The following is a 71,769-nucleotide window of genomic DNA, read 5'->3' as shown; positions in this document are numbered from 1 at the left end:
ATATCTTTTAAATTCAGCTTTTTTCTTTTTTGTTTTAGTATCATGCTTGAATTCTTAAGTTCTAAAATGTAATCGAATTTTCCCTTTTTCAACCTTAGCTCATTTCAATGTTCCCAGTGAATTATGTTACGAACTTTTAAAAATTTCTTCAGTTCCTTCTTTTATCTCGAAGTTTCTTTACTCCGGGTATTTGCCGTTGTAGAACCTTTTCAATTGAAATTTTTCCTTTATTCTAGAATGCTGCTTCAATTTCCAATTGTTCTAAAATCACATCAAAATCTCCCGCTTTCCAAAGTTGGCTCATTTCAGAATACTCAGTGAAATATTCTAGAAACTTTTGTAACATTCTTCTTTTTCTTGAAGGTTATCCTGTGCTTTCCCCGTTTCAGAATAGAATTCCTGAGAATTTTTTAAATTCATAAAAAGTAACTTTATCTTGTGTTCTAGAATACTCCTTTCAACTCATGATTGTTCTAAAATTTTATCGAATTCTGCCACTTTTTAAAGCTAGCTCATGTCAATATTTCCAACGATATATTCTAGGATATTTCAGAAAATCCTTCTGTTTTTGGAAGTCAATTTTTGATTGTTCTAAAATGTCATTGAAATCTTCGGCTTTCGAAAGCTGGCTCATTTTAGTATTCTCAGTAAACTATTCTAGAGAATTTGAGAACATTCTTTCTTTTTTGAAGTTCTTCCCGTTTCAGAGTAGAATTCCTGAGAATTCTTTAAATTCAGACAAAGTAACTTTATTCTTTTGTTCTGGAATGCTCCTTTCAACCCTTGATTTTCTAAAGTTTTATCGAAATCTTCCGCTTTTATAGGTAGCTCATGTCAATATTCCCAATGATATATTCTAGAGTATTTTAAAAAATCCGTCATTTTTTTGAAGTCAATTCTTGTTTGTTCTAAAATTTCATTCCAAAACTGGCTCATGTCAATATTCCCGGTAAAATAGTCTAGAAAAGTTTACAACATCCTTCTATTTTTTGAAGTTCAATCTGTCCTTTCCCATTTCAGAGTAGAATTCCTGAGAATTCTTTTAAATTCAAGGCAAATAACTTTTTTTTTTGTTCTAGAATTTTAGAATATTGTCCTTTTTTAAAGTCCATCCAGTTTTAGGGATTTTTCCTGAGGAAGTTCTTAAATTCAAGGCAAATAACTCTCTTCTTTTGTTCTAGAATGCTTCTTCCAATCCAACTCTTGACTGTTGTAAAATTTCACCAAAATTTCGATGTCAATTTTAGAACATTTTTCTATTTTTTAGAATCCATCCTGTCCTTTCCCATTTCAGACTACAATTCCTGACAATTTTTTTAAATTCAAGCCCAATAACTTGCTTCTTTTGTTCTAGAATGCTTCTTCCAGTTTCTGATTGTTCTAAAACTTCATAAAAAATTTTGAGCTTTTCAAAGCTGGCTTATTTTAGAATTCCCAGTAAAACATTCTAGAGAATTTTAGAATATTCTTTTTTTTAAGTCCACGTTGTTTTAGAGTAGAATTCTTTAGAAATCTCTTAAATTCAGGTCAAATAACTTTCTTCTTTCGTTCTGGAATTCTCCTTCCAATTCTTGATTGTTGCAAAATTTCATCGAAATCTTCGACTTTATAAAGTGGACTCATATCAATATACCCAGTAAAATAATCTAGAAAATTTTAGAACATTTTTCTATTTTTTACAATCCATCCTGTCCTTTCCCATTTCAGACTATAGTTTCTGACAATTTTTTTAAATTCAAGTCAAATAACTTTCTTCGTTTGTTCTAGAATGCTTCTTCTAGTTTCTGATTGTTCTAAAACTATATAAAAAATTTTGAGCTTTTCAAAGCTGGCTTATTTTAGAATTCCCAGTAAAATATTCTAGAGAATTTTAGAATATTCTCTTTTTTTTTAGTCCATGTTGTTTTAGAGTAGAATTCTTGAGAAATCTCTTAAATTCAGGTCAAATAACTTTCTTCTTTCGTTCTGGAATTCTCCTCCCAACTCTTGATTGTTGCAAAATTTCATCGAAATCTTCGACTTTCTAAAGTGGACTCATATCAATATTCCCAGTAAAATATTGTAGAAAATTTTAGAACATTCTTCATTTTTTATGTCCATCCCGTTTTAGAGTAGAATTTTTATCGAAATCTTCAGCACTCCAAAGTTGGCTCATGTCACTTCCCTCGTAAAATAATTAGAAAATTTTAGAACTTATTCAATTTTTGAAGTCCATTCTGTCCTTTTCCGTTTCAGAATAGAAATCTTGAGATTTCTTTTAATTTCAAGGTAAACATCTTTTTTCCTTTGTTCTAGAATGTTTCTTCCAATTCTTGAGTGCTCTATAAAATTTCATCAAAATCTCCCACTTCTCAAAGCTAGCTTATGTCAATATTCGCAGTAAAATATTCTAGAAAATTTTAGAACATTTTTCTTTTTTTGAAGTCTATCCGGTTTCATCGCCGAAAATTCTCTTGAACTAAAGACAAATAACTTTTTTCTTTTGTTCTAAAATCTCTCTTCCAGTTCTTGATTGTTCTAGAATTTCATCGAAATATTCGGGTTTTCAAAGCTGGTTCATTTTAGTATTTCCAGTAAAATATTCTAGAAAATTTTAGAACATTCTGCTTTTTTTTAAGTCCATCTCGTTTCAGAGTAGAATTCCTGAAAAATCTCTTAAATTCAAGGCAAATAACTTTGTTGTTTTGTTCTAGAAAGCTCCTCCCAACTCTTGATTGTTCTAAAATTTCATTGAAATCTTCGGCTTTCCAACGCTGGCTTATGTCAATATTCCCGGTAAAATATTCTGGAAAATTTTAGAACATTCTCCTTTTTTTTTTGACATCCATCCAATCCTTTCCCGTTTCAGAATAGAATTTCTGGTAATTATTTTAAATTTAAGACGAATAAATATGTAGTATTTTATTATGTTCTTAAATATGTATAGTGTTTCAAGAATTCGTCGATTCTTCGTCAGCGGATTTTTCTCTTCGATACCAATCTTGTCTCAGTTTTTGAGTACTCTGGAATTTTCCCGAAAATCCCGAAATTTATTCTAAACATGTTTGGAATGGAATCTCCTCAGCCGTCTCCACTATGTTGTCAGTCAATTGTCTTCTATTTTATAGTGTCAATCTTGTTTTCAACTGTTTGAGTATTTTTCTAGAACTCCCTAGAACTTTTCTTCGGTTTCAGACCTGAATTGCATCCAAATTCTCCTACTTTTTCCTGTCCACGCCTCAGTTATCCCGATTATTCTGCTTCCGAACGCCTCTAATTCCAGAGCGCTCCTGGCCTACCCACATTGTTAAATTCACTGGACATCTCACATATTTCCTAGTCGGAGGAGGTCAAAGAACACATTGACAAAGTGATGTTTGAACCTCGAATGACTGCCATTCCATAAACGTTCCAAATTACATAGAGGTCTTTCACCATGTTCATGATTATGTATGTAGACGTTCCAGAAAATAAAGTCAATGCTCTCCGACCACGTGCCGGAAGATGCAAGCGTGTTCCGGGAGAATTAACTCGGACGTTTTAGATGCGTGCTGTTCCTTAACCTGGATAACTTTAGTGAATTCGCTAATGTAGCTACCAAAATATAAATTAATAATTCGGAAAGCATTGTAATTCTCGTGTTATTTCAGGGCGGACAATTTCCATTACTCACTCCCCGACTGTCTACTAATAATTTTTTCCCGTTATAAATTCAACGTTTCCCTCCGCTAAGCCCTCCCGTGCTAGTTTTATCGCATTTTATTGTCCAGAATACGTTATTCCAAAAACCACATTTTCATTTTCTCTCCGGTTATGTGTATGTAATTTAATGCCGGCGCGCCGGGGCAAATATTAAATACATAGATATTCCCAACCAAGTGGAAAATTCCCTCGGGAGTGCATCCGCTGAATTTTTCATCTATTATAATCGCTTTGGCAGCACCGGAAACTTCCCCTTAATTAGCACTACCATGAAATTCCCTCATTTAATTAAGCCGTTTGCTGTATCACCCAATTATTCAGCTACTTAATGTAGCAAGAGCAGGTAATCAACCAGATGCTTATCGGTTACTAAAACCAAGCCCGCGAAATTGCGAGATAAGTAATTTAAAAAAAATGCGAACGACGCTGCTGCGGGAATCTCGACATCGATCCGACGAGAAAAATGTTTTCATAAAGTGTTTTGCTGTAATGGGGGAGATTGCGACTTACGCCCACTCGGTACATGGATGTTTTGTTTCGAGTTGAAAGGAATCAATGATTTGTCAAATTGGAGTCGGGCGGTACAAAGACTACATGAACGTTTGAAAATGCCAAATGACAAATGAGACCTTTGGTCGCGATTCGTCGGGATGCGGAGCGAAATTGAACTAAAGTGAATTGCTTGTAAGTCCCCTCGGAGTGTACTGCAAATAATGTATCTGTTTCTATTGAGTGGGGAAATATTTAGACAGTTTCGCGCTTACTTGTTGAATTGATGGACGAAAGCGGGACTCAATAGGTTTTCAGTCTAAATTATGTATTAGATTTTATTTTTCAGTATTTTGGGGCTCAGATATTTCCTAGGTCTTCCAAACTTGATTAAAAAGTTGGTCGAAGGTAAAATTTTTTGAAATTTTTGTTTTCTAATAACTTCTATAAAGTTAAAACCAATGGTGTAAAATAACACTTCGGCAGATTTTTTACTTGAATTTTTCAATTCTTTAATTTTTTGTTTCTTCAGTTTTTGATTTGCAATTTCTCGACTTCTCAAGTTTGAATTTTTTGATTTTTAAATTTTGCAATTTTTCGATTTGCAATTTATCGTTTCGGTTTTTTATTTTCTTTATTCCGCTTTTCAAAGTTTCGGTTTATAGTTTTTTGGTTTTTCAGTTTTTCGTTTCCTCAGTTTTTCGATGTGCGTTGTTTCAATTTTTTGTTTTTCTTTTGTCTTCAATTTTAAGATTTCGGATTTTGTTTTTTTCATTTTAAAATTTTTTCGGTTTTTAATGTCCTGATTTTACAATTTTTTGTTTTTTGAATTCCGGTTTTTTTGATTTTTTTGTTTTTTTAATTTTTTTTTAATTCTTCGATTATTCGACTTTTCAATGTTTCCATAATTTAATGGTTTTTAAATTTTTCGTTTCTCCAATTTTTCGATTTGCGATATTTCAATTTTTCATTTTTTTTGTTTCTTCAATTTTAAGACTGCAAATTTTCGATTTTTTAATTTTTCACTTTCTTCCAATTCTCGATTTGCAATTTTTAGTTTAGGTTTTTATTCTTCATTTTTTAAATGTTCGGATTTTATGGTTTTTGGTTTTTCCAATTTGAATTTTTTCAATTTTTGATTTTTTCAATTGTCCGACTGGCAAATTTTCTATTTCTCTTTTTTTTGTTACTCCAATTTTACGAAATATGCGAGTTTTGATTTTTTAATTTTTCAGTTTTCCGATTTTCCAAACCTTGGATGTTTCAATTTTTAATTTTTCAATCTATCGTTTTGGTTTTAATTTTCTGTTTTTTCGATTTTTTTGTTTTTCATTGTTTCAATTTTTGATTTCTTCAGTTCTTTTAAAAATTTTTCGATTTTCCACTTCTTCGATTTTGCAGTTTTTTGTTTCTTCAGTTTTCCAATTTTTCAATTTTTTTCGATTTTTTAGTTCTTTAATTTTTCAACTTTTCGAACCGAAAAAAATGGAAAAATTGCAAAATTGTCAAACTGAAAAACAAAAAGTGAAAAATAAAAAAAGTATGAAATGAAAACTTTGAGAAATCTAAAAATTGGAAATTAAGAACTAAAAATTGAGGAAATGAAAAACGGAAAAATCGAAAAACTGCAAAATTGGAAAAAGGAAATTGTACTGTAAAATCGAAAAATTGAAAATTAAGGAAATCAGAAAATTGGATAATTCAAAATTCAAAAATTGCAATATTGAAATATTTAAAAATCGAAAAATTAGAAACTTAAAAATCGAAAAAGTGCAAAATTGAAAAAATGAATTATTGAAAAAAAGGAAATCGAAAAATCGGGTAATTGGAGATTAAAAATTGCAAAATTCAAGATTGAAAATTTTAAATTCAAAAAACGAAAAATTATAAAATCTAAAGAACCATTAAAAAAAAATAAACGAATTGTAAAAACGAAAAGTTGTGATATAAAAATGCAGCAAATGAAAATAAAGAAATTGGGAAAATGAAAAGTAAAAATCAAAAACTTGAAAAATTGTAGTTTTTCGATTTTCCAAACGTTGGATGTTTCAATTTTTAATTTTTCAATTTTTCGTTTCGGGTTTTATTTTCTCTACTTTTTCAATTTTCCAGTTTTCATTGTTCTGATTTTATAATTTTTTTTTAGTGTGAATACAATTTTTGATCTTTTTTTTGGGGTTTTCCAATTTTTGAATTCGATTCGTTTTTTCTTCTTTTCAATTTCTCGATTCATCAATTTTCTCTGTTCTTGAGTTTATCAATTTTTAGTTTTTCAATGTTTTAGTTATTGATTTCTTCAGTTCTTCGATTAAAAATTTTTCAATTTTCCATTTCTTCGATTTTGCAATTTTTCGTTTTTTCAGTTTTCCAATTTTTCAATTTTTTTCGATTTTTTAGTTCTTTAATTGTTCAGCTTTTCGAATCGAAAAAACAGAAAAATTGCGAGTGTGAAACTGAAAAATCAAAAATCAAAAAAGTATGAAATGAAAATTTTGAAAAATCTAAAATTGGAAATTAAGAAGTGAAATTTGGAAAATCCAAAAATTAAAAATTGAGAAACTTAAAAATCGAACGAGTTTAAAATTGACAAAACGAAAAATATTTTGTAAAATCGAAAAATTGAAAACTAAAAAAATTGGAAAATCCAGAAATTGAAAAAATTAGACATTGAAAATTTGAAAACTTGATTAAAACAAATATAATTAAAGGAAACGAAGAAATGAAAAATTGTGAGATAAAAATCAACAACTTGACAAATTGAAGAAACGAAAAATCCAAAAATTGAAAAATTAAAAATTCAGAAACTTTAAAACTAAAAAAAAAATTGCAAAATCAAAACAACGAAAAATGTATTGAAAAATCGAAATATTGAAAATTAAAGAAATCGGAAAATAGAATAATTGAAAATCCAAAAACTGCAAAAATTAAAAAATTGAAAATTGGAAAATCGAGGAATTGGAAAAGCATACATTAAAAATTTTAAAAATTGAATAAAAAAATTGAAATCAAAGAAACATTGAAAAAATAAAGAAAATAAAAAACTAAAATTGTGATCATCCAGAAAATGAAAATTAAAAATTGGGAAAATGAAAGAAAAAACTGAAGAAGTTCAAAAATTGACGAAACGGAAAATTGAAAAATCGAAAAATTAAAAATTGAGAAGCTTAAAAATCGAAAAATTGAGAAAATAAAAATCGAACGAGTGTAAACGAAAAATATATTGTAAAATCAAAATATTGAGAATTAAAGAAATCGGAAAATAGGATACGAATTGCAAATCCAAAAATTTCAGAAACTGAAAAATTTAAAAATTGCAAAATTTATTAAAAACATTGAAAAAATAAAGTAAATGATAAAAATCTAAAAATTAAAAAATCAGAAACTAAAAAACCGGAAAAGTGCAAAATGGAAAAACGGAAAATGTATTGTAAAATCGATATATAGAAAATTAACGAAATCGTAAAATCGGAAATTCGGAAAACGGCAGAAAGAAGATTTGAAAAATTGAATAAAAAATTTTGAACTCCAAGGATCATTGAATAAATAAAGAAAATAAAAAAAATTAAAATTGTGATCTAAAAATCGAGAAACTGAAATTTAAAAAAAGATGAAAATGAAAAACAAAACTCAATGACTTGAAGAACTGGGGAATCGAAAATTTCAAAAATCGAAAAATGGAAAAATTAAAAATTGAGAAACTTAAAAATCGAAAAACTGAGAAACTTAAAAACCAAATAAGTGCAAAATCGAAAAAATTAAAAATGTATTGTAAAATCGAAATATTGAAAGTTAAAGAAATCAGAAAATCGGTAATCCAAAAATTACCAAATTGAAAAATTTAAAAATTGGAAAATCGAGGAATTAAAAAATCAAAGACTGAAATTTTGAGAAATTGAATACAACGTTACAAAATCGAAAGAAACATTGAAAAATAAAGAAAATGAAAAAACTAAAAATTGTGATATAAAAATCGGGAAAACGAAAATAAAAACCGGGAAATGGAAAGTGAAACTCGAGAATTTGAAAAATGAGCACGAAAAATTGTGATACCGAATGCAAAACTGAAAATTTGCAAATGGAAAAATTGAAGGAACAAAAAATGGGAAAATTTGGAAGTCGAGAAATTGAAAAACGAACAATTATGACCCCGAAATATTGTAAAATGGAAAAATTGAAAAATTAAAGAAAATGGGAAAACGAAAAATTATGACATCAATAAATTGGTCGAAGGTAAATTAATCCAGATTTTTCGAAAAATTATAAGATTTGATTTTGCCAATTTTATTTTTTATGATAACCTTTATAAGTGAGCTGCTCTTAGTTTAGTTAGTAATAAATTACCTCATTAATGTTTTTGCGTCACCCTGTATAAGTAATTCCAAAAACTATGGGTGCATTAACAAACCACAAGATATAGTCGTAATATTTTACACATTTCGGAGAGAATTTATTAGGCAATATTTTGAGATGACGTCATCAATTTTTTGGGAAAGGATTAACGAATAATTTTTGATTAACGGTTTGTAGTTTCAAAGTTAAATTGCAAAATGTTGTTATACAATTTTGATTTCGTTTCCGAAAATGTGAATGTTGATGGTGCAATTTGAAATTAATTTAGACTAATTCAAAGCTAAATCTACTTCATGGTGTTAAATTCGCTTGAATTAATGTAGCGTTATCGATTGGAATTTCGCCGAATCAGCACAATCAAATTTTCATTACCGCTAGCCGAATGCCACATCTTGCTTACAATGATATTTTCCTACAACTTTTCTATTTTCCCCGACTATATTTTACGAGTTACAACTTCCCCAGCCCTGTTCCCGAATAATAAAATTTCATATCCAGCTATCTAACATTCCTCCCATTCAAAGAGTGCTCTGGCATTGTCAGATCGACTTCTCCTTAATTGAGAACTTTGGAAGTCTGCAAGTGCGCCGCTTGTAAATGTCAATATTTATTAGAGCTTCAGTCCGTAGATCTCTCCTGAAACCCCGAAATCTACGTCGCTAACAGCATTTATTATAAAAGCAACCTTCTCCGTAAAATTCCAAATGTAATCATTGCAAATTACACTTCCCCCGGATCAAAGAATGCGACGGTTTTAAGCTCCCCTTAAACAAAACGAGAGCTTTTGTTGTTCGAAACTCCCCGACTTCCGGGCAACTTTTTTCGAAGCTGTCGCCGCTTAAGAGGTCGCTATTTTTTGTTAATTACGGCATAAAAAGGATCGGGGGTTTAAACCCGACCTGCGATCTTCGGCTGAGTGCTGCAATCAGATTAGAACGTCCAAAATTGAGTTTCTCCCAAGAAAACGAATTTACCAAGTAATGCAGAAGTTTTTTTATTAATTTGGGGTCGCGAGATCAATATTTTCGATAAGGGAACAATGGCAGGATAATAACCCCACCTACGAACTTTCCCTCAGTCCTTGTCGTTGTTTAAGGAAAGATGCCAAAGGGTGCTGAAATTTTCAGGTGGCCTGAAAAATTCACTCGCAGGAGCGACTGTGTTCACTATTAATGATGCGGTAGCTTGGGGTTAACAACTTTTGCTTTTTATTCCCTTGATGCCCCCTTAAGACGCTGAGTCCGTTCCTTTTCATAATAGATTATTGGGGTTGCGCTGGCTAGGGGGACGCTTACAACAAGATCATCACGTTACCACGTCGTCGAACACGAAATCGCAGTTTTCTGTTTCTATAACTCTCCCACCATAACCCCGCTGACGTCACTCGAAACTTATTAACCACACGTCAAGCGCATTTAGCGCCACTTTAATACCCCGTCGTTCCTCCAGACGGCGCTTTGTGTAAATAACTTAGACCTTTTTTCCCGTGAAGTACAGGCACAATTAAGTGATTGCAACGTGACCGAACTGTTCAAATGGGGGAGGGTCGAGTCGCAACCTTTGTCTTTGTGCAAGCATTTGTCATTGTTCGCGAACTTTGGCCGACGCTGACAGCTGTATTATAAAGAAAATAAATATACCGAGTCTGAGGAAAATTCAAGTCGGACCGATTTTCTGATTTATCTTCGGGGCGCACTGCTGCTACGTCCATTATTTTTGATACTTTGGGGGTAGTGCGATAGGGTGTCGCAATGCTCGTCCATCATTCGGAGGGTAGCGGTAATACTAATGCTTTATTTAGGGTGGAAGGACGCAAACAAGAGTTGAAGTTTGGACGTAAGGAATTAAGCGACGCACCGGAAAAATGAAAATCTCAAAATTTGAGTTTGTTTTATTCGATTGATTCAATTTTCAAGGACTATATGTTGCGAAAGCTTAATTAATTTGGCTGCGGTTAATTAATTTTAATTGTTCTCAAAATCCTCGCTGTTATTCATACTCGTATTGGGGGAAGTCGTTAAGGAAATTTGACACGTGTTGGGGGCAAGGTGCACCCTGGGGAATGTGTCTCAGTTTCAGTTTAAATCTGTGGCCTAATTTTGTTTTAATAATAATGTAAGGTAAATGAAAAAAAATCTTTATATTTTTCAAGTCGAAGCTGAAATTCATCCGGTTATGGGGACAAGTTTTACTCATGTATTATTTTTCAGTTTCAATTCAACGTATTTTGTTTTGATGATAATGCACGTGTTAAGAAAAAAATTCTAATGGCTATATTTTTAAGCAAGACTGTCTAAAAAAATGTATTCAATTCGAACGAATTTATTTTATTGATTCTTTAGGAAACAATTCATTTAGTTTCCTTCTTATCTTGAAGACACAGTTGTGTTGTTCTTATGGGTTCTAAGACAGGTCAAATTGTTTGACAAAAATAGTGGGGGTCCTAAGACAGTCCACAAATGGTCCAAAAAATTAAGACAGGTCAAATTGGACGATAGAAAATGATGAGGGTGCTAGGAGAGGTCAAATTGGTCGACAAAGAATGATGGGGTCCTAAGACAGGTCAAATTGATCGGGAAAAAGTTTTGCGGTCCTAAGACAGGCCAAATTGGTTAAGAAAAAGTCATGGGGATCCTAAGGGAAACCAAATGGTCGACAAAAAATGATAGCAGTCCCAAGACAACTCAATTTGATCGACCAAAAAAAGATGCCGGTCCTAAGACAGGTCAACTTGATCGAGAAAAAGTGATGGGGGTCCTAAGATAGACCAAATAGTCGATAAAAAATTATGTGGGTCCTAAGATAGCTCAAACTGGTCATAAAAAATTATAAAAGTCCTAAAACAAGTCAAATTGGTCAGCAAAAAGTGATGGGATCCTAAGAAAGGCCAAATGATCTACAAAAAATGATGGAGCTCCTGAGAGAGGCCAAATGGTCTACAAAAAATGATAGGGGTTCTAAAATAGGTTAAATTGGTCTACAAAAAATGATGGCGGTCCCAAAACAGGTCAAATTTGTCGGGAAAAAATGCTGGAAGTCCTAAGAGACGCCAAATGGTTGATAAGAAATGATGGGGGTCCTAAGACAGCTTAAATTGGTGGACAAAAATTCAAATTGATCGGTAAAAATTGTTAAGGTTCCTAAAAGTGGCCAAACGGTCTACAAAAAATAATACTGGTCCTAAAATTGATTAAATTGGTCTGCAAAAAATAATGACGGTCCCAAAACAGCTCCAATTTCTCGGGAAAAAAGTGTTAAGTCTTGATAGGGATCCAAAGACAGCTTAAATTGGTGGACAAAAATTGATGAAGCTCAAATATGGTCGACAAAAATGATGGAGGTCCTAAGACAAATCAAAATAATCCAGAAAAAATGATGCCGCTTCTAAGACAGTCCAAATTGGTCTACAAATATGATGGGGTCCTAAGATAGTTCAAATTATTCAGGATGAGTTAGTTGGTGGGGGTCCTAAGACAGGCGAAATGATCTACAAAAAATTATGGATGTCCCAAGAAAGCTCAAACTGGTCGACAAAAAATGATGGAGATCCTAAGATAGCTCAAACTGGTTGACAAAAAATGGTAGAGGTCGTAAGACAATTCAAATTGATCGGTAAAACTTGTTGAGGTTCCTAAAAAGTGGCCAAACGGTCTACAAAAAATGATACTGGTCCTAAAATTGATTAAATTGGTCTAGAAAAAATGATGGCGGGCCCCAAACAGGTCAAATTTGTCGGGAAAAAGTGTTGGAAATCCTAAGAGACGCCAAATAGTTGATAAGAATTGATAGGGTTCCTAAGACATCTTGAACTGGTGGACAAAAATTGATGAGGATCTTAAGACAGCTCAAATATGGTCGACAAAAATTAGGGAGGTCCTAAGACAGATCCAATTAGTCAAGAAAAAAATTAGGTCGTTTCTAAGACCAGCCAAGTTGTTCGACAAAAAATTATGGTGGTTCTCAGACAGGTCAACTTAATCTACAAAAATTGATGGGGTTCTAATTCAGTTCAAATTGGTCAGGAAAAAGTAGTGGGGGTCTTAAGACTGGCCAAATGGTCTACAAAAAATGATGTGGATCTTAAGAAAGCTCAAACTGGTCGACAAGAAATGATAGGGGTCCTAAGTCAAGTCACACTGGTCTGCAAAAAATGATAGGGGACCTAAGACAAGTCAAACTGGTCAGTAAAAATTGTTGAGGCTCCTAAGAGTGTTTAAATGGTCTACAAAACGTGATGGAGGCCATAAGATAACTCAAACTGATCGACAAAAAATTTTCGCGGCCCTAAGACAAGTCAAACTGGTCAGCCAAAAATGATAGGGATCCTAAGACACGCCAAATGATCTACAAAAAATTATGGATGTCCTAAGAAAGCTCAAACTGGTCGAAAAAAAATGATAGGGGACCTATGACAAGTCAAACTGGTCAGCCTAAAATGATAGGGATCCTAAGACAGGCCAAATGATCTACAAAAAATGATGGATGTCCTAGGAAAGGTCAAACTGGTCGAAAAAAAATGATAGGGGACCTAGAACAAATCAAACTGGTCAGCAAAAAGTGATAGGGATCCTAAGTCAGGCCAAATGGTCTACAAGAAATGATGGAAGTCTTAAGATAGCTCAAACTGGTCGGCAAAAAATGTTGGGGGTCGTAAGACAAGTCAAACTGGTCAGCAAAAAGTGTTAGGGATCCGAAGACAGGCCAACGATCTACAAAAATGATGGAGGTTCTAAGATAGCTCAAAGTGGGTGAGAAAAAATGGTAGGGGTCGTAAGACAATTCAAATTGATCGGCAAAAATCATTGAGGTTCCTAAAAGTGGCCAAACGGTCTACAAAAAATGATACTGGTCCTAAAATTGGTCTACAAAAATGATGGCGGTCCCAAAATAGGTCATATTTTGTCGGGAAAAAGTGTTGGAAGTCCTAAGAGACTCCAAATGGTTGATAAGAAATGATAAAGGTCCTAAAACAGCTTAAACTGGGGGACAAAAATTGATGAGGGTCCTAAGACAGCTCAAATATGGTCGACAAAAATGATGGAGGTCCTAAGACAGATCAAAATACTCAAGAAAAAAATGATGCCGTTTCTAAAACAGGCCAAATTGTTCGACAAAAATTATGCCTATTCTAAGACAGGTCAAATTGATCTACAAAAATGATGGGATCCTAAGATAGTTCAAATTGGTCAGGAAAAGGTGGTGGGGGTCCTAAGACAGTAGAAATTATCTACAAAAAATGATGGATGTCCCAAGAAAGCTCAAATTGGTCGACAAAAAATGATAGGGGACCTAAGATAACTCAAACTGCTCGGTAAAAATTGTTGAGAGTCCTTAGAGAGGTCAAATGATCTACAAAAAATGATGAAGGTCTTTAAGATGGCTCAAATTGATCGGAAAAAATTGTTGAGGTTCCTAAAAGTGGCCAAACGGTCTACAAAAAATGATACTGGTCCTAAAATTGGTCTACAAAAATGATGGCGGTCCCAAAACACGTCAAATTTTGTCGGGAAAAAGTGTTGGAAGTCCTAAGAGACTCCGAATGGTTGATAAGAAATGATAGGGGTCCTAAGACAGCTTAAATTGGTGCGCAAAATTTGATGAGGCTAATAAGACAGCTCAAATATGGTCGACACAAATAATGCCAGTTCTAAGATAGGTCAACTTGATCTACAAAAATTGATGGGGTCCTAAACATTTTAAATTGGTCAGGGGGAAGTAGTGGGGGTCTTAAAAGTGGCCAAATGGTCTACAAAAAATGATGTGGATCTTAAGATAGCTCAAACTGGTCGACAAAAAAATGATAGGGGTCCTAAGACAAGTCAAACTGGACAGTAAAAAGTGATGGGGATCCGAAGACAGGCCAAATGGTCTACAAAAAATTATTGAGGTCCTAAGACAAGTCAAACTGGTCAGCAAGAAGTGATAGGCATCCTAAGACAGGCCAAATATGGTCGATAAAAATTATGGTAGTCCTAAAATAACTCAAACTGGTCAACAAAAAAAGATGTTGGTCTTAACATAGGTCAAATTGGTCGGGAAAAGGTATTGAGGCTCCTAAGAGAGGCCAAATGGTCGACTAGAAATGATGCAGATCCTAAGATGGCTCAAATTGGTCGAAAAATATAATGGGGGTTTTAAGACAGCTCAAATGGTCAAAAAAAAAAAATGAGGGTCCTAATACAGATCAAATTGGTCAGCAAAAAGTGATGTAGAACCTCAGACAGGCCAAATGAGGGGAGTCCTAAGACAGCACAAATTGGTCGACAAAAATGATGATAAGCTGTCTTAGAGACAGCTCAAATCGTCGACAAAAATGATGGGGGTTCAAAGAGAAGCCAAATTGTTGATAAGAAATAATGAGGGTCTTATATTGGTCGAAAAAAATTAGGGAGTCCTAAGACAGGTCGAATTGTTCTGGAAAAATTGATGGAGGTCCTAAGGTCCTAAATGGACAACACAAAGTAATGCCATTTCTAAAAAAGGTCAAATTACTTGACAGAAAATGATGCCGTCTAAGACTAGAAATTGCCTCATATAACTGCTTATGTTTAGAATTAAATTATAGACATACAAACGCAAAAATTATCTGCCCATTTTTCGAAAAACACGCCCAAGCCCCAAGCTTGGCGTAAAATAATCCGAAACGACTTTTTTCAGAATCTCAGCTGAATTATGTACAACTGAGGTAATGAGATGAAAGGAAGCAATCTTTTTGAACTTTTAATGTTTTAATGGTTTCCTTTTATCTCGTAATTTAATCACTTTCGTCTGAATAAGCAGTAAATTTACATTTATTTACAGCTGAGCGTACCTTGAAACAGTGCTCAGAAATCCAAAAATTTTTCGCTGTAAAAAAAATAAATCAACCAATTTTTTTTACTTCTCCACCAACCCCTCAATTTACAATGACTTACCCAATCCATTCGAAAAATGTGTCTAAACGAAAACCTGCTCAACCTGTTAGAATTCCGGTCATGCATGCGACTCCGGGATGAAATATAAAAATTTTAAGACGCAATTCGTAAAAGTGTGTCTCTAATCCTCAGGAAATTACTTACCCATCTGGGAGTGAGACGCTCGTTACTCCTCGGATATGCTTTGTACCGGAATGAGTTTTATTAGGGTGACGTGGTACGTACCAATAGGAGCGCCGGAACTCTCATTCACCATCGGATTTATCGGATCGACTACGCCCCGTCGAGACGGGCTTTCTTTATTTTTGGCCCGATTATTCGAGGGTTATGATGAATCGCGGACGTCTAGTTCGGTTCGATTAGTTACGTAACTTTCACCGCACAATCAGTCCCGGCCCGACCCTGCCCCCATTTGCATCGAATATTCGGCGATAAATCCGGACCCCGTCACACTTTTATTGCCATTACAAACGCAGAACGGCGCTAATAAATCGCTAATAAAGCTGTTAGGGGAACACGAGGGAGATTTCAAAAATAAAGCGCCCGATGTCACATTTGTTTTGCCCCCGAGACCGGAGTTTTATTTACGATTGCTCTTCAAACGTGTTCTTATCCCCGCAGCACCGAAAAATATTTGCTTTAATTTACTTAAGCAACTAAATATTATACCAAGTTGAGTTTGGCAGATCTTCCGGGACTAAACTATACACTAATAAATAATGCTTATTAAGTTACCCAAAATACGATTCCGGAGCTCGACTGCGACCTCGGAACTGGAATACTTCATTATTAATTTTGGGGGAAAAGTGGAAGATGTTTTATGAGATTATCAGATCTCGCTCGGTATTCAATTAAATCACGAATCCGGGTTGTCGTAATTGTTACATGAGTTTCCGGAGTTTGTGTGGAGTGCTTGCAGACAAGAAGTTAAACAGGACTCGGGATGTTTGCCGACCCGAGACTCGCAACTTTTCCACTTCAAACTTAAAATTCAACAGCGGGGCGACGAAGACGGCTTTAAAAATCTGACCCGGAAAGGACGGACGTTCCGGGAACTTGCAGACAACCGGATCGACTTTTCGCAAAAACGCGACCTCGCATATGCGCCCGGAATGCGGTTGTGTGTATAAATAAAGCGGGACGGTTGTTTAAGTTTGGGGATTCTTGATACCAGTTAGTTAAAAAAAAAAGTACACACATACAGATCGGATTTTGATGATATATTGTTTTAATGGAACAATGTAAAGTATGCGTGTCACTCGGACCATGAAATTTATTAGAATGGTGAATAAACAGGTGAACTATGCAGATATTGTTTTCATAATGAGAATAAATTTGTTGAAATTATACTGGCATATTTTACTTTCGGAACAAAGCTCCTAGCTTTTGTGTATAATTCAGCAAAAACCTATTATTAAATATGTTTGAGCTAATAGGGTTGTTATTCTAGAGAACTAGCAACTTGTGCTGTACACCGCTTTTTCTATATTTTTATAAAGTTTGACATAAATAGAAAAAGCGGTTAATTGTGCGAGCGCATGTATAGAAATAAAGTTAACTTAGAGAGAATGTTTGTTAAATTTGAATAGGTAATTGAAGTCAGTTCTGTTAAAGCTTAGCGAAACATCAATTGAAGTGAGAGTGTTAGTTTTCTCTTCCGTTAAATATGCTTATTTGCGCTTTCCTAACTACTGAAATTTAAAAATGCGATTGATGCCTTTTTGGTCATCATATTTATTTTCTCAACATCTAGTTACTCAGCTGCAAAAAAATCTATAGGATTAAATCATCAACTTAGATTTACACAGGATGTTTTGTTAGAGTAGTTGAACAAGGAAAAAATTGAAATTAAAATAAATCTACAAAGGTGATTTTAATGTCAAATGTCAGAATTTTACCACCAAGTATTGAAAATTTGTCTTCTCTAATATAAACTTTTCTTTGAGCGTTATTTTTCTCTTACATTAATATTCTCAAGTTGTGCTTTTCTAACTATTGAAATTTAAAAATGCGTTTGATGCCTTTTTGATCATGATATTTATTTTCGCAACATCTAGTTACTCAGCTGCAAAAAATCTATAGGATTAAATTATCAACTTAGATTTACATAGGAAGTTTTGTTAGAGTAGTTGAACAAGGAAAAAATTGAAATTAAAAGAACTCTACAAAGGTGATTTTAATGTCAAATGTCAGAATTTTACCACCAAGTATTGAAAATTTGTCTTCTTTAAGATAATTTTTTTTTTTGAGCGTTATTTTTCGCTTACATAAAATATCCTCAAGTTGTGCTTTTCTAACTATTGAATTTTAAAAATGCGTTTGATGCCTTTTTGATCAACATATTTATTTTCACACCATCTAGTTACTCAGCTGCAAAAAAAATCTATTGGATTAAATTATCAACTTAGGTTTACATAGAAAGTTTTGATAGAATAGTTGAACAAGGAAAAAAATTGAAATTAAAAGAACTCTACAAAGGTGATTTTAATGTCAAATGTCAGAATTTTAGCACCAAGTATTGGAAATCTGTCTTGTATAAGATATATATTTTTTTGAAAATGGACCGTTTGAGTGTTATTTTTCTCTTCCGTTAAATAATCTCAAGTTGTGCTTTTCTAACTATTGAAATTCAAAAATGCGTTTGATGCCTTTTTGATCAACATATTTATTTTCGCACCATATAGTTACTCAGCTGCAAAAAAAATCTATTGGATTAAATTATCAACTTAGGTTTACATAGAAAGTTTTGATAGAATAGTTGAACAAGGAAAAAAACTGAAATTAAAAGAACTCTACAAAGGTGATTTTAATGTCAAATGTAAGAATTTTAGCACCAAGTATTGGAAATCTGTCTTGTCTAAGATATATATTTTTTTGAAAATGGACCGTTTGAGTGTTATTTTTCTCTTCCGTTAAATAATCTCAAGTTGTGCTTTTCTAACTATTGAAATTCAAAAATGCGTTTGATGCCTTTTTGATCAACATATTTATTTTCGCACCATCTAGTTACTCAGCTGCAAAAAAATCTATTGGATTAAATTAACAACTTAGGTTTACATAGAAAGTTTTGATAGAATAGTTGAACAAGGAAAAAAATTGAAATTAAAAGAACTCTACAAAGGTGATTTTAATGTCAAATGTCAGAATTTTAGCACCAAGTATTGGAAAGCTGTCTTGTCTAAGATATATTTTTTTTTGAAAATGGACCGTTTGAGTGTTATTTTTCCCTTCCATTAAATATCCTCGAGTTGTGCTTTTCTAACTATTGAAATTTAAAAATGTGTTTGATGCCTTTTTGATCAACATATTTATTTTCGCACCATCTAGTTACTCAGCTGCAAAAAAAATCTATTGGATTAAATTATCAACTTAGGTTTACATAGAAAGTTTTGATAGAATAGTTGAACAAGGAAAAAAATTGAAATTAAAAGAACTCTACAAAGGTGATTTTAATGTCAAATGTCAGAATTTTAGCACCAAGTATTGGAAATTTGTCTTGTCTAAGATATATATTTTTTTGAAAAGGGACCGTTTGAGTGTTTTTTTCCCTTCCATTAAATATCCTCAAGTTGTGCTTTTCTAACTATTGAATATTAAAAATGCGTTTGATGCCTTTTTGATCAACATATTTATTTTCGCACCATCTAGTTACTCAGCTGCAAAAAATCTATAGGATTAAATTATCAACATAGATTTACATAGGAATTTTAAATAGAATAATTGAACAAGGAAAAAATAGAGATTAAAAGAGCTCTACAAAGGAGATTTTAATGACAAATGTCGGAATTTTAACACTATCAAGTGATGGAAATTTGTCTTTTCTAAGATAAAGCTCGTTTGAGAATAGGCAGGTTGAGGTTTTTTTTTTTTCCATTAAATATTCTTAAATATTCTCAAGTTGGGCTTTTCTAACTACTGAAATTTAAAAATGTGTTTAAAACCTATCATCATCATATTTATTTGGCAACATCTAGTCATTCAACTCCAAAAAAATCTATAATACACTAAATTATCAAGGCAAATTTACAAACCAGGTTCTGTTAGAGTATTTGGAATAGGAATAAAATTAGAAATCAGGAGAATTTTGAGCCCAATTTTAATTTAAAATGTCTATAACATCGAATTTATTTACTTGTCTCTTCCATTAAATCTTCTCAACTTGTGCTGTTCTAAGTACTGAAATTTACAAATACGTTTAAAGCCTTTGTTTGTCATATTTATATGGCAGCATCTAGTTCCTCAGCTGCAAAAGGAACTCTAGAACTACATTATCAAGTTAGATTTACACTGAAAGCTCTGTTAAAATAGTTGAACCAAGAAAAAAAATTGAACGGATTTTAATCTAATCGTCAAATTAAGAACTCTAGAAAAAAGACTTTTATTTTAAGCCTCGGAATTTTAACACCAAGTCCCAAAAATTTGTGCTTTTTTGAGTTATACATCCTTTGAGAAACTGACGCTTGAAATTTATTTTTCATTTCTATTAAATATTCTTAAGTTGTGCTTTTCTAATTACTGAAATTTAAAAATGTGTTTAAAACCTATCATCACCATATTTATTTGGCAACATCTAGTCATTCAACTCCAAAAAAATCTATAATACACTAAATTATCAAGGCAAATTTACAAACCAGGTTCTGTTAGAGTATTTGGAATAGGAATAAAATTAGAAATCAGGAGAATTTTGAGCTCAATTTTAATTTAAAATGTCTATAACATCGAATTTATTTACTTTTCTCTTCCATTAAATCTTCTCAACTTGTGCTGTTCTAAGTACTGAAATTTACAAATACGTTTAAAGCCTTTGTTTGTCATATTTATATGGCAGCATCTAGTTCCTCAGCTGCAAAAGGAACTCTAGAACTACATTATCAAGTTAGATTTACACAGCAAGCTCTGTTAAAATAGTTGAACCAGGATAAAAATTGAAAGGATTTTAATCTAATCCTCAAATTAAGAAATCTAGAAAAAAGACTTTTATTTTATGTCTCGAAATTTTAACACCAAGTCCTAAAAATTCGTGCTTTTTTGAGTTATACATCCTCTGACAAACTGACGTTTGAACTTTATTTTTCATTTCTATTAAATATTCTTAAGTTGTGCTTTTCTAATTACTGAAATTTAAAAATGTGTTTAATACCTTTGATCACCATATTTATTTGGCAACATCTAGTCATTCAACTCCAAAAAAATCTATAATAGACTAAGTTATCAAGGTAAATTTACAAACCAGGTTCTGTTAGAGTATTTGGAATAGGAATAAAATTAGAAATCGGGAGAATTTCAAGCTCAATGTTAATTTAAAATGTCTATAACATCGAATTTATTTACTTTTCCCTTCCATTAAATCTTCTCAACTTGTGCTGTTCTAAGTACTGAAATTTACAAATACGTTTAAAACCTATGTTTTTCATATTTATATGGCAGCATCTAGTTCCTCAGTTGCAAAAGGAACTCTAGAACTACATTATCAAGTTAGATTTACACAGCAAGCTCTGTTAAAATAGTTGAACCAGGATAAAAATTGAAAGGATTTTAATCTAATCGTCAAATTAAGAAATCTAGAAAAAAGACTTTTATTTTAAGCCTCGGAATTCTAACACCAAGTCCTAAAAATTTGTGCTTTTTTGAGCTATACATCATTTAAGAAACTGACGTTTGAACTTTATTTTTCATTTCTATTAAATATTCTTAAGTTGTGCTTTTCTAATTACTGAAATTTACAAATGTGTTTATTACCTTTGATCACCATATTTATTTGGCAACATCTTGTTTTTCAACTACAAAAAAATCTATAATGTACTAAGTTATCAGGGTAAATTTACAAACCAGGTTCTGTTAGAGTATTTGGAATAGGAATAGAATTAGAAATCAGGAGAATTTTAAGCTCAATGTTAATTTAAAATGTCTATAACATCGAATTTATTTACTTTTCTCTTCCATTAAATCTTCTCAACTTGTGCTGTTCTAAGTACTGAAATTTACAAATTCGTTTAAAGCCTTTGTTTTTCATATTTATATGACAACATCTAGTTCCTCAGCTGCAAAAGGAACTCTAGAACTACATTATCAAGTTAGATTTACACAGCAAGCTCTGTTAAAATAGTTGAACTAGGATAAAAAGTGAAAGGATTTTAATCTAATCGTCAAATTAAGAAATCTAGAAAAAATACTTTTATTTTAAGCCTCGGAATTTTAACACCAAGTCCTAAAAATTTGTGCTTTTTTGAGTTATACATCCTTTGAGAAACTGACGTTTGAACTTTATTTTTCATTTCTATTAAATATTCTTAATTGTGCTTTTCTAATTGCTGAAATTTAAAAATGTATTTAATACCTTTGATCACCATATTTATTTGGCAACATCTGGTTACTCAGCTACAAAAATTTCTAAAAGGTACTAAGTTACCAAGTTTGATATACATAGCGAGTTCTGTCAGAATATTTAGACTAGGAAAAAAACAAATTTAAGCTGAACGTAAAATTAAGAAATATAATAAAGGCTACTTTTATTTCAAACATCGTGTTTTTCGCTTTGAATATTCTAAATTTATCTTTTCTAAACAATGCTTCCCCCACGAGGCTTCCGTTTAACCGTTATTTTTCTCCTTCCCATTAAATATACACCCCCAAGTCGTGCTCTTCTAATTACCGTCATCGACAAAGCATTAAATAATATTCCGCATCGCTTTCCTTCAAACGAAACAAAACAAATCACCCTCCTAACGACTACTTTTCTTATTTTGTTTCAATCACGCCGCCCCTCACCTACCCAACTTATTCGACACTGTTTAATTTCGGCCTTCACCGATAAATCCACGACTCCTGACATCGGCTCCGACTTTCATTTCGCGACATTTCCTGAGCCGTCAAAGCGTTTTTATTTGGCTTTTTTTATTATTAAAACTTGTTAGAGCCCGTCTATATAAAGTTCTCAAACAATTTCTGGACCCTTGTCAAACGAAAGCCACCTTTGACACTAGAATGACATCTTCTATCCCCGGCCGCTATTAAAAACGCGAAAATCTCGGCCGAAAATATGAATAATTCAGCGTTATTAGCAGGTTTTATCTTATTTGTACAAATTATGATGAATAGGCAATTTCTATTAGGGCTGCGGGTCTAATTCGAAAGGCCCGCAATCCCCGGAGGCGAACTTTTTAATTAGTTATTATTGTCCGGGGATCACCGGAGTCGGTCGACCGGATCTTGATGACTCTGTAAAGTAGCAGAGGCGGCTCGTCGCAGCCCCGCAAATCTAGATGCTGATTAAATGATTCCGAGATAAACGTAATCTGAGTAATTTGGCGAAAGTGGACTAAGCTGCTACAACTCCTCCGCTGACTTACCCGGAGTGTTATCTTTCGCTTAATGCAGATTTATGGAAAATTTTCGAGCGTGTTTTCACAATCGATCCCACGTATGCTAGATTATTGGACTATTTCGTTGCGCTTTTATCCACATCGTTGGAAAAAACAGTCGTAATTTAGACGCGAGAGATCGGAAAAGTTCGCACAGAGGGTAAATTAATTCCCAGTTAGAGTAAGTTTAAGGAGAACTGCATCCGGGAATTTATCATAGCGTAAGTACCGAAAAAGTCGCAACGTTTCCAAGTTCAAAACATAGAGTATATATCACAGTTTCCTAACTTAATTTTAAATATTTTTAACGCGCAGCAGAGGGAACCGACAAACACGAGCTGCATCTGCTGCTAGTTTTGACACAGCGGGTGATGAAGTGCAAGTTTGGGACGCTTCTAGGGGAGACGCGCCAGATTTGGCCTAATTGGAAACTGACACAACTGATTTATCCGTGGCGGATTTCAATTAGAGATTAGTACGTTCGACCAGAGGGCAAAAACGCATCAGTATAACATCACGTAGGTACATCATGACGTCACCAATATTCCGAAGGCGAAAATTAATTATATATGTTTTTCGTATTTTTCGTTCGTGTGAGAGCCGGGGGCTCGAGTGTGTCTGATGTGGCCAGCTCTCCCCTAGAGCGACTTTTCCAAATTGCGCCGGCTCACTTAAACAATTCCCGGTCCATTAAGAAATTAATTTCGGTTTCGCCTGCTCTCACGTTTCCGACTCGCCATTATCTCGTTTTTACCGCCGATGAATGTTCAACAATCCGATAGTGCCGCAGGACACCTATATGCTGCCGATAATTTATTAGCAGAGCATCTGTTTGTGATTACGTCAAGTCAATTTATGTCTATGATCGATTTCCACAATGGTCCGTGGTGGGTGCAGACTTTGATAATGCGGTTTTGTGCATTAGGCATCGGTCCATGACCCGAAAGAAGTGTCGCTTCGCGATAAAAGTGGCATAAATCTGCTTTACATCCTAGCATAATGGGGGTTTTTCGCGTCTTTAGCGCGGTATAAAGTTGATGCCTACATAGAGGAGGTATTGCTTGATGGCGGTTTAATGGTGGGAAAATTAGATATGCAGCTGGGAATGCCGCTGTGCAATCAATAAGGGACGCATTCGTTTGAATTTAATTTACGCAGACTTGTGTCGGTACGGATCTGGGCTGGAAGACGTTTTTGCTCACTGAAGACATCACGTGTCTTGGACAGGAATTTGTAAATTTAATCATTTCGGTACTGTGTACAGGGCCGTAATTGTGCATTTTACGTTTGGAATGAAAGCCGCCGTGAAAAATATATTGTCGGTTTATTTTCCGCAGGCTTGCATTGTTTTATTGTGTCGTGCAGTGATGCGGTTTATTAGCGGTTTTACTAACCCGGCGCATCCACCATTTTTATAACGAAGTTGAAAAATATTAAACTTGTAAAGTAAACAGTTCAGATTGTTTATTTTCCGGTAAAATATATGTATAAAACCGAGAAATATTCAAATAGTTATTTGTTTATGATGCTGCGTTAAACATTTATTTATTTTGTGTCGGGACGGTTTGGATTCGAAATAAATCAAACTGGTACTTGTATTAATGTAAGGTCTGTTAGTTACAAAGAAAATTAAAGACTCAGAGGACTGTGGAGTTGTTTCTCACAGCGAAATGTTTACTCGTACGACATCGGAAGTTGGTCAAGCGACAAAAAGTAGCCAGTGGCAATTTATTGCCCTCAAACATACTAACGGATGCGAAGCGGAACATCGGAGATTTATGGGGTGGTGCACAAAGAAAAGCGCGCACAATCTAATGAATAGAACAGTAACTGGGCAGCCTAATGAAGTTTTTTAAAATTCATAGCGTTAATAATTTCACCCATCTACCACTACATTCATAACCACCGGAATCTAGAAAAAAATGCAAAACTAACTCCATCCATCTTAACTTTTGAATTTCATTGACTCATTTTATTTAGTGTGAGATGAAAATTGAATTTTATCTTGATAAGTGGTCGAAATGAAACTTCAGTGTGGCCCCACCCACCCACCCGTTTTCACTTGATCACTCATTTCATTGGACGAAAAGTGGAATCTAAACAAACAATGCAAAGCTGAGCCATCCATCTTAACTATTGAATTTCATTTGCTTATTTTTTTACAGTCAGATGAAAATTGAATTTTATTTTGACAAGTGGTCAATTTTCTAATTTATGATAACAAATTTGCTACAAGTCGTCTGGAGGAATGAATGCTATTGTGTCGATTATTATGTTAGAAACTGGTGGATAAAGTTCTAAGTTCTACATATAATCTTAAAAAATTTAAAGATCTTGAATGATCCTAAAAATTTGAGATCGCCTTAAAGATCCTGGAGATTTTTGAAATTCTAAACATTCTAGACTTCCCAAGGTGTCAAAAATGTCCAAAGATTCTAAAGACTCGTAGATATTCTAAAAAATTTGAAGATCCTCTGAATTAGAAAGATTAGAGGAGTAAAGATCTTGTAATTCCTGTAAAGTGTCCAAAATATCCAATGATTCTGGAGACTCCAAACATTCTAATAAAGACCTTAAAGATCTTATAAATTGGAAAGATTAGCGTAATTACAAATTGTAATTAAACTAAAGTTCTAAGATTATCATATAAGAAAGAACCAACAAAATCTTAAAAATTTTAAAGATCCTGACAGTCTTAATGATCCTAGAACTTCCTAGAAATTCTGGAGATTTTTGAAATTCTAAACATTTTAAAGTTCCCAACTTGTCAAAGATGTATAATGATTCTAAAGACTCGTAGACATTCTAAAGAACTTAAAGATACTCTGAATTAGAAAGATTAAACTAAACTTCTAGTAATCCTAAAATTTCCAAAATATCCAATGATCCTAGAGATGTTAAAGACGACATAAATTAGAAATCCAACTAAATTCCAAAAGTTTTAAAGATCTTGAGAGTCTTAATGATCCCAGACATTCTAAAGAACTTAAAGATCCTCTGAATTGAAGGATTAGTGAAATTAAAGACTCTGAAACACTTAAAGATTCTTGAAATTCTAGAAACCTTAAAAATCCTGGAGATTTTAGAAATTCTAAAGACTCCAGACATTATAAAGATCTTAAAGATCCTATAAATCGGAAAGATTAGAGAAATTCCAAATTGTAAATAAACTAAGGTTCTAACATTATCATACAAGAAAGATCCAACAAAATCCTAAAAATTGTAAAGATTCTGAGGGTCTAAATGATCCTAGAGATTCTAAGTCGCCCTAAAAATCTTGGAGATTTTAGGAATTCTAAACCTTCTAAAGTTCCCCAAGGGTCAAAAATGTCTGATGATTTTAAAGAGTCCCAGACATTCTGAAGAACTTAAAGATCCTCTAAATTGAAGGATTAGTGAAATTAAAGATCCTGAAACTTTTAAAGTTTCTTGAAATTCTAGCAACCTTAAATATCCCGGAGGTTTTAGAAATTCTAAAGATTCCAGGCATTGTAAAGAACTTAAAGATCCTATAAATTGGAAAGATTAGAGACATTTCAAATTGTAAATGAACTAAAGTTCTAATATTATCAGATAAGAAAGATCCACCAAAATTCTAAAAATTCTAAAGATCCTGAGGGCCTTAATGATCTTACAAATTGTAAAGACTCCCAGACATTCTAAATAGCTTAAAGACCCTCTGAAGTAGAACGATTAGTGAAATCAAAGACCCTGAAACTCGTAAAGGTTCTTGAAATTCTAGGAACCTTTAAAATCCTGGAGATTTTAGAAATTCTAAACATTCTAAACTTACCAAAGGGTTAAAAATATCCAGTGATTCTAAAGGCTCCCATACATTCTAAATACCTTATAGATTCTCTGAATTAGAAAGATCAGAGAAATTAATGATCTTGGGACTCCTAAAGGTTCTTGAAATTCTAGAAACCTTAAAAATCGTTGATATTTCAGAAATTCTAAACGTTCTAAACTTCTAGTAATTCTATAGTTCCAAAAGATCTACTGATTCTTGAATTTCCAGGCATTTTAAAGACCTTAAAGATCCTATAAATTAGGAAGATTAGAGAATTTCTAAGTTGTAAATAAACCGAAATCCTAAAAGTTTTAAAGATCCTAGAAATTCAAATTCGCCTTGAAGATTCTGGAGATTTTAGATATTGTAAACATTCTAAAGAACTTAAAGATCCTCTGAATTACAAATATTGGTGAAATTAAAGACGGTGAAAATCTTAGAGATTCTTGAAATTCTAGAAACCTTAAAAATCGTTGATATTTTAGAAATTCTAAACGTTCTAAACTTCTAGTAATTCTATAGTTCCAAAATATCTAATGATTTTTGAGGCTCCAGACATTCTAAAGACCTTAAAGATCCTATAAATTAGGAAGATTAGAGAAATTCTAAATTCTAAATAAACCAAAATCCTAAAAGTTTTAAAGATCCTAGAAATTCAAATTCGCCTTAAAGATTCTGGAGATTTTAGAAATTGTAAAAGTTCTAAAGAACTTAAAGATCCTCTGAATTAGATAGATTGGTGAAATTAAAGACCCTGAAAATCTTTGAGTTTTTTGAAATTCTAGAAACCTAAAAAATCGTTGATATTTTAGAAATTCTAAACGTTCTAAACTCCTAGTAATTCTATAGTTCCAAAATATCTAATGATTCTTGAGGCTCCAAACATTCTAAAGACGTTAAAGATCCTATAAATTAGGAAGATTAAAGAATTTCTAAATTGTAAATAAACTCAAAGCCAAAGAGTTTTAAAGATCCTAGATATTCAAATTCGCCTTAAAGATTCTGGAGATTTTAGAAGTTGTAAAAGTTCCAAAGAACTTAAAGATCCTCCGAATTAGAAAGATTGGTGAAATTAAAGACCCTGAAAATGTTTGAGATTCTTGAAATTCTAGAAACCTTAAAAATCGTTGATATTTTAGAAATTCTAAACGTTCTAAATTTCTAGTAATTCTATAGTTCCAAAATATCTAATGATTCTTGAGGCTCCAAACATTCTAAAGACCTTAAAAATCCTGTAAATTAGGAAGATTGGAGAATTTCTAAATTGTAAATAAACCAAAATCCTAAAAGTTTTAAGGATCTAGAAAGATTGGTGAAATTCTAGAAACCTTAAAAATCGTTGGTATTTTAGAAATTCTAAACGTTCTAAACTCTAGTAATTCTATGGTTCCAAAATATCTAATGATTCTTGGGCCTCCAGACATTCTAAAGACCTTAAAGGTCCTATAAATTAGGAAGATTAGAGAATTTATAAATTGTAAATAAATCAAAATCTTAAAAATTTTAAAGGTCCTAGAAATTCAAATTCGCCTTAAAGAATCTGGAGATTTTAGAAATTGTAAACTTTCTAAAGAACTTAAAGATCCTGTGAATTAGAAAGATTGGTGAAATTAAAGACCCTGAAAACCTTGAAGGTTCTTGAGGCTCCAGATATTCTAAAGACCTTAAAGATCCTATAAATTAGGAAGATTAGAAAATTTCTAAATTGTAAATAAACCGAAATACTAAAAATTTTAAAGATCCTAGAAATTCAAATTCGCCTTAAAGATTCTGGAGATCTTTGAAATTTTAAACGTTCTAAAGAACTTAAAGATCCTCTAAATTAGAAAGATTGGTGAAATTAAAGACCCTGAAAATCTTAGAGATTCTTGAAATTCTAGAAACCTTAAAAATTGTTGATATTTTATAAATTCTATACGTTCTAAACTTCCAGTAATTCTATAGTTCAAAAATATCCAATAATTTTAGAGACTCCAGACATTCTAAGGACCTTAAAAATCCGATAAATTAGAAAGATTAGAGAAATTACAAATTGTAATTAAACTAAAGTTCTAAGATTGTCATGTAAGAAAAGTCCAACAAAATCCTAAAAATTGTAAAGATTCTGAGGGTCTTAATAATCCTAGAGATTCTAGATCGCCTTAAAGATCCTGGAGAGTTTAGAAATTCTAAACGTTCTAAACTTCTCAAAGTGTCAACAGTGTCCAATGATTCTAAAATCTCCTAGACATTCTAAAGAACTTAAAGATCCTCTAAATGAGAAAGATCTAGAGATCTTTAAAACTCTGGAGATTTTAGAAATTCTAAACGTTCTAAACTTCTAATGATCCTAAAGTGTCCGAAATATTTAATGATTCTAGAGACTCTAGACATTCTAAAGACATTAAACGTCCTCTGGATTTGAAAGATCAGAGAATCCTAAATGTTCTTGAAATTTTAGAAACATTTAATGGAGATTGTAGAAATTCTAAAGATTCTAAGCTTCTAGTAATTCTAAAGTGTCCAAAATATCCAATAATTCTAGAGACTCCAGACATTCTATTCTAAAGAACTTAAATTTCCTATAATTTTGAAAGATTAGAGAAATTGAAAATTGTAAATAAACTAAATTTCTATGATTTTAAAGATCTTGAGGGTCATAATGATTCTATAAGTTCTAAATTGCCTTAAAGATCCTGGAGATTTTAGAAATTCTAAACATGTTAAAACTTTCGAAAGTATTAAAAATGTCCAATCATTCTAAAGGCACCCAGACGTTCTAAAAAACTTAAAGATCCCCTGAATTAGAAATATTAGAAAAATTAAAGATCATGACACTCTTAAAGGTGCATAAAATTCTGAAAACCTTAAAAATCCTGAATATTTTAGAAAATATAAACATTCTAAACTTTCCAAAGACTTCTGGACATACTAAAGACCTTAAAGATCCTCTGAATTAGAAAAATTCCAGAAATTAGTGATCTTGAGAACCCTAAAGTTTCTTGAAATTCTAGAAACCTTAAAAATTCTTTAGATTTTAGAACTTTTATACATTCAAAACATCTAGTAATCATAAAGTGTCCAAAATATCCAATGATTCTAGAGACTGCAGACATTCTATTCTAAAGAACTTAAAGATCCTATAATTTAGAAAGATTAGAGAAATTGCAAATTGTAAATAAACTAAATGTCTATGATTTTAAAGATCTTGAGGGTCATAATGATTCTATAAATTCTAAATTGCCTTAAAGATCCTGGAGATTATAGAAATTTAAAACAATCTAAAACTTTCCAAATTTTCGAAAATGTCCAATGATTCTAAAAACACCCAGACGTTCTAAAGAACTTAAAGATTCCCTAAATTAGAAATATTAGAAAAATTAAAGATCATGAGACTCTTAAAGGTTCATAAAATTCTGAAAACCTTAAAAATCCTGGACGTTTTAGAAAATCTAAACATTATAAACTTTCCAAAGACCTTTAGACATACTAAAGACCTTAAAGATCCTCTGAATTAGAAAAATTTCGGAAATTAGTGATCTTGAGAATCCTGAAGTTTCTTGAAATTATAGAAACCTTAAAAATTTTTTAGACTTTATAACTTTTATACATTCAAAACATCTAGTAATCCTAAAGTGTCCAAAATATCCAATGATTCTAGAGACTCAAGACATTCTATTCCAAAGAACTTAAAGATCCTATAATTTTGAAAGATTAGAGAAATTGCAAATTGTAAATAAACTAAATTTCTATGATTTTAAAGATCTTGAGGATCATAATGATTCTATAAATTCTAAATTGCCTTAAAGATCCTGGAGATTGTAGAAATTCTAAACATTCTAAAACTTTCCAATGTATCAAAAATGTCCAATGATTCTAAAGACACCTTAAAAATTCTTTAGGCTTTAGAACTTTTAAACATTCAAAACTTCTAGTAATCCTAAAGTGTCCAAAATATCCAATGATTCTAGAGACTCCAGACATTCTATTCCAAAGAACTTAAAGATCCGATAATTTTGAAAGATTAGAGAAATTGAAAATTGTAAATAAACTAAATTTCTTAGATTTTAAAGATCTTGGGGGTCATAAGATAATGATTCTATAAATTCTAAATTGTCTTAAAGATCTTGAAGATTTTAGAAATTCTAAGCATTCTAAAACTTTCCAAAGTATGAAAAATGTGCAATGATTCTAAAGACACCCAGTCGTTCTAAAGAACTTAAAGATCCCCTGAATTAGAAATATTAGAAAAATTAACGATCATGAGACTCATAAAATTCTGAAAACCTTAAAAATCCTGGACATTTTAGAAAATCTGAACATTCTAAACTTTCCAAAGACTTCTAGACATACTAAAGACTTTAAAGATCCTCTGAATTAGAAAAATTCCAGAAATTAGTGATCTTGAGAATCCTAAAATTTCTTGAAATTTTAGGATTCTTAAAAATTCTTTAGACTTTAGAACTTCTAAGCATTCGAAACTTCTAGTAATCCTAAAGTGTCCAAAATAGCCAATGATTTTAGAGATTCCAGACATTCTAAAGACCTTAAAGATCCGATAAATTATAAAGATTGGAGAAATTCCAAATTTAAAAATTGTAAAGATCCTGAGGGTCTTAATGATCCTAGAAATTCTAAAGAGTCTCATACATTCTAAATCACTTAAAAATTTCGAGACTCCTAAAAGTTCTTGTAATTCTAGAAACCTTAAAAATCCTGGGAACTTTAGAAATTCTAAACATTTTAAACTTCTAACTTCTAGTAATCCTAAAGTGTTCAATTTACTTTTCGCTTTTAACTGAAAGCGAAACATTTTGTGGTAAAAAAATGCATTCCCGGCCTGTGCGGGGCCAGGTCAGGCCACACGGAAAATATTTCCGCCGCGGTTTAAATAATGCCTTTTTACAATTTTTTGCGGAGCAGTTTTGCATAAGCGGCCTTTTCGGGAGCACTTGTCGCTCGAAAAATCCCACCGTGAAATTTAGTCCGGAGCTGAAACAAAAAAATAAACTTTTTCCGGCGGCCTCCCCATTTCTCGGTCGACTTCTCCGTGGAAATGCCACGCTCCGCTTTGGAATTTTCCGACGAGTGATTTCGGTGTAAAAATTGAAATTTCATTAGAATAAAATGTTTTTGAAATGTGTTTTTATTAAAACCGCGGCGGTTCGGCGGCGCCGCGACGCCTAATGCGCTTAATTTAAATATGTGACTGGTACAGGTTAACCCGGCCGAAATGAAATCGGCCCTCGCTCTTCCTTATTGAAGTGTTTCGTTTCTTCGGATTTAAATAGACGCGAGAATTGCCCGAGCATCCGATGGAAATGTACAATTTAATTTAAAAAGATTACCCAGGTCAAGAGGTTCGTGCGAAAGAATCTTCATGAATTAGGTCTCTGGTGGTGGTTTAATTACTTTCCTCCTGCGAATTCCAGCTTTTAACTTGATATGTTTGCTAGATTCTCGGGCGATAAAATATTTATTTCGCGCCCTCTGCACAACGTTTAGTTTTTACTCGACTTTCTCCCCTTTATTTATTTAGCTGTCCACCGAGTCTGTCTTTGCCGCATTAACACTTCTCTCGCCGTCTTCCTCTTGGCTATTACTTCCGTCGCTCACCTGTCACATGCCGAATTATTCCTGCTGGGGGACGGTCAATTTCGCACATCTGTTCCCTGTTCATTAGGAGCTAGTAGGGGAAACCGAGGAATTCTGGAAATCGGACCATTGCAAGAAATTCTTTAGGCTACTAGATATACTAAGTACATAGATTATAAAGTACTTTGGCACGATCTAGACTACCGCTCATTAATTTGCGAACACCTATTTTTTGCAAATCTAACCGAAATCAGTTTTTATTAGTAAAAAGATAAGTACATTAGGTATTTACAGGACTGACCCGATTTATATCGGGATGATATATCATTCTCGTTTTTTTTATTTTCTTTACAAATTACGAAAATACAATACATGGACTCTTCAAATACAGTTTAAATCCTGACTAGAATAAAATATATACATATTGTTCCGGTTCGAAGTTTGTTTAATATTTTGTTTTGATTTTGTTTGTTATCCCGCGGATTGCTGACAAGTGTATTTTGGTCACTTTCCACTAGAGGCGCCATAGTACCGAGCAAAAGGGCCCGGTACTTGGGGTTGGCGCTGTTATCGACCAGAGTTATCGAGAAACCCTCAGAGAGGTAACATCGCTAAGGTGGGCGTTAAGTGAACGCAGTTGCCATCTTGTGTGACGTCAATCGCGAATTGTTGTCGCGAAACTTAGACACGTGGTTCCTTTGTGCATGCGGTCTACAAACCCTCAACCCAGGAGGCTGAACAAAACAAGGTAGGTGACCTTTTGATGCGTTTGTCAGCTTCGATCCAAATTTTAATATTATTTTTTTGGAATTGTAAAATCGCCGCGAAAAAAAGGTGTTTTCAAAGCCTTTACGTCCAACACATATCTACAAAAGAATTCACCTTTTTTTTTTCATTTTTACTTTCCGATCGTAAACTAGAGAAGCATTGTAATGGAGAAATTGAAAAGTTCTCAAAATTGAAATATTAAAAAACTTGAAAAATCGAGAAATTTAAAAATCGAAAAGTTAACAAAAATTTGAAATCGAATAACTGAGATGTCAAAAAATTTAAACATAAAAAAAATGGAAAAATTGGAAAATTGGAAAATCGGAAAATCTAGAAATCGAGAAATCGAAAAATCTAAAATTTAAAAAATTCAAAAATAAAAAATCTGAAACCGAGAAATCCTAGATCGAAAATCGCAAAAATTGAAAAATGGAAAAATTGAAAAATTCATAAACTGAAACATCGAGTAATTCAAACAAGTCGCAAAATCGAAAAATTGAAAAGTTGAAACATCGAGAAATCAAAACAGAAAAATTCAAAAAAATAAAATAAGTATTCAAAAATCCAGAAATTGAAAAGTTTCCCAAATTAATAATTTGTGATAACGAAAACTTGAAAATTAGAGAATTCTAGAAATCGAAAAGAAAAATTTTTGAAATCGAAAAACTCAGATGTCAAAAAATCGAAACATCAACAAAAAATGAAAAAATTGAAAAATCGGAGAACCGCAAAATCGAAAAATCGAAAATTGAAAACAATTGAAAAATTGAAAAAATCTGAAAGTTGAAAGCCGAACGAGAAATCGGTAGATCGAAAATCGCAAAATTGAAGAGTTAGAAAAACTGAAAAATCGAGAAATTGAAAAATTCCAAAACTAAAATGACAAGAAATTGGGAAATTTAAAAATTGAAAAATTAAAAATCTGAAACATTGACAAATCCAAACAACAAAAGTCGAAAAATTGAAAGATTGAGAAATCTAAAGATCCAGAAATCAAAACATCAAAATTGGAAAAAAAATATCCAAAAATTGAAAAAACTAGAAATTGAAAAGTTTTCAAAATTGAAATATTGAAAAATTCAGAAGTCGAAAAATTGAAAAATCTGGAATTCTAGAAATCGAACAGTCGAAAAATGTTTAAAATCGAAAAACTGAAATGTCAAAATATTGAAACGTCAACATAAAATGAAAAAAAATTGAAAAATTGAAGAACTGAAAAGTCGAAAAATCGAAAAGACGAGAAATCGAAAAATCTAAGATTTGAAAAATTGAAAAATTAAAAAATCTGATCGTTGAAAACCGAGAAAACGGTAGATTAAAAATCGCAAAAATTCAAAAATTGGAAAATTGAAGAATTGGAAAACTGAAAAATTGGGAAATCGAAAAACTGAAAAATTCCAAAACTGAAACATCAAGAAATCCAAACAACAAAAGTCGAAAAATCGTGAAATTGAAAAATATAAATATTGAAAAATCAAAACATGGAAATTCGAAAAAATAAAATATAATCAAAAATTGAAAAATCCAGAAATTGAAATATTGAAGAATTGCGGAATAAAAAAAATTAAAAAATCGAGAATTCTAGAAATCGAAAATTCGAAAAATTTTTAAAATCGAAAAACTGAGATCAATAGAATACATAGATTTCTCGAATTTTCTGCTTTTCGATTTCTCGATTTATTTACATTTCGATGTTCCGATTTTTTAGTTCAATTTCCCGATTTTCCAATTTTTCAATTTTTCGATTTTTTTATTTCCAATTTTTTAGTTTTTTAATCTCCAACTTTCATCGATTTCTCGATGTTTCAATTTCTGAATTTTTCGATCTGTCCATTTTTCGATTTCTTGATTTTTCGATTTTTCGACTTTTCGGCTTTTCAATCGAAAAGTCAAACAATTTTTAAAAACGAATAAGCCAGTGTCAAGTAATCGAAATATGAAAAAAATTGTTTAATCGAAAACTTGATGAATCGAAAAATGTAAAATTTGAAAACCGAAAAATTGAAAAATCGAGAAATCCAAAAATCTATTTACAATTTTAAAAATTGAAAAATGAAAATATCGAAAAATTGAAGAATCTAAAAAAATAAAAAATCGAGAAACCATTATCTCAAAATTGAAAAACTAAATTTCAAAATCGAAGAATGGAAACTCATTAAATCTAAAAACCAAGAAGTTGGGAAACCTAAAATACGAAATTTAAAAAATCACAAAAATTGGAGCATCAGAAAACTCGAAATCGAGAAATCGAAAAATTCAGAAACTAAAACATCGAGAACTCGAAACGGCCAAAATCGAAAAATCGAAAAGTTAGAAATTAAAATTTTACAAATTAAAAAAAAAAGATGATAGTCAAAATCAAAAATTTAAAAATCGGAAAGTTGGGTTCAACAATAAAAAAACCGAAACATCTAAATCTAAATAAACCGAGAAATCGAAAAACTGAAAAACTGAAACTTGTAAAACTTAAAAACCGAAAAATTGAAAAATCGAGAAGCTGAAAAATCGAGAAATCGAAAAATATAAAATTTCCAAAACTGAAAAACATACTCGAAACATCAAAATATCGAAAAATTGAAAATCTAAAATTCAGAAATCTGAAAATTCAATAATCTAAAATTTAATAATTCAAAAATTGGAAAATCAAATATTTAAAAATCGAAAAATTCAAAAATCCAAAAAGTATAAAATCGAGAAACCGAAAAAACGACAATTTGAAGAATCGACATGCGTATTGAAAAAATCGAAATATTAAAAAAAAATCGAAAACAATTCAAAATCGAAAAATTGAAAAGTGGGAAAGCGAGAAATCGAAGATTTGAAAAGTCGTGATATATTTACAAAAATTGTTATATCTACAATTTTGATTTTTTTTTGCAAAAATCTCGATGTCTATAATGAAAATTCAACTTATATTCATAAACCACAAGTTCAGAACTTAAACCTTTACAAGATTGAAAAGCACTCGATTTTGCAGTTTTAAAGTTAAATTGTAAAGTATTGCCGTACAATTTTGATTTTTTTTTTCTAGAAACCTGGATGCCGTTTTATAAAATTGAAATAACAGTTACTATTGAAAAATTTGGAGATGACGTAATTCCAATAATGATGGGCATGAGCAGACTAATTTTGGTTAACTTTTACCATCTACATTATATTATTTACATTAATATAAAATTTGACAACAGTCGAGTCGGTCCGGTAGTTTCGGAGATTATCTGCCTAATAAAAATCCGGGCAGACCGCAAACAGACAGACGAAAACGGCCGATTTCATTAGACAGATAATCTCCAAAACTACTGATTTGATTGTTGTCAAGTTTTATTAATATTTTGGGGCTATTATGTAGATGGTACAACGCTAACCAAAATTTGTTTAATCACCAACGATTTAATGACATTACCGCAAAATTTGTGCATAGTGAATTTTATTTACATTTTATAGAATAACAAAATAAACGTGTGGTTCATGAGTCCGCTTCGATTTTTACATTAAGCAGGTCATCATAAATAACAAAATCGCAAAATCAAATTTTAGCATTTGGCAATCAAAAGTCGTAACTTTTTCGAAATTATTGACTTTTATTAAAAAAGTCTCTCGTTTCCAAGCCTTTATTGTGGGTTTCGACATTTTCGGCCACTTTTTAACAAAAACAAATTTAAAGATAACATAAAATTAGAGCTTGGTTAAAATGATTAATAAAACGCGATTTTATCGTTTTGTTGTCATTTTTTCGGATTGATCTTGGGTATCAAGAGTTCACCATTTTTTTTAAATTAAAATGCATTACATAATTAATCCGAACATCAATCAGCCAAATCAATAAAAACTAAAATATTTATCAAAAGCCAGTTATCAGTCTAAAGTGACCTCCAAGTATCATATAAAACGCGAAAAATTTGTCACAACTTATCACGTTCGATCCACCTACTCAAAATGAAGCTACTTATTTGCACTTTCCTGTTAATAACATCCACCTTGGTAAGACCAGACAATTTTCATTTTAAAACCACTTATTCCGGACCTATTTAGGCCGCTCTGAACCCCCCACGCCAGGCAAAACTCGACCAAATTAGCGACGAGTGCCAATCAGAGTCGCAGGTATCCGCAGAAACTCTAAATAAGCTTCGCCAGACATAACAATTCGAGGAAATTCCGGCACTCCAGAAGCACATTTTCTGCGTTTTGAAAAAGACCGGAGTGATATCGGAGTCCGGCGACATTAACATCGACGTCGTCAAGACGAAACTGAAGAAGGTTAACGCAAGTGACGAAACGGTGAACGCTGTAGAACAGCAGTGCGTGGTTAAGAAGGACACACCTGCAGTTACAGCTTTCGAATTCACGAAGTGCATCTACAGCAAACAGCCGAATTTTTAGCCAGCGGATTAATTTGACAAATGTGAAAATATAATGACTGATAAAAGTAATTAATTTCAAATAGTTTTGTTTTTATTTTTAACCTGCTTTAAAATTATGTTTGTTTACAAAACAAGCCACTATTTATCACGGTTTAGTTTCATGTTAGAATTATTTTTCTAAGAAATGTACTTAATTAAAGAAAAAAAAACAGCTGATAACATTATTTATATAAGTGCCAAATTTAGAGGCAAATATTTATCAGTTAGTACCAAATCAAGATGCGGTCGCTTCTGTGTATTCTGTTCCTAGTTGGCTCCGCTTTGGTAAGCCACCGTATTTCCAGATTTATCACCTATTACTGTAAAATTTGTAGGCTGTTTTAACGCCGGAACAACTCGCCAAAATCGAACCCATCAGTAAAGAATGCCGAACTATATCGAAAGTAACCGACGAACAAATAACCAGAATCCGAAATGGTGAATCCGTGGGTGACCCCGAAATCAAAAAACACCTCCTGTGTGGTTCCCAAAAGACGGGACTGATATCAGACTCGGGTGACCTAAACTGGGACACTATTAAGAGCAAACTCCAGAAAGCGGCAACAAGTGATGAGAAGATTGCCGAAATAGAAAAGTGCGCCGTTAAAAAAGAAAAACCGGAAGATACGGCCTTCACGTTAACGAGTTGTATTTCTACACACCAACCTAATTTCTCTCCTGCAGATTAGCGACTTTGACTGTAAAAAAATCGAAAAATAAAGTTTTTGATTGAATAATTTTTCATATGACGTCATCAGTGCTTTGGAGGGGATGCAATACATGCGTTATTTGCACTCTGCGAAAGGTCAAGGCAACTTAAAGTTAGATCTTGGTTAAAATGACCCAAATATCGCCAGTTTTATCGTTTGTTCTTATTTTGGTCACTTTTAGATTGATCTTGGATATCAAAAGTTCATCACTGTTGTAAAATTCCAATGAATGATATAACTGATTTCAACATAAATCAGTCAATTCAATAAAGACTAAAAAACTATTTCAAGACCATTGTGAAAACAATAATTGTAGAAAAATAGACACAATTACCGAAGCTTTGCGGGGTACCATCAAGATTTTTTCTATTTACAAAACAAGCCATTATTTATCATTACGCAGGAATTCATGTTCTATTTATTTTTCTAATAAATTTAAATAGTGACAAAAACACAGATAACATTACCATATAAGTACCAAACTCAAAGAAAATATTTATTATACCAACTAATAAGTATTTTCTTTGAGTAGTATCTATATTTTGTTATGTTATTTCAGTGTACTTAATGTATGTTTTGCTTTGACGATTGTGTACAATTATTTTGTAATAACAAGAAATGAATATTATTATTCTTATTAAAAAATTACTATTAATGACGCCATCTGTGTCGATTTTTATTAGACAGATAATTTAATTTTTCAATTTTTCAAATTTTTTTTTATTCTTAAAATTTTAGATCTGTTTCTATTTTTCGATTTTTCGATGTGTTATTTCTCGATTTTTCAATTTTTCGATTCTTCAAATGTTCGGTGTTTTAGTTTATCTTCCGATTTAAGATGTTTCAAATTTTCGATTTTTTAATTTTTCAATTTTTGGTTTCTAAATTTTATGTTTCAATTTTTCCATTTTTTTAATTTTTAAGTTTTACGATTTTTCACTATTTGATGTTTCGGTTTCTCGATCTTTCGACTTCTCACTTTTAGAATTTTTGGTTTTGCAATTGTTCGATTTTAAAAATTTTTGATTTTTCGATTTTTCAATTTTTCAAATTTTGGCGTTTCTAAATTCTCAATTTCTCGATTTTTATTTTTTCGATTTCTAATGTTTTGGGATTTAAAAAATTTTCCGATTGTTCAAATTTTCCGATTGTTCAAATTTTCCGGTTTTCCAGTTTTCAATTCTTGAACTTTTTGATGTTTTGATTTCTCGATGTTTCGATTCTTCAATTTTCGGATATATTAATTTTACGATTTTTGAAATTTTAGATGCTTCTATTTCCCGATTTTCCGATATTTCAATTTTTTGCATTTCTAAATTTTGATATCTCAATTTCTCAATTTCTCAAGTTTTCAGTTTCTTAAGGTTTCAACGTTTCACTGTTTTTCTTTTTCAATTTTTCAAAATTTTTTGATTTTTTAAATTTTAGACTTTTCGATTTTTATATTTGTCGATTTCTGGATGTATTATTTCTCGATTTTTCAAGTTTTCGATTGTTCAGATGTTAGATTTTTAGTTTTTTCTTTCGAGTTTTCAATTTTTCAGTTTTGGCGTTTCTTAATTTTTTGCTTCCCAATTTCTCGATTAAGGACTTTCTTGATTTTTCGACTTTTCAAGTTCACGATTTTTTAGTTTTTCGTATTCTGACTTTCTAGATTCCTCCAATTTTCGCCCTTTGAGTTTGGAAATTTCCTAATTTTTGAACTTTTCGATATTTCGATTTTTCGACTTTTCTTTTAATTTTTTATTTTTCGAATTTTTCAATTCTTCCAGTATTTGATATTCTGATTTCTCGGTTTTTAGATTTTTCAATGTATCGATATTTTAATTTTACGATTTTTAAAATTTTTTATATTACAAATTCTCGATTTGCCGACCTTTAAAGTTTAGGATTTTTCAATTTTTCGATTTTAAATTTCTCAACTTTGGAATATTTAAAATTTTGGTGTTTCTAAATTTTCGATTTCGCAAGTGTTCAACTTTTGAAGTTTTCAACGTTTCATTCTGGGATTTTTCAATTTGGGTTTTTTCAATATTTCGATTTTTGAATTTTTCGTTTTTTCGACTTTTCCATTTTTTGATTTTTTACTTTTTCAATTTTTCAAAATATCTAAGTTTTTTAAAATTTTGGAGTTTTTGATTTTTCTATTTTTTGATTTTTTTATGTTATTTTTCGATTTTTCAATTTTTTCCAGTCTTCAAATATTCGGCTTTTGGTTTTATCTTTCGAGTTTAAAATTTTTCGAATTTCTAGCGTTCCTAAATTTTCTGTTTCCCAATTTTTCGATGAATCGGTTTTTTGATTTTTGACTTTTTAAGTTCTCGATTTTTCGACTTTGATTCTTCGACTTTCTGATTCTCGATTTCGTTCCGACGTTTGAGTTTTGAGATTTTTTAATTTTTGAATCTTTATATATTTCAATTTTTCACCTTTTTTTAAGTATAAATTTTTTATTTTTTGATATTTTGGTTTCCCGATTTTTCAGTTTTTAGATTCTTTAAATTTTATATACATATTTTGAAATTTCGATTTTTAGTTTTACGATTTTTCAGTTTTTTGAGTTTTCGATGTCCCGATTGTTTTTTGACTTTCCGATTCCCCGGTTTTTCATTTTTTCTGTCTCCGAAGTCTTCAATGTTTCTGTTTTGGGATTTTCCAATTTTTCGAGTTTTAAAATGTTTCGATTTTTTAAATTTAAAATTTTTCGATTTTTCATTTCTTCGTTTTTTTGATGTTTTCATTTCTCGATTTTTCGATTTCTTGATTCCTCAATTTTTGGTTATTTTAATTCTACGAATTTTAGAACCTTCAATTGCTTTTTCAATTTAAAATTTTTTTTTAATTTCTTAAATTTTAGAGTTTTCGTTTCTTCTATTTTTCCATTTTTTGATGTTACTTCTCGATTTTTATATTCGACATTTTAGTTTTATCTTTCGAGTTTAAAATTTTTCGAATTTGCAAATCTTCAATTTTTAGCGTTTTTAAATTTTTTGTTCGATTTTTCGACTTCGTTTCAGTTTTGGGATTTTTTAATTTTTGAGTTTTTCAATGTTTCGATTTTTCGACTTTTTTTTAAATCGTAACTTTTTCGATTTTTTTGGTGTTTTGATTTTCCAATGTTTCAATTTTTCCGTTCTTGAATTCTGAGATTTTTTAATTGTTCTTCCATTTTTCTATTTTGCAATTTTTCGAATTTTAAAATTTTCTTATCTTTCGACTTTTCGTTTTTAGAAATGTTGTTTTTGCAGTTTTTCGATTTTAAAAATTTTTGATTTTTCGATTTTTCAGTTTTTCAGTTTTACAATTGTTCGGCTATTAATCTCCCGATTTATCGAGATTTCAATGTTTCACTATTTTAGTTTCTCGATTCCTCGTTTATTTTTTAATTTAAATGTCTATCTCGAATTTCTCGGTTTTTCAATTTTTCGTTATTTTAATTTTACGATTTTTCAATTTTTCGGTTCTTGAAATTTTCGATTTTAAATTTCTCAACTTTTGAATATTAAAATTTTTGGCGTTTCTAAATTTTCGATTTCTCAAATGTTCAATTTATCAAGTTTTCGACGCTTCACTGTGGGATTTTTCAATTTTGGGTTTTCTCAATATTTTGATTTTTGAATTTTTCCTTTTTTCGGCTTTTTTATTTTTTGATTTTTTAATTTTTCAATTTTTCAAAATATCTATTAGATTTTTAAAATTTTGTGGTTTTCGAATATTCTGTTTTTCGATTTTTTGATGTTATTTCTCGATTTTTCAAGTTTTGGATTTTCTGGCGTTTCTAAATTTTCTGTTTCCCTATTTCCCGATTAATCGATTTTTTGATTTTTCGACTTTTTAAGTTCTCGATTTTTCAATTTTTCCCATTCACTATCTCGATTTTTCACCTTTTTTTTGGTTTCCCGATTTTCCAGTTTTTAGATTCTTTAAATTTAAATACATATTTTGAAATTTGGATTTTTCAGTTTTTCATTTTTTCTATTACTCAATTTTTCGTTTTTTTTTTTTAATTTTCGAGTTCCCGGGTTTCCGATGTTTCACTTTTACGATTTTTCAATTTTTGGTTTTTTGAGTTGTCGATGTCGCGATTTTTTGACGTTCCGATTGCCCGGTTTTTAATTTTTTCGATTTCCCAAGTCTTCAATCTTTCAGTTTTGGGAATTTCCAATTTTTCAATTCTTTGATTTTTTGATGTTTTCATTTATCGATTTTCCGATTTTTCGTTTCTTCAATTTTTGGATATTGTAGTTGTATCTTTCGAGTTTAAAATTTTTCGAATTTGCAAATTTTCGATTTTTAGCGGTTCTAAATTTCCTGTTTCCCAATTTCTCTATTAATCGATTTTTTGATTTTGCGATTTTTCAAGTTCTCGATTTTTCGACTTCGACTGATTTCTCGATTTTTCAATTTTTCGTACTCTAACGTTTCAGATTTCCCAAATTTTCGACATTTCAGTTAACTTTTTCGATTTTTTGGTGTTTTGATTTCGAAATTTTTGAATTTTTCGGTTCTTAAATTTTGCGATATATTAATTATTATTCTATTTTTCAATTTTTCGAATTGTCGAATTTTACGATCTTTCAAGTTCTCGCTTTTCGAATTTTGAGTTTCGCAATTTTTTGATTTTAAAAATTTTTGATTCTTCTATTTTTCAATTCTTCGGATTTAAAATTTTTCTGTTAATAATCCCGATTTATCGAGATTTCGATGTTTCGACATTTCAGTTTTTCTGAAATCTGAATTTAAATATGTCAAATTCGAATTTTTCTATTTTACGATTTTTTGTTGATTCGATTTCCCAATTTTTTAATATCATTTCAGTTTTTCGAATTTTCGATTTCTCGACATCTCGCATTTTCGATTTTTAGAATTTTTGGATTTTCTTTAAATTTTGACATTTTGATATTTCGATTTCTTTCGATTTTCGACTTGTCGAATTTCGATTTTTCCAATTTTTGATTTTCTAAATTTTTTATGTTTCGAAAAGCAGACCTTAACAAAAAATTACAAATTCAAAATAGCGCGATTTGTTAATTTTTTATACTCTAGGAAACTTCAAGGCAACATAAATTTACAGCTTAGTTAAAATGACTTAAAAATCCCTAGTGTTATCGACTGTTATTATTTTCATCACCTTTTGGACTGATCTTCGGAATCACTATTATACAACTAATCAATTTTATACGAAAACTAGTTATCAGTTTAAGATGAACTGCACATGACACCTCCATAATAAGTATATAAAACGCGAAAAACTTATCAGAACAATATTCCATTTCGTGCACTTACCGAAAATGAAGCTACTTGTTTGCTGTTTCCTGTTAATAACATCCACCTTGGTAAGACTGCCATTTTCGTTTTAAATCCACTTACTTCGAACCTCTTTAGGCTATTCTGGACCCTTCACGCCAGGCAAAACTCGACCAGCTTAGCGACGAGTGCCAATCTGAGTCGCCGGTATCCGCAGAAACTTTAAATAAGCTTCGTCAGACCGAACAATTCGAGGAAATTCCGGCACTCCAGAAGCACATATTCTGCGTTTTGAAAAAGACCGGAATCGTGTCGGAGTCCGGCGATATTAATATCGACGTTGTCAAGACGAAACTGAAGAAGGTTAACGCAAGTGACGAAACGGTGAATACTGTAGAACAGCAGTGTGTGGTCAAGAAGGATACACCTGTAGTTACAGGTTTCGAACTCATGAAATGCGTCTACAGCAAACAGTCGAATTTTTCTCCAGCTGATTAAAGACAAGATTTCTTCGAATTTAGTTTGACTGATAAAAGTAATTAATTTCAAACTGTCTTTAGTTTTTTTTTAATCTGCTTTAACTTAAACGGCTAACCTAATTTTTCTCCTGCAGATTAGCGACTTTTATTGTAAAAAAATCGAATAATAAAGATTTTAATTGAACAATTTTTCATATGACGTCATCAGTGCTTTGGAGGGGATACAAATACAAATTTTAGGTGGCGATAAGACGGAAACAAAAACGCTTTTGCGTTTTTTGCATTCTGCGAAAGGTCAAGGCAACATTAAGTTAGACCTTGGTTAAAACGACCTCAATATAGCCAGTTTTATCGTTTGTTGTTGTTTTGGTCACCTTTTGGACTGATCTTGGGTATCAAAAGTTCATCACCGTTGAAAAATTTCATAAACTTTAATCAGTCATTCAACTAAAACTAGAAATCTGTTTAAAGTACATTGTAAAGACAATTATGAAAAAATACACAGAATTATCGAAGTTCTGGGGGGTGCTATCAATTTTTTTTTTTACAAAGCAAGCCATTATTTATCATACATGAGTTTTGTTGTATTTATTTTTCCAACAAATTTAAATAGTGAAAAAAACACAGATAACATTACTATATAAGTGCTAAAATCAAAGCAAATATTTATTAGTTGGTATCAAATCAAAATGCGCACTTTTCTGTGTATCGTGTTCCTACTTAGCTCCGCCACCGTTCTTCCCGATTTTCATACTGTTATTACGTAAAACCTCTAGGCTGAACTGACACCTGAGCAACTCGCCAAACTCGAACCCATTCGTAAAGAATGCCAAGTTATACCACCAGTGACCGGGAAAATAACTCAACTACCAAGTGGTGAAATAGTCGATGACCCCAAAAATATAAAAAAAAATACGTGGTGTGTGTTGCCCAAAAAACTGGATTAATATCGGACTCAGGTGACTTAAACTGGGATACTATTAAAACTAGGCTCAAAACAAGCGGTTACAAGTGATGAAAAGATTGCCGAAATAGAAAAATGTGCCTCTCAACAAGCAACGCCTCAAGATACCGCGTTTATGTTTATGGAATGCACTTCTAAACATCAACCTAACTTCTCTCCTGTGGATTAGTGATTTTGAATTTTGCAAATTCGAGAATTAAAGATTTGGTGAACGAGATTTGATTTATAATTTCAAGGTAGCGTGGCAAGTTGCTTTCGACGAAAATCGTCCTTATGTTGACACAATTTGGTACTATTAGGGATTCTCGCCCAGCCACCGTACGAAGTCTAAGATTATGATTATATTTTTGTAGTGTTACAGTTTGCACACGTCTTTAATTGAAAACTAACATTGTTATGTATTTTCTGGGATATTTTTGGATATAAAACCAATATTCATAGGGATGATCTTATAAACCATCGCTACAACACGAAATTACTAGGGAACCTTAAAACGTGAAGGTTTGTGGAAATATTTGTGTCAAAAATTTAATGGTAATGACGCCATGTGAGTCAATTTAAATAAATGTTAAAAAGTAACACAGTCTTGAACTTACGGTTTATGAATCTGTCTTGAAGTTTTATTCTAGACATCGAGCTTTTTAGAAAAAAAATTGATATTTCATTCAGTAGGGGATTTCTCGATTTTTTTAGATTTTTTTTTCTCAATTTTCCGTTGTTTCAGTTTTATGATTTTTCAGTTTCCGATTCCCCGATTTTTCATTTTTTCAATTTCCAAAGTTTTCGATGTTTCAGTTTTGGGATTTTCCAATTTTTCGAAATTAAATGTTTTTGGATCTTTTAAATTTTCAATTTTTCGATTTTTCAACTCTTGGATTTTTTGATGTTTTGATTTCTCGAAGTTTCGATTTTTCGATTCTTCAATTTTTCAGTTGTAATTTTTTGTTTCCCAATGAATCGATTTTTTGATTTTTCGACATTTCAAGTTCTCGATTTTTCGACTCCGATTCTTCGACATTCTGATTTCTCGATTTTGATTTCCTGACTTTCCGATGTTTGAAGTTTATGATTTTCGAATTTTCCAGTTCTATACCTTTTCGATTTTAACAATTTTCGACTATTGAATATTTCAATTTTTGGCGTTTCTAAATGTTCGATTTCCCGAGTTTTCGACGTTTCATTGTGCGATTTTTCAATTTTGGGTTTCGTCAATATTTCGATTTTTCAATTGTTCGCCTTTTCGGCCATTTGACTTGTTACTTTTTCAATTTTTCAATTTTTTTTTGATTTTTGAAATTTTAGAGATATCGATTTTTCTATTTTTCGATTTTTTGTTATTGAGACAATTTTTTAACTTTTCGATCTTCAAATGTTTGATATTTTAGTTTCATATTTCGCGTCTAAAATTTTTCGAATTTTTGGCGTTTCAAAATGTTCCCAATTTCTCGAAAAATCGATTTTTTGATTTTTCGACTTTTCAAGTTCTCGATTTTTCGACTTCGATTCTTTGACTTTCTGATTTCTCGATTTTTCGATTTTTCCTATTCTATCTTTTCAGATTTCTCCAATTTTTGACATTTGAGTTTTGGAATTTTTAATTTTTTTTTAATTTTTAAATATTTTTCGATTCTGTCAATTTTAGATATTTCGAAATTTGGATTTTTCAGTTCTTCGATTTTTCAATTTTTCTATTACTCAATTTTACGATATTTGATTTGGGAGAATTCTGGATTTTTTTCATTTTCGATTTCTCAGTTTTCCGACGTTTCAGTTTTACGATTTTTCAGTTTCTCTATTTTTCTATTTTTCATTTTTCGATTTCTAAAGTTTTCGATTTTTCAATTCTTTGATTTTTGATGTTTTGATTTTTCGGTTTTTCGATTCTTCAATTTTTGGATTCTAAAATTTTTCGAGTGAATATTTCAATTTTCGGCGTTTCTAAATTTTGGATTCCTCAAGTTGTCGATGTTTCAGTGTGGGTTTTTCAATTTTGGATTTTTTCAATATTTCAGTGTCTGAATTTTTCGTCTTTACATCTTTTCTATTTTTTCAATTTTCACTTTTTCAAAATCTTTTTATTTTTAAAGTTTTCGATTTTTTGTTATTTCTCGATTTTTAAAATTTTCGATTCTTCAAATGTTCGATATTTTAGTTTCATCTTTCAAGTTTAGAATTTTTCAATTTTTCAATATTTGGCGTTTCAAAGTCTTCGGTTTTCCAATTTCTCGATTAATCAATTTTTTGATTTTTGAATATTTTAATTTCTCGATTTTCAGACTTCGATTCTTCGACTTTCTCATTTCTTGATTTTTCCTATTTTAACTTTTCAGATTTCTCAAATTTTTGACATTTGCGTTATGGGATTTTTTAATTTTTGAATTTTTCAATCTTTCGATTTTTCGAATTTTTTATAAACATTCTATTTTTGATTTTTTGATGTTTTGGTTTCCCAATTTTCCAATTTTCCGATTCTTTGAATTTTAGATATTTCGAAATTTCGATTTTTCGGTTCTTCGATTTTTCAATTTTTCTATTACTCAATTTTACGATTTTTATTTGGGAGAATTCTGGATTTTTTTTATTTTTCGATTTCTCAATTTTCCGACGTTTCAGTTTTACGATTTTTAAGTTTTTCTATTTTTCAATTTTTGGCGTTTCTAAATTTTCCATTTCTCGATTAATCTATTTTTTGGTCATTCGACTTTTCAATGTATCGGTTTTTCGACTTTCCGATTTCCCAATTTTTCATTTTTTCGATTTCTAAAGTTTTCGATTTTTCAGTTCTTCGATTTTTGATGTTTAGATTTCTCGGTTTTTCGATTCTTCAATATTTGGATTCTATAATTTTTTGGTTCTAAAATTTTTCGACTGAATATTTCAATTTTTGGCGTTTCTCAATTTTCGATTTCTCAAGTTCTCGATGTTTCAGTGTGGGTTTTTCAATTTTGGATTTTTTCAATATTTCAGTTTGTGAATTTCTCGTCTTTACGTCTTTTCTATTTTTTGAATTTTTACTTTTTTAATTTTTCAAAATCTTTTGATTTTTAAAATTTCAAAGTTTTCGATTTTTCTATTTTTCGATTTTTTGTTATTTCTCGATTCTTCAAGTTTTCAAATGTTCGATATTTTAGTTCCATCTTTCAAGTTTAAAATTTTTCAATTTTTCAATTTTTGACGTTTCAAAGTTTGCGGTTTTCCAATTTCTCGATTAATTGATTTTTTGATTTTTGAACATTTTAATTTTTCGATTTTCCGACTTCGATTCTTCCACTTTCTGATTTCTTCATTTTTCTATTTTTCTTATTCTAACTTTTCAGATTTCTCAAATTTTTGACGTTTGAGTTTTGAAATTTTTGAATTTTTCAATTTTCGATGTCTGGATTTTTCAGCTCTTCCATTTTTGGATATTTTAATTCTATGATTTTTTAAATTTTCGGTTCTTCATTTTTCGATGCTATAATTTTTCGATTCTAAAATTTCGGTTTCTCAAGTTTTCGATGTTTTAGTGTGGGTTTTTCGATTTGGGGTTTTTCAATATTTCAGTTTTTGAATTTTTCGTTTATTCTATTTTTTGAATTTTTATTTTTTCAATTTTTCAAAATCATTTGATTTTTTAAATTTTAGAGTTTTCGATTTTTCGATTTTTTATTATTTCTCGAATTTTGAATTTTTCGATTCTTCAAATGTTCAATATTTTAGTTTCATCTTCCGAGTTTAGAATTTTTTCAATTTCTCGATTAATCGATTTTCTGATTTGTGAACATTTCAAGTTCTTGATTTTTCGATTTTGATTCTTCGACTTTCTGACGTCTCGATTTTTTAATTTTTCGTATTTCTCAAATCTTCGACGTTTGAGTTTTGGCGTTTTTTAATTTTTGAATTTTTCAATATTTCGATTTTTCGCCTTTTTTAATCTAAAATTTTTTGATTTTTTGATGTTTCGGTTTCCCGATTTTTCCATTTTTCTGTTTTAATCTTTCTATTCTTTGAGTTTTAGGTATCGTATTTCTAAATTTCGATTTCTCAGTTCTCCGACTTTTCAATTTTTCAGTTTTTGGAATTTTTAAATTTTACGATTTTTCACTTTTTTGGAGTTTCGTTTTCTCGATCTCATTTTCTCGCTGTTAGAATTTTCGGTTTTGCAACTGTTCGATTTTAAAAATTTTTGATTTTTGGTTTTTTCAATTTTTTCGATTCAACGTTTTTTTTATTAGTTTCGAATTTTTCGATTTTACGATTTTTTATTGTTTCGACTTTTCTAATTCTTCCTGATACAGCGGTTAGTAAAAAAGTACAAATTCATTGAAGCGAGATTTGTTGATTTTTTTATACTGTGAAATTCAAGGCAACATATTAATAGCTGGGATAAAATGGCTTAAAAATCCTTAGTGTTATCGATTGTTATTATTTAGATCACCTCTTGGACTGATCTCGGTATCACTTTTACATAACCAGTCAATTCAATAAAAACAAAAAATAGTTATCAGTTTAAGATAAACTGCACATGACATAATATATAAACGAGTAAATGTATCAGAACATTGTTGCGTTTCGTGCTTTTGCTCACAATGAAGCTACTTATTTGCTGTTTTCTGTTAATAACATCCACCTTGGTAAGACTACCACTTCCATTTTAAATCCACTTATTCCAACTCTTTAGGCTGCTTTGAGCCCCGAACAGGAAAAAAAACTCGACAAAATTAGCGACGAATGCAAATCCGAGTCGCACATATCCACAGAAACCATAAACAAAGTTCGTGAGACACAAAAATTTGAAGACATTCCGACAACCAGAAAGCACATTTTCTGCATCTTGAAAAAAACCGGAGTAGTATCGGAGTCTGGTGACATCAACATCGACACTATTAAAACAAAACTGAAGAAGGTGGACGCAAGTGACGAAACGTTAAACGCCGTCGAACAAGAGTGTGCCATTAAGAAGCAAACACCCGAAGCTACCGCTTTCGAACTCACGAAATGCATCTACAGCAAACAGGCGAATTTTTCTCCGGCGGACTGAAAGTCGGACTTTTTAGTCCTCGTGCGTTTTGTTTTACTAGAATATCTTATTAAAAATAATATAGGAGTAGTACAAATCTTTCACGTCCTCCCGTGGCCGTAAACCCTCATCCGTCCTGTTTACTCCTCTGTTTTGTGTAGATGGCGTCCATAACTAAAGAACTAAAAGGAAATGCCCCATTTTATCCCACTTTCCCCTACGCGTGTTTACTGCGGCTTCCATTCCGGAAGAAGTTAAAGGCGGACCACGTTCTCACACTGAGCAGTTTATTTCAGAAATGTTGCCGCAGGGATTTCAACCCCTTATACAACCTTCATAGAGTTGTCGGGGTACATGAGAGGCCCATTCGACATTTCATTTGGTATGATTGATGGTCTTGAGCAACAGCAACTCGCCAGGTTCGCACACCATTACCTGTACGATTCGCGAGGAAATTGAAATTAACTGCTCTCAGACGCTTATTTCATTTCATGGACCGTTAACTAGCGGGAGGGTGCTAATTTCCTAGAGAAATAATGGATGGCTTTTGAGCGGCTGTGTTAATTAGGGTACGATTAACACAAAATTTTTCCTAGGCTCTCGCCATTCGTCAAGTGGAAATTTGGGTAACCTGGTGTTGCTCGTATTAAATGAACTTAGTTCACAGTCTTAAAGTTCGGGAGCTTTGATAAGTTTCTTAGATGCGTACTTGGAGCGTTTTCACCAGTTTGTAGTATCTCTTTACAACAAATACTACCCACGCTCCGAAGTAATTTAGTGTTATTACGAAAAGATCCATATTCATCTGCAAAGTTTCGGAACATTAATATGGCTGTAGTTAATTGTATTTATTTTTCTATCTTTGAGTAATTTGCGTTCTTCGGATCACCTTTCGTTGCTCGGTGGCGGTTTATCTCGATTCATTTCTCGGCTTTTATCGCGTCTTGCTAACTTTTATTGTTTTTTCGATAGGTGCTCGTTGAAAGTTTTTATATTACGCGAATAATGCGGCGCATTGTTCGTATTTTCTGGAAAGTAGCGTTTTAACGAGATCTGGAACTATTTTAGTGTATTTGGGCCAACGCGAGGTCTTTGTTAAAAATCTGGGATATTGTGTTATCTACGTTGGTGCGTCGGGGGTTGTTATAGTTTAGTTTATGCACTGATAATGTGTGGTAAGCGATAACAAAAGTATGCACAACATTTGTTATTTGTTGCAGATTTAAGTTTAATTTAATACTCACAAATCACTAATTGTTTACGTCAAGTTATCAGAAGGTCAAAGATCTGTCCATCATTTTTAGTCACAATAAAATAATAAATTTGTCATCTATGGTGACATGTTTTTCAAGAGGGTTTTTGAGTATCTTATATAAAATAAAATTTACCGTTTACTGTTTACACGATATTCTTAACATACTTGTAAAATTTGACAACAATCGGTTGAGTAGTTTCGGAGATTGTCTAATAAAAAGCGACACACACCAGCGGAGACAGGAGAGCTATTTTTCGTACTCTGGTGGTAATGAAACGTCGAGAAAATATAAAAGTAGCCAGTCGCCCGATGGACTCGATTACAGTACTTGCTTAGCTTAAGGTCGGGAAGTAAAACATCGAATAGTTTAGAGGGTCCTTAGGGCTTTTTTAAGTTTGAAATAATCTCAAGTGTTCCCGGTGTTTTGATTTTTAAAAAGTTTTGCAGAACTCAGGGGCCTGATTATATTTTGAAAATGTTTTATAAATAGTTTCAGGGGCCCTAAATTTTTGATCATGCAAATGTTTCGAATAATCTTAGTGGATTATAGTGTTTTGATTCTGGAAAAGTTTCAAAGACTCCCAGGGGCTCCTACGTGGTGTTTTGCTTATGAAAGAGTTTTAATGAATCTCAGGAGCTTCTAGTGTTTTCATTTAAATTTGTAAGAATGTCCGGGGATCCTAGTGTTTTGATTTTAAAAATGTTTTAAAGAAACTCAGGGGCTCCTAGTGTTTCGTCTTTGAAACAGTTGTAAAGAATCTTAGGAGCTTCTAGTGTTTTGATTTTGGAAAGTTTGAAAGAATCTCAGGGGCTCCTACGTGGTGTTTTGCCTATGAAAGAGTTTTAATGAATCTCAGAGGCTCCTAGTGTTTCGTCTTTGAAAAAGTTTTGAATAATCTCAGTTTTGTTTCCAATTTGAAAGAATCTCAGGGGCTTCCAGTCTTCTCATTATTAAAGAGCTTTAAAGAATCTCAGGAGCTTCTAGTGTTTTCATTTAAATTTGTAAGAATGTCCGGGGATCCTAGTGTTTTGATTTTAAAAATGTTTTAAAGAAACTCAGGGGCTCCTAATGTTTTGTCTTTGAAAAAGTTGTATAAAATCTCAGGAGCTTCTAGTGTTTTGATTTTGGAAAGAAAGAATCTCAGGGGCTCCTACGTGGTGTTTGGCTTTAGAAAGAGTTTTAATGAATCTCAGGGACTTCTAGTGTTTTGTCTTTGAAAAAGTTTTAAAGAATCTCAGGAGCTTCTAGTGTTTTGTTTCAAATTTGAAAGAGTCTCAGTAGCTCCTAGTATTTTGATTATGAAAGCGTTTTAAAGAATCTCAGGAGCTTCTAGTGTTTCGATTTAAATTTGAAAGAGGCTAGGGGTTCCTAGTGTTTTGATTTGAAAATCTTTGAAGGAATTTCAGGGGCCCCTAGTGTTTTGAGTTTGAAAAGGTTTGAAACAATCTCAGGGGCTCCTGATGTTTGAATTTTAAAAAAGTTTTAAAAACTCAAGTTTGAAAGGACCTAGTGTTTTGGTTATGAAAAAGTTCTAAAGAGTCCCAGGAGTTTCTAGTGTTCTGATTTAAATTTGAAAGGAACTCAGAGGCTTCTAGTATTTTCGATTGTTTAAATTTTAGATACATATTTCGAAATTTCGATTTTTCAGTTATTCGATTTTTCTATTTTTCAATTCTTTGACTGTTTAAAATTTTTTTTTGTTTTCGGTTTTGCAATTGTTCCATTCTAAAAATTTTTGATTTTTCGATATTTCAATTTTTCGGTCTTAAAATGGTTCGATCATTTAATATTCCGATTTGTCGAGATTTAGATGTTTTGATTTTTTAACTTTCCGATTCTTCAATTTCTCCACATTTTAATTTTACTGTTTTTTTTTTAAATTTTAGATATTTCTCGATTTTCCGATACTTCAGGTTTACGAATTTTCAACTTTTCGATTCTATAATTTTTCGAATTAAAATTTTTCGACTTTTGAATATTTAAATTTTTGGCGTTTCTAAATTTTCGACTTTTCAATTTTCGATTTGTCAAGTTTTCAGTTACGGCGTGGGATTTTTAAATTTTGGGTTTTTTCAATATTTCGATTTTTGAATTTTTCGTTTTTTCGGCTAGTGTTTTGGTTATTAAAAAGTTCGAAAGAGTCTCAGGAGTTTCTAGTGTTCTGATTTAAATTTGAAAGTAACTCAGAGGCTTCTAGTATTTTGATTTTAAAAAAGTTTTAAAGAAATTTAGGGGCTCCTAGTGTTTTGCATTTGTAAGAGTTTTAATGAATCTCAGGAGCTTCTAGTGTTTTGATTTTGAAGAAGTTTTAAAGAATTTCGTGGGCTTCTAGTGTTTTTATTTTGGAAGGTTTGAAAGAATCTCAGAGCTTAATAGGTTTTTGTCTTCGAAAATTTTTTGTTTCAAATTTGAAAGAATCTCTGGTCCTGGTGTTTTGATTGTGAAAAAGTTCTAAAGAACCTCAGGAACTTCTAGTGTTTTGATTTAAATTTGAACGAATCTCAGAAGCTCATAGTGTTTTGATTTTAAAAAGTTTTAAAGAAAAGAAACTCAGAGGTCCCAAGTGTTTTCGTTTTGAAAAAGTTTCAAATGATCTCAGTGGCTTCTAGTATATTGTTTTTGGAAACGTTGTAAAGAATCTCAAGGGCTCCTGGTGCTTTCCTTTCGAAGAAGTTTTAAAAAGTGTCAGAGGCTTCTACTGTTTTGATTTTATAATTGAAAGAATCTTAGGGGCTCCTAGTATTGTGATTTTGAAAATGTTTGTAAGAATCTCAGGGGCTCTTTGTGTTTTGATTTTGAAAAGATTTGAAAGAATCTCAGGAACCCCTGGTATTTTGTTTTCGAAAAAGTTTTAAAAAGTCTCAGGGGCTTCTACTGTTTTTATATTTGAAAGAATCTCAGGGGCTACTAGTGTTTTGATTTTAAAATTGATTTAAAGAAACTCAGGGGCTCCTAGTGTTTTGTCGTTGAAACAGTTTTAAAGAATTTCAGGAGCTTCTAGTGTTTTGATTTTTGAAAATTTGAAAGAATTTCATGGGCTTCTATGTGGTGTTTTGCTTTAGAAAGAGTTTTAATGACTCTCAGGCGCTTCTAATGTTTTGTATTTGAAAAAGTTTTAAAGAATCTTAGGAGCTTCTAGTGTTTCGTTTCAAATTTGAAAGAATCTCAGGGGCTTCTAGTCTTTTGACTATGAAAAAGTTTTAAGCAACCTCAGGAGTTTCTAGTGTTTCGATTTAAATTTGAAAGAAACTCAGGGGCTCCTAGTGTTTTGATTTTGAAAATGTTTGAAAGAATCTGAGGGGCTCCTGGTTTGCTTTAGAAAAAGTTTTAATGAATCTTAGGGCTTAATAGTGTTTTGTCTTCGAAAATGTTTTGAAGAATCTCAGGCGCTTTTAGTGTTTTGTTTCAAATTTGAAAGGATCTCAGGGGCTTCTAGTCTTTTGACTATGAAAAAGTTTAAAAAAATCTCAAGAGCTTCTAGTGTTTCGAGTTAAATTTGAAAGAAACTCAGGGACTCCTAGTATTTTTATTTTAAAAATGTTTTAAAGAAACTCAGGGGCTCCTAGTGTTTTGTCTTTGAACCAGTTTTAAAGAATCTCATGGGCTCCTACGTGGTGTTTTGCTTTAGAAAGAGTTTTAATGAATCTTAGGGGCTTCTAGTGTTTTGTCTTTGAAAAAGTTTTAAAGAATCTCAGGAGCTTCTAGTGTTTTGTTTCAAATTTGAAAGAATCTCAGGGGCTTCTAGTCTTTTGACTATGAAAAAGTTTTGAGCAACCTCAAGAGTTTCTAGTGTTTCGATTTAAATTTGAAAGAAACTCAGGGGCTCCTAGTGTGTTGATTTTCAAAATGTTTGAAAGAATCTGAGGGACTCCTGTTTTGTTTTAGAAAAAGTTTTAATGAATCTCAAGGGCTTCTGGTGTTTTGTTTTGAAGAAGTTTTAGAAAGTCTGAGGAGCTTCTACTGTTTTGATTTTGCATTTGAAAGAATCTCAGGGGTCTCAAGTGTTTCGATTTTGAAAATCGCTTTGAGAAAATCTCAGGGGCTCCTAGTGCTTTCCTTTCCAAGAAGTTTTAAAAAGTGTCAGAGGCTTCTACTGTTTTGATTTTATATTTGAAAGAATCTTAGGGGCTCCTACTATTGTGATTTTGAAAATGTTTGTAAGAATCTCAGGGGCTCTTTGTGTTTTGTTTTTGAAAAGGTTTGAAAGAATCTCAGGGACCCCTGGTGTTTTGTTTTCGAAAAAGTTTTAAAAAGTCTCAGGGGCTTCTACTGTTTTTATATTTGAAAGAATCTCAGGGGCTCTTGTCGTTTTGCTTTCGAAGAAGTTTTAAAAAGTCTCAGGGGCTTCGACTGTTTTGATTCTATATTTGAAAGAATCTTAGGGGCTCCTAGTATTGTGATTTTGAAAATGTTTGTAAGAATCTTAGGGACTCCTACTTTTTCTATTTTGAAAAGGTTTCAAAGAATTTCAGGAGCTCCTGTTGTTTTGCTTTCGAAGAGGTTTTAAAAAGTCTCAGGAGCTTCTACTGTTTTGATTTTAGATTTGAAAGAATCTCAGGGGTTCCTAGTGTTTTAATTTTGAAAAGGTTTGAAAGAATCTCAGGGGCTACTAGTGTTTTGATTTTGATACGGTTTGAATGAATGTCAGACGCTTCAATTGTTTTGATTTTGAAAAAGTTGTAAAGAATCTCAGGGGCTTTGCTGTTTTCCTTTCGAAGAAGTTTTAAAAAGTGTCAGAGGCTTCTACTGTTTTGATTTTATAATTGAAAGAATCTTAGGGGCTCCTAGTATTGTGATTTTGAAAATGTTTGTAAGAATCTCAGGGCTCTTTGTGTTTTGATTTTGAAAAGGTTTGAAAGAATCTCAGGGACCCCTGGTGTTTTGCTTTAGAAAAAATTTTAAAAAGTCTCAGGGGCTTCTACTGTTTTTATATTTGAAAGAATCTCAGGGGCTACTAGTGTTTTAATTTTGGAAAGTTTGAAAGAATCTGAGAGGCTCGTAGTGTTTTCATTTTGAAAAAGTTGTAAAGAATCTCAGGGGCTTTTGTCGTTTTGCTTTCGAAGAAGTTTTAAAAAGTCTCAGGGGCTTCGACTGTTTTGATTCTATATTTGAAAGAATCTTAGGGGCTCCTAGTATTGTGATTTTGAAAATATTTGTAAGAATCTTAGGGGTTTCTAGTGTTTTGATTTTGAAAACGTTTGTTGGAATCTCAAGGGCTCCTAGTGTCGTGATTTTGAAAAAGTTGTAAAGAATCTCAGGGGTTCCTGCTGTTTTGATTTCGAAGAGGTTTTAAAAGTCTCAGGAGCTTGCACTGATTTGATTTTATATTTGAAAAAATCTCAGAGGTTCCTAGTGTTTTGATTTTAAAAATGTCTGAAAGAATCTCAGCAGCTTCTACTGTTTTGATTTTATATTTGAAAAAACCTCAGGGGTTCCTAGTGTTTAGATTTTGAAAATGTTTGAAAGAATCTCACGGGGCTCCTAGTATTGTGATTTTGAAAATATTTGTAAGAATCTTAGGGGTTTGTAGTGTTTTGATTTTCAAAACGTTTGATAGAATCTCAAGGGCTCCTAGTGTCGTGATTTTGAAAAAGTTGTAAAGAATCTCAGGGGTTCCCGCTGTTTTGATTTCGAAGTGGTTTTAAAAGTCTCAGGAGGTTCCACTGATTTGATTTTATATTTGAAAAAATCTCAGAGGTTCCTAGTGTTTTGATTTTGAAAATGTCTGAAAGAATTTCAGGAGCTTCTACTGTTTTGATTTTATATTTGAAAAAACCTCAGGGGTTCCTAGTGTTTTGATTATGCAAATGTATTGAAAGAATCTCAGGGGTTCCTAGTGTTTTGATTTTGAAGATGTCTGAAAGAATCTCAGGAGCTTCTACTGTTTTGATTATATTTGAAAAAACCTCAGCGGTGCCTAGTGTTTTGATTATGAAAATGTTTGAAAAAATCTCTAGGGTTCCTAGTGTTTTGATTTTGAAAATGTTTGAAAGAATCTCACGGGGCTCCTAGTATTGTGATTTTGAAAATATTTGAAAGAATCTCAGGGGTTCCTAGTGTTTTGATTTTGAAAATGTCTGCAAGAATTTCAGGAGCTTCTACTGTTTTGATTTTATATTTGAAAAAACCTCAGGGGTTCCTAGTGTTTTGATTATGAAAATGTTTGAAAGAATCTCAGGGGTTCCTAGTGTTTTGATTTTGAAAATGTTTGAAAGAATCTCAGGGCTTCCTAGTGTTTTGATTTTGAAAATGTTTGAAAGAATCTCACGGGGCTCCTAGTATTGTGATTTTGAAAATATTTGTAAGAATCTTAGGGGTTTGTAGTGTTTTGATTTTGAAAACGTTTGATAGAATCTCAAGGGCTCCTAGTGTCGTGATTTTGAAAAAGTTGCAAAGAATCTCAGGGGTTCCTGCTATTTTGATTTCAAAGATGTTTTAAAAGTCTCAGGAGCTTCCACTGATTTGATTTTATACTTGAAAAAATCTCAGAGGTCCCTAGTGTTTTGATTTTGAAAATGTCTGAGAGAATTTCAGGAGCTTCTATGTTTTGATTTTATATTTGAAAAAACCTCAGGGGTTCCTAGTGTTTTGATTTTGAAAACGTTTGAAAGAATCTCAGGGCTTCCTAGTGTTTTGATTTTGAAAATGTTTGAAAGAATCTCACGGGGCTCCTAGTATTGTGATTTTGAAAATATTTGTAAGAATCTTAGGGGTTTGTAGTGTTTTGATTTTGAAAACGTTTGATAGAATCTCAAGGGCTCCTAGTGTCGTGATTTTGAAAAAGTTGTAAAGAATCTCAGGGGTTCCTGCTGTTTTGATTTCGAAGAGGTTTTAAAAGTCTCAGGAGCTTCCACTGATTTGATTTTATATTTGAAAAAATCTCAATGGTTCCTAGTGTTTTGATTTTGAAAATGTCTGAAAGAATCTCAGGAGCTTCTACTGTTTTGATTTTATATTTGAAAAACCTCAGGGGTTCCTAGTGTTTTGATTACGAAAATGTTTGAAAGAATCTCAGAGGTTCCTAGTGTTTTGATTTTGAAAATGTTTGAAAGAATCTCACGGGGCTCCTAGTATTGTGATTTTGAAAATATTTGTAAGAATCTTAGGGGTTTGTAGTGTTTTGATTTTGAAAACGTTTGATAGAATCTCAAGGGCTCCTAGTATCGTGATTTTGAAAAAGTTGTAAAGAATCTCAGGGCTTCCTGCTGTTTTGATTTCGAAGAGGTTTTAAAAGTCTCAGGAGCTTCCACTGATTTCATTTTATATTTGAAAAATTCTCAGGGATTCCTAGTGTTTTGATTTTGAAAAAGTCTGAAAGAATCTCAGGAGCTTCTACTGTTTTGATTTTATATTTGAAAAAACCTCAGGGGTTCCTAGTGTTTTGATTATGAAAATGTTTGAAAGAATCTCAGGGGTTCCTAGTGTTTTGATTTTGAAAATGTTTGAAAGAATCTCACGGGGCTCCTGGTATTGTGATTTTGAATATATTTGTAAGAATCTTAGGGGTTTCTAGTGTTTTGAGTTTGAAAATGTTTGAAAGAATCTCAGGAGCTCGTAGTGTTTTGATTTTGAAAATATTTGAAAGAATCTCAGGGGCCCCTAGTGTTTTGAGTTCGAAAAGTTTAGAAAGAATCTGCCCTCTGGACGCAAAACATATGAAGCTCCCAAACTTTTTCATATTTAAAAAAAAAGAGTCTTAGAATTTTTACGAATTTTTAAAAAAATAAAACAAAAAAGAACTCTCTAGAATTTTGCAAAAGTAAAAGCACCAGACGCTAAACGTGAGGAATCCATAATATTTTTCACATTCTTAAAAAAAATTATTTAAAGATCCGGAAGCACACTTACGAGTAAATAGATTGAATTTTTAGATAAATTACAAAGGGTTATTAAGCAAACATTATTTTTTCTGCTATAGTAACTACGTATTAAAATAAAAAGTGTATTTGCAAAACTTTAGGAAATTTTGATAACCATTTTTTATTTAATTAAAAAAACTAATTGAGCCCTCTATTAATAGATTTCAGACACCCTGTAAAGACTAAGAAAAAACGAAACGGTCAATTTCAATTAGACACCAGCAGTCGCTGAAATTTTAGTGGTTATGTAGTGGGGGTTCTAGGGCACATTTGTATGGGAAACTTAAGCTGAAAAACAACACCAGTCAGTTGTTTCAAAAACAAAGACCAGACAATGAAAATTATTTCACCTTTTTAAAAAATACCAAATGTAGGTTTCAAACGACTTGAAAATAAAACTTTAGATTGTAACGATAATAATTAACTGCTTTTACTTTTTTCAATAATTTATTGTTAGGAAACTCGGAGGAAAAAAATAGAACCCAGATTTATAGAGGCACTGCAATATAGAAAACATACACTAAAAGATCAAAGTAGCTACCTTTAGCCACAAAGGAGCGTCTACAAGACAAACTTGAACAGATCAAGTAAATGTCAACGCTTTCATTAAAAAAAAAAAAACAACAAAGCTCCACGTCGACGAAACAATAAACAAAACTAACGAACAAACAACCGCACTTAACAACAACAAAATAATCGCAAGATTTCTTAATGCCAACAAATACAGATACCTTACGACTGTTATCATAAACTCTGAACCCAACAAAAACACTGATAAATCCCGTATATATACACCACCTCAAACAAATCCGGCTTTAAAGCACCAAAATGAAGCTAATTATCTGCCTGCTTTTCCTCGCAACCTACGCCCTGGTAAGACCACCACTCGTTTTACTTTTATTTTCACCCCATATTCTTAGGCCGCTTTGAGCCCGCAACAAGTGAACAAAATTGAACCGATCAGCAAACAATGCCGGGAAGAAACAGGAGCCACTCTGGAACAAGTGAACAAAATTCGTAGCAATGCCGTGTTCGAAGACGATCCGAAACTGAAGAAGCATGTGCTGTGTGTGGCGAAAAAAACGGGACAGGTTTCTGAATCGGGCACAATCAACGTTGAAGGGATTAAGAATAATTTAAAGAAGGTTGGGACTAGCGATGAGACCATAGCGGAGATCGAAAAGTGCCTACTTGAGAAGGATACTGCAGAGGAAACTGCGTTCCAAGTTATGAAATGTGTCTTCGACAGACAGCCGAATTTCTCGCCAGCTGATTAGAAGTGGCGTGTTTAAATGTAACAATCTGAGGAAAGGAATAAATGTTTCTTGTGTCGAATCTTGTGATATTTTCTATATGATGATGGACGGTTGGAGTTGTCCGAAATGTAAACGAATGTTCTCGAATAATAATGTGAAAAATGAGCCAAAATAGGCGACAAAAACGGATTTCTTTGAGATTTACATTTATTTTATTATTCGTTAAATTTACAGAACAAATTATATGTTTTTCTAAGTTTTCAGCTCAAAAATGTTTCCTTTTGTATCGAAAAAATTGCATACATTGTCGTTTTTAGGAGTTCACGTAGAAATTTTTGGGCAAAAAATAGAATTTTTGAAACATTAAGCAAGCCAAAAACGTGTAATGTGTCATTTTTCTATGGCAGAAAATCAATTTTAATTTGATTAATTTTTTTTTAATTTTTGATTTTTCAATGTCATTTTTCAAGTTTTGATTTTTATTTACATCGTGTTGACTGAGAACTTTTTAATAGCACCCATTTGCGAATCTTTAAAAATTATACAGTTTTTTGGTTTTAGGATTTCTCAGTTTTTCGATTTTTATTTCGCAATTTTTTAATTGTACAATGTTTCGATTTGCAGGTTTTGAGTTTTCAATTTTAAATTTTTCAAAATTTTGATTTATCAACACAACATCCGTAAACACCACTAATTTTTGTCAAAAATTAATATTTACATTTATCATTTGTGAGATTTTAAATGGGAAGTAGTATTTTTTTATCAACTTGACTTAGTGAGAAATCGAATAAACTGACAAATATTGACAATTCGAAAATAAAATAAGACGAAACCTCGGAACGAAATATATAAAAAATATTTTCTATTTATCTTTTGTCTATTTCAAGTTTGGGACTTTTCAATACTTTTAAATTTTTCGATTTTTCGACTTTTCGTGTTTTTGATTTTTTACTTATTCGATTTTTCAAAATATTGCGCCTTTTTAAATCTTACATTTTTCAGGTTTTTGATTATGTACTTTTGTTTCTAAAATTTTGGATTTTTCGATTTTTCAATTTCTCGATTAATGAATTTTTTAATTTTTCGACTTTTTGATTTTGCGTCTTTCCGATTTCTGGATTTTTCAATTTTTCGATTTTCAGATTTTCAATGTTTAAGTTTTGGGATTTTTCAATGTGTTTCGGTTTCTAAATTTTTAGATTTTTCGACTTTTTATTTTTTTGATTATTTACTTATCCGATTTTTCAAAATATTGTGACTTTTTAAATCTTACGTTTTTCAATTTTTTGATTTTTCGATTTGTTGAAGTTTTGATTGCTCGATTTTTAAAATTTTCAATTTTCCGAATTTTAAATTTTAGATTTTTTACTTTTTTGTTATTCTGATTTCTCAATTTTTTGATTTTTCAAGTTTTCGGGATTATTTTTTCAGTTTTTCGATACTTCGATTTTTCGATTGAAGGGTTTTCTTTCGATTTTTCGCCTTCTCGTTTTTAGATCTCCGGTTTTTCAATTTTTCGGAATAAATTTTTCAGTCTTTCGATGTTTTGATTTTCCATTTTTTGGTTCATAGTTTTTTTTAAGTTGAAATTTTTCAATTTTGAATTGTTCCCTTTTTCGATTTTTAGCCATTATTTCACAGTTTTTCGAATTTTCGACTTCTGGACCTCTCGAGTTTTTGTTGTTTCGATTTCGGGATATTCCAAATTTTCGACGTTTCAGTTTTGGGATTTATGTACTTATTTAAATTTTTCGATTTTCCAGTTTTTGGCGCTTCTAAATTTTTGGATTTTTTGATTGTTCAATTTCTCGATTAATGAATTTTTTTAGTTTTTCAACTTTTCGATTTTTCGTCTTTTCGATTTATAAATTTTTCGATTTTTCGACTTTTCGTGTTTTTGATTTTTTACTTATTAGATTTTTCAAAATACTGCGACTTTTTAAATCTTACATTTTTCAATTTTTCGAATTTTTAAATTTTTCACTTTTCTATTATTCCGATTTCTCAATTTTTTGATTATTCGGGATTAATTTTTCAGTTTTTAGATATTTCGATTTTTCAATTTTCGATCGAAGGGTTTTCTTTCGATTTTTCGCGTTCTCGTTTTTACAATTCCGGTTTTTCAGTTTTTCGGAATAAATTTTTCAGTTTTTTGATATTTTGATTTTTCACTTTTTGGTTCATCGTTTTTTTTTAAGTTGAAAATTTTCAATTTTGAATTTTCCTATTTTTTGATTTTTAGCCACTATTTCACAATTTTTGGATTTTTCGACTTCTCGACTTCTCGATCTTTTGTTGTTTCGATTTCGCGATATTCCAATTTTTCGACGTTTCAGTTTTGGGATTCATGTACTTATTTAAATTTATCGATTTTTCAATTTTTGGCGTTTCTAAATTTTTGGATATTTCAATTTCTCGATTAATGGATTTTTTATTTTTACGACTTTTCGATTTTTCGTCTTTCCGATTTCTGGATTTCTCAATTTTTCGATTTGCAGATCTTCAATGTATAAGTCTTGGGATTTTTCAATATGTATTTCGATTTCTAAATTTTTAGATTTTTCGACTTTCTGTTTTTTGATTTTTTAGTTATTCGAATTTTCAAAATTTTTAGGAATTGTTAAATCCTACATTTTTCGATTTTTCAATTGTTTGATTCTTCGATTTGTTGATGTTTTGATTTCTCGATTTTGTAAATTTTCAATTTTTTGAATTTTAAAATTTTTCAATTTATCGGGTTTTTTAAGTTTACCTACATGTTTCAATTTTTTTAATTTACAATTTTTCGATTTTACATTTAGCTCGATTTGTCAACTTCTAGATCGTTTATTCAGTGTTTGGATTTTCCATTTTCTCGATTTTTAATGTTTCTAGTTTTCAAATTTTTTATTTTTCGGTCTCCCAGATTTTTGATTTGCAATTTTCTATATTTCAGTTTTGCACTTCCTCAATTTTTCAATTTGTAGAAATTTAAAATTTTCCTTGTTAATTAATCCAAATTTCACTTTTTAATTTAGTTTTTAAATTTTTCAAGTTCTCAAATTTTTAATGTTTCATTTTCCCGGTTTCAAATTTAATAAAAGAAAAACAAATTTATTAAAACTAAAATTTTCACGATTTTACAGCTTTTGGAAATTTCAATTTTTATGTTAAAATTTTCCTTAACAAATTAATTTTTAATTGCTTTCACCGCGTTTATTTCTATTGCGTTAACTGAGCATTTTTTTAGTAGCACCCAATTTTGAGTTTTTCAAAATTCTTTAGTTTTCCGATTTTGCAATTTCTCGATTTTCCGATTTTTGCTAAATTTTAAAATATTTCAATTTGCAATTTTTCGAATTTATTTTAAGTTTTTCGAAGTTTCTACTTATCAACTCATGATTTTTTAAATTTTTCGATTACTCAATTTTACAATTTTTGCTTTCCTGGATTGTTCGATCTTTTTTAGTTTCCGCGTTTTCAATTTTTCGTTCCTACGGTTTTTCGATTTTTCAATTTTGTTTACTTTATTTGAATTAAACGATAATTATAATTTTCATGTCTTTAATTTTTTGATTTGCAATGTTTTTCAAGTTTTCAATTTTTAGTTTTTTCAGATTTTAGTTTTTAAATAATCGAGATCTCGTTTTTTCATTTTTAAATTTCGGTTAAAAAGAACAAGTTTATTCAAACTGAAATTCTTCGAAAAATGGAAACTTCCAAAATAAAAAAATTGGAAATTTAACAAGTGAAAAGACGAAAATATAAAATATCGAAAAATTGGGAAATCAAAAAATCATCATGCAAAGAACCAATCTAAAAGGTGGAACAACGAAATATTGAAAAATCGAAAAATTCAAAAGTGTAAGATATAAAAATTAAAAAATTTAAACTGAAACTCAAAAATTTGCGGAAACGAAAAATTAAAAATCGAAAAACTGAAAATTCGAAAAATTAAGAAAGCAAACTTTTAAATTCGATTTTCTCAATTTTTTAATTTACAGTTGTTCGATTTTACAGTTAGTTCGTTTTGTCAATTTCTACATCGTTTATTCAGATTTTAGATTTTTCAGTATCTAGATTTTTAACACTTCGATTTTCAAATTTTCCATTAGCGAATTTTGTTTCGTCAAATGTCGACTTTAGGTTTTCTAATTTTCAATCTTTAATATTTCAAGTTTACAATTTTTGGAATTTTTTTATTTTTCGATTTTGAAATTCTCTCAAATATTTACATTGCAATTTTTCGATATTTCAATTCTGCACTTCCTTAATTTTTCAATTTGTAGATATTTTAATTTTTCCAGTCCTAAATTTTTTAATGTTTCATTTTCCTAGATTCTCATTTTTAATGTAATTTAAAAAGAACAAATATTTTTAAAACTGAAATTTTCACGATTTTTCAATTTTTATGTTTAAATTTTTCCTAACTAATTAATTTTTAATTTCCTTCATAGTTTATTTTTGAGTTTTTAAAAATTCTTCACTTTTCCGATTTTGCAATTTCTAGATTTTAAAATTATTCGATATTACAGTTGTAAACTTTAGTTCTTTCAGATTTTCCATCTGCAATTTTTCGTTTCTTGGTTTTTTCGAATTTTTAAGTTTCTGGTTTTTAAATTTTTCCTTCCTTAGATTTTTGGATTATTCATTGAAAAACTGAGAAATCAAATAATAATAATTCAAAGAACCGAACTAAAAGATGAAGCCACGAAATATTGAAAAATCGAAAAATTCATAAGTGAAAAATCTAAAAATGAAAAAATTTAAACTGGAAACTCAGAAATTTGCGGAAACGAAAAATTAAAAATCGAAAAACTGAAAATTCGAAAAATTAAAAAGCAAACTTTTAAATTCGATTTTCTCAATTTTTTAATTTACAATTGTTCGATTTTACAGTTAGTTCGTTTTGTCAATTTCTAGATCGTTTATTCAGATTTTGGATTTTTCAGTTTCTAGATTTTAATACTTCGATTTTCAAATTTTCCATTTGCTAATTTTTGTTTCTTCAAATTGTCGACTTTAGGTTTTCTAGTTTTCAATCTTTAATATTTCAAGTTTACAATTTTTGGAATCTTTTTATTTTTCGATTTTGTAATTTTTCAGTCTTTTCCTTATTGCAATTAATCGAAATTTCAATTTTTAATTTAGCTTTTAAATTTTTCCAGTTCTCAATTTTTTAATGTTTCATTTTCCTAGATTATAATTTTTAATTTAATTCGAAAAGAACAATTTTTTTTTAAACTGAAATATTCACGATTTTTATCTTTAAATGTTTCTTAATTAATTAATTTTTAATTTCATTCATAATTTATTTTTGAGTTTTTAAAAATTCTTCACTTTTCCGATTTTTGCTAAATTTTACACTTTTTCCATTTGCAATTTTTCGAATTGTCTTTTAAACTCATGAATTTTTCAATTTTTCGATTCTATAGTACCTGGATTTAACTTTTCCGGTTTAAAATTATTCGATTTTACAGTTTTTCGCTTTTGATTTTTCGAATTTTTAGATTTTCGATCTTGCAAATTTTAGTTCCTTCAGATTTTCCATCTGAAATTTTTCGTTCCTTGGATTTTTCAATTTTTTAAGTTTCCGGTTTTTCAATTGTTCGTTCCTTAGATTTTTGGATTGTTCATTGAAAAACTGAGAAACCTAAAAGTAATAATACAAAGAACCTATCTAAAAAATCGAAAAATTCACAAGTGAAAAATCTAAAAATTAAAAAATTTGAACTGGAAACTCAAAAATTGCAAATCAAAAAACTGCGGAAACGAAATTGAAAAACGAGAAACTGAAAATTCGAGAAATTGAAAAAGCAAAATTTGAACTTTGAAATTTCAAAAAAATTGCAACACGACAAACTGAAGAACCAAAAAATTCAAAAATCGAAAAATTGTGAAATCGCACATCCTCAAATTAAACTGGAAACTCAAAAAATTACAAATCAAAATACTGGAGAAAGGAAAAACTTTAAATCGAGGAACGGTAAAATTTTTCACATTCATTTTTAAAATATTAGAAAATAAGTTATCATATTGTTCTTAGATTTTTGAAGTGTACCAACTCCGTGAACGTATTTTCCGCAGATCTGTTTCGCCGCGATATCGACACGGTCACATTCACGCCTCCTCCTTTCACCTGAGCCAATTAAGCAATTTCACGCTCGACGAAAATCCATCGAACCCATATGATAATGCCCCTCCGACTAAAGGAAAATCGCCGTGACGCCAGCACCCCGGAAAATTGCGATTATAAAATCATAAATTCTCCCACGAAAAGTCATCGCCCCCGAGACGGTCACCGTCTCGCCTCGAAACAACACCCTGCGACACAACAGACTTGCATACTGCGGACTGAATTGAAATTTGCAATAATGTTCGACTCGTTTCCCGATATTATCACATTCGTGCCGGATTCCGGCCATGTTTTCGAATATAATTGGTATTCTATGGGACGGAAGCTCCATTTATAAAAATTCCCTCCCGCGAGATTAAAAAAAGCGACCCCATCGCGCCATATTTAAACATATTTATCCATAAAAGCGCTCCGGAGATGAGCTTGTGATGATTTTAATACGCTTTATAAAAAAGCGTCTTGAATTTTCCGGATTTCGGTTAAAACTACCCCTTCTTCTCGACCGATTAATTACCGAAAACAGAACTTCGATGATTTCACTCCGGGCTTTAATTACAACCCGCGACGGATTTTTTCTTTTAGGACTTCAGGCTACACGAAGGCCTTTGTACTTGATGCTATTAATTCGAAAGAGAGCACGCTCTAGTCGAAAGTTGCATCGTCTGCGGGATATAATGGCGGCGAAACTTACAGGAAATCTATTAAGCTTTAAAAGAAATAAAAACATGCTCGAGAGCTTTTTCTTACAAATTAATTGACTCCGCCGCAAAAGTACGTGCGCGTTCCACTACTCCGCAACGACAGAAAAGACTCTTTTTTATTTTTAAGTAATTGATGGAATTTTTCTACGGTGTTTGCGTCCTACTTTCAGCGAGATGCCTTAAGCCGGAACGAAAAAAGGTTAATTACTTATCGGAATTTTATTGGAGGGTTTTGGAAAAGCTCGAGTACTCGCGGAACTTTCGCACTCCGGTTTCGCTCAAATGTAATTTGAATCTTCTAGCTTTGTAAAAAAAAACGACAATGTCGAGTAGAGTTTTCATTATCCTGATCAAAGTTTCTGTTTTTGTTAAGGGGTTTGTTCGTGTCGCGGACAGATCAAATGCCCACAGCTAATTAGCTTTTATTTGTGTCTGCGTTTATGTTTAGTTTACCTTTATTGGACTATCATTAAAATAATTAAAAATTTAATTAATAATAGATAGGACGCTCCCGTGTGTGTATTTATTATGGCACGGCTGAATATTTTGTGATTGGAGTTAGCTTTGATATTTACTAATTTAGTAAATGTAAATATTATTTATCTGGAACAGGAAGTGGTATCATGTTTCTATTCAAGCTCCGAACACTGTATACAACAGCGCTGATTGATGAGAGCTTTAGTTCGTTGGATTAATTGATGCGTTGAATGCAACATTTTATTTTTAGTACTCATAATTTTTAAGTTCAGCTTAAAAGCTCAAGAGCTTAAAGTGAGTAAGATGACGTCGTAGCGCCAAATTTGGTGACTAGTTGTTAGTTGTTTTAATTTTTCCAACCTGAATTGAAATTTTTATGAAACGAAAAGCTCCCTCACTTGTAAAGCTCGCCACGATGTTTGTTTTTGTTTAAAAGCTTAATTCGACACAATGCCCGTTTTTTACACAAATAATTTTAAAAGTCAAAGAACGGAAAAGATTTTCCGACGAATGATTTTGTTCAGTGTATTAAATAAAAATTAAATTCTTGTTCTCAAAGAACGAGCGAAGTTGACGTGCCACGAGATTTCTTTTTAATTTTCGGATATTTTATAAGTATTATTTGACGAGTGGAATCTCCATGCTACGTCTACAGGGAAAAATAGAATTGAAAATCTGAAAATCAAAAACTAGAAATCAAACAATGGAAAAATCTGCAATTAAAAAATTCGAAAAATACCAAAACTGAAATGTCGAAAAATTGAAAAACCGTAGAATCAAACATTCGAAAAATCTAAAAACCGAGACATTGGGAAATCGAGAAGCCCAGATGTCGAACCATCAAAAATTTGAAATTGAAATATTTGAATTAAAAAACTCGAAAAATTAAAAAATCGATGCATCGAAATCTCCATAAATTGGAAAATCGGAAAACTGAAACTTGAAAAAATTAAAATCCGAAAATTGAAAACTTGAAAAATCAAAAAATTGAAAGACCGAAAAATCTATAAGCGAGAAGTCGAAAATGTAAAAGATTAACAAATAGAAATTTAAAATTTAAAAAGACAAAAAATTAAAATGTCGAAAAATTGAAAAATCGATAAATCCAAACATCAAAAAATCGAAAACTTAAAAAATCGAAATATCGAAAAATCGCAAAATTGGAAAATCCTAAAAGTGAAACATCGAAAACTTGGAAAATTGAAAAATTGAAAATTTCGGAACCCCAAAAATGTAAATATTGAAAAATCGAAAAATTTGAAGAATCGAAAAACTGAAATCGTAAAACTGAAATATCGGAAAATCGAGAAATCGAAAAATCAAAAAACGAGAAATCGAAAATTCGAAAAATTGAAATACCGAAAAATCTAAAAGCGAGAAGTCGAAAAATCGAAAGATGGAGCATCAAAAAATGAAAATTCAAAAGATTGAAAATTGAAAACGAAAGTACTAAAAAACCGAAAACTCGAGAAATAGAAATATCTAAAATTAAAAAAAATGAAAAATTAAAATGTGGATAAATTGAACAATCGGAAAATTGAATCCAGGAATCAAAACATCAAAAGATCGAAAAATTAAAGTATTGAAAAATTGAAAAATTTGAAAAATCGAACACTGAAATCGTAAAATTGAAATATTGGAAAATCGAGAATTTGAAGAATCGACAAATTGAAAAATCCCCAAAGTAAAATCTAAAAGCAAGAAATCGAAAAATTGTTAGATAGAGATATCGAAACATCAAGAAAGTGAAAAATCTAACATTTAAAAATTCAAAATATTGAAAATTGAAAACTGAAGAACTAAAAAACCGAAAAATCGAGAAATTGAAATATCTAAAATTAAAAACAAAACGAAAAATTAAAATGTCGACAAATTGAAGAATCGAAAAATTGAATCCAGAAATCAAAACATGAAAAACCTGAAAAATGGAAACATCGACAAATCTCAAAATTGACAAAATCCTAAAACTGAAAAATCGAAAATTTGGAGGAATCGAAAAATTGAAGAATCGAAAAATTGGAATCGTAAAAATTAAATATCCAAAAATCCAGAAATTCCAAAACTTGAAAATTTGACGAATCGACAAATTGAAAAACCGAAAAATCTAAAAGCAAGAAGTCGACAAATCGAAGATATTGAAACATAAAAAAAGTTAAAAATCTAACATTAAAAAATTCGAATAATTGAAAAATGTAAACTAAAGCACTAAAAATCGGAAAAATCGGGACATCCAAATATCTAACATTAAAAAAAGATAAAAAATCAAAATGTCGAAAAATTGAATCGAGAAACCATTATCTAAAATTTAAAAAAACAAAAAATTAAAATGCGAAAAAATTGAAAAATCGAAAACTTGAAAAATCGAGAAATCACAACATGAAAAAAGTGAAAAGTTAAAAAATCGAAATATCCAAAAATCCCAAAATTGAAAAATCCTAAAACTGAAAAATCGATAATTTGGAAGAATCGAAAAACTGAAATATCAGAAAATCGAGAAATTGAAAATTCGAAAAATCGAAAATTTGGAGAATCGACAAATCGAAAAATCCTCAAACTAAAATGTCGAAAAATTGAAAAACCCAAAAAACTTTGAAAGCGACAAGTCGAAAAATCGAAAGATAGAGATATCGAAACATCAAAAAGTGAAAAATCTAACATTTAAAAATTCGAAAAATTGAAAATTGAAAACTGAAGTACTGAAAAACCGAAAAATAAAGAAATCGAAATAACTAAAATTAAAAAAAAAACCGAAAAATTAAAATGTCGATAAACTGAAGAATCCAAAAATTGAATCGCAAAATCAAAACATCAAAAAATCGAAAAATTGAAATATTGCATCATCGAAAAATTTGAGGAATGGAAAAACTGAAATCGTAAAACTGATATATCGGAAAATCGAGAAATTGAAAAATAAAAAATCGGGAAATGGAAAATTCGAAAAATCAAGAATTTGAAAAATCTTCAAATTAAAATGTCGAAAAATTGAAAAACCGAAAAATCTAAAAGCGAGAAGTCGAGAAATCGAAAAATAGAGATATCGAAACATCAAAAAATAGAGAAATTGAAAATTCGAAAAATCAAAAATTTGGAGAATCGACAAATTGAAAAACCTTCAAACTAAAATGTCGAAAAATTGAAAAACCGAAAAATCTAAAAGCGAGAAGTCGAGAAATCGAAAAATAGAGATATCGAAACATCAAAAAATAAAGAAATCGAAACATCAAAAAAGTGAAAAATCCAACATTTAAAAATTCGAAAAATTGAAAATTGAAAACCGAAGTACGAAAAAACCGAAAAATTGAAAAATCGAAATAACCAAAATTAAAAAAAAAACAAATAATTAAAGTGTCCATAAACTGAGGAATACAAAAATTGAAAAATTGAAATCATAAAACTGAACTAACGAAAAATCGAGAAATTTAAAATAAAAAATCGGGAAATCGCTAAGATAAAACTGATTTTGAGAATTTTTATGAAACGAAAAGCTCCCTCACTTGTAAAGCTCGCCACGATGTTTGTTTTTGTTTAAAAGCTTAATTCGACACAATGCCCGTTTTTTACACAAATAATTTTAGAAGTCAAAGAACGGAAAAGATTTTCCGACGAATGATTTTCTTCAGTGTATTAAATAAAAATTAAATTCTGGTGCTCAAAGAACGAGCGAACTTGACGTGCCACGAGATTTCTTTTTAATTTTCGGATATTTTATAAGTTTTATTTGACGAGTGGAATCTCCATGCTACGTCTATAGGGAAAAAAATAGAACTTGCTTTAAATGCCGGTGTGTCAAAGTGAAAATAAAATTTTTAGAATTTTAAAATCAGTGTAATTTTTTGTTATAAATTCGGACACCATCTCAAGCGAGAAACCACCAAGAGAAAAAGCTCTATAAGTTTGTAATTGTAGTCGGATTTTTAATTACACAAAGTCCTTAGAGGAAACTGCCAAGAAAGTTCGGAAACTTGTTTACATCGGAATTGTCAAATCTCCTAACAACTGAAACAATGCGTTCATGGTCCAATATAATCAAACTTTGATTTATGCGCACCACTATCTCCGTACTGCGGAACACTAGGAAGTTCGATTGGGTGTCAAGAGCGAATTCTGTACCAATCCAGCGTGGCCATGCGTGTGATATGACGTCATCAAATTGTTGAAGGGAATGCGAGGCAAATATTTTTCAGCAAAACGCGGAAAATTAGACACTCCTTCAATTCCAGTAAAGAAATCATCGTAACTGTTTTACTTTTTTTATAAACACTCTGTATATTGAGAATCAATTTTGTATAACCACAACAAATTGTCTACCTTTAATTACGTATGGACAAAATAATACAACACATATTTTCATTCATTGTTAAAAAAAATTCAAGAAAATT

The 71,769-nt window shown here is 31.1% G+C and overlaps 4 protein-coding genes across 4 annotated transcripts; all 4 read left to right on the top strand.

Annotated features, from left to right (window-relative positions):
• Window positions 1-37,535: 37,535 nt before the first annotated feature.
• On the top strand, window positions 37,536-38,064 carry LOC135133700 (B1 protein-like). The gene is made up of 2 exons (XM_064062179.1): window positions 37,536-37,612; window positions 37,663-38,064. Exons 1-2 carry the CDS (start codon window positions 37,568-37,570, stop codon window positions 38,014-38,016), a joined length of 399 nt encoding a protein of 132 aa, XP_063918249.1. The 5' UTR covers window positions 37,536-37,567; the 3' UTR covers window positions 38,017-38,064.
• A 5,220-nt stretch (window positions 38,065-43,284) lies between these two features.
• Window positions 43,285-43,950, top strand: LOC135133686 (B2 protein-like). Its single transcript, XM_064062159.1, has 2 exons — window positions 43,285-43,373; window positions 43,423-43,950. Exons 1-2 carry the CDS (start codon window positions 43,329-43,331, stop codon window positions 43,780-43,782), a joined length of 405 nt encoding a protein of 134 aa, XP_063918229.1. The 5' UTR covers window positions 43,285-43,328; the 3' UTR covers window positions 43,783-43,950.
• A 5,281-nt stretch (window positions 43,951-49,231) lies between these two features.
• On the top strand, window positions 49,232-49,796 carry LOC135133662 (B2 protein-like). The gene is made up of 2 exons (XM_064062128.1): window positions 49,232-49,340; window positions 49,388-49,796. Exons 1-2 carry the CDS (start codon window positions 49,296-49,298, stop codon window positions 49,745-49,747), a joined length of 405 nt encoding a protein of 134 aa, XP_063918198.1. The 5' UTR covers window positions 49,232-49,295; the 3' UTR covers window positions 49,748-49,796.
• A 9,807-nt stretch (window positions 49,797-59,603) lies between these two features.
• On the top strand, window positions 59,604-60,176 carry LOC135133526 (uncharacterized). Its single transcript, XM_064061970.1, has 2 exons — window positions 59,604-59,714; window positions 59,762-60,176. The coding sequence occupies exons 1-2, from the start codon at window positions 59,670-59,672 to the stop codon at window positions 60,116-60,118; spliced, it is 402 nt and encodes a 133-aa protein (XP_063918040.1). The 5' UTR covers window positions 59,604-59,669; the 3' UTR covers window positions 60,119-60,176.
• Window positions 60,177-71,769: the final 11,593 nt, after the last annotated feature.

Source organism: Zophobas morio, unplaced genomic scaffold (assembly GCF_036711695.1).
Source record: "Zophobas morio isolate AGI-343-1 ecotype UQ-CSIRO unplaced genomic scaffold, CSIRO_AGI_Zmor_V1 ptg000022l, whole genome shotgun sequence".
Lineage (NCBI taxonomy): Eukaryota > Metazoa > Arthropoda > Insecta > Coleoptera > Tenebrionidae > Zophobas > Zophobas morio.
This window is presented reverse-complemented; position numbering and strand designations above follow the sequence as displayed.

What these genes read in the sequence shown, in the direction of transcription:
- LOC135133700 (XM_064062179.1), top strand. Translation starts at nt 37,568, where the DNA reads ATGCGGTCGCTTCTGTGTATTCTGTTCCTAGTTGGCTCCGCTTTG. An exon ending in TCCTAGTTGGCTCCGCTTTG is followed by an intron (nt 37,613 to 37,662) that starts GTAAGCCACCGT and finishes TAAAATTTGTAG; the next exon opens with GCTGTTTTAACGCCGGAACA.
- LOC135133686 (XM_064062159.1), top strand. Translation starts at nt 43,329, where the DNA reads ATGAAGCTACTTGTTTGCTGTTTCCTGTTAATAACATCCACCTTG. An exon ending in TGTTAATAACATCCACCTTG is followed by an intron (nt 43,374 to 43,422) that starts GTAAGACTGCCA and finishes GAACCTCTTTAG; the next exon opens with GCTATTCTGGACCCTTCACG.
- LOC135133662 (XM_064062128.1), top strand. Translation starts at nt 49,296, where the DNA reads ATGAAGCTACTTATTTGCTGTTTTCTGTTAATAACATCCACCTTG. An exon ending in TGTTAATAACATCCACCTTG is followed by an intron (nt 49,341 to 49,387) that starts GTAAGACTACCA and finishes CCAACTCTTTAG; the next exon opens with GCTGCTTTGAGCCCCGAACA.
- LOC135133526 (XM_064061970.1), top strand. Translation starts at nt 59,670, where the DNA reads ATGAAGCTAATTATCTGCCTGCTTTTCCTCGCAACCTACGCCCTG. An exon ending in TCCTCGCAACCTACGCCCTG is followed by an intron (nt 59,715 to 59,761) that starts GTAAGACCACCA and finishes CCATATTCTTAG; the next exon opens with GCCGCTTTGAGCCCGCAACA.